The 72,089-nt window shown below is 46.4% G+C and overlaps 1 long non-coding RNA gene across 1 annotated transcript; it reads left to right on the top strand.

The window, feature by feature from the left end:
• The first annotated feature begins 24,286 nt into the window (after positions 1–24,286).
• LOC141578492 (uncharacterized) lies at positions 24,287–28,994 on the top strand. The gene is made up of 4 exons (XR_012508877.1): positions 24,287–24,423; positions 26,953–27,039; positions 27,387–27,537; positions 28,595–28,994. It is a non-coding gene; the product is annotated as an uncharacterized LOC141578492 (long non-coding RNA).
• Positions 28,995–72,089: the final 43,095 nt, after the last annotated feature.

Consider the following 72,089-nt stretch of genomic DNA (forward strand, 5'->3'; position numbering starts at 1 on the left):
CAATAGTCCACGAATAGATCTAAGGATTCAAAGAATGCCTACCCAAATCCCAGGTGGTGTTTTGCAGGAATTGACAATCAATCTAAAATTCACGTGGAAAATCCAGGGGCTCAGAATACATGAGTGAATCTTGAAAAAGAAAACAAAGTTCGAGGAATGGAAAGTCAGATGGAACCCATGGTTAATACAAAAGCACTTTAAGCTGAAGACACCTGAGATTCAATAGATGTAGAAGAAAACCTGTCATGGAAGCCAATTCTCTCCTCTCCCTTTGCCCTATTAAGTTAGGTTAATAAAAAAGCCTTTAACTTTCACCATTTAACATGGTACTTACTTTTCTGGTTGGCTCCTGCTTGTGTATAAATAAACCGTTTCTCTCGTTCATCTCCTCCTTACTTCTGTGGGCCCTTTGGGAGGGACTCTGGATGATGGGGACCTGCTCTTTTCTCACCTTCTTTAGTGACATCTTTTGTCCATGGTGAAGTGCTTAAAACAAAAAGGCTCATTGGTTTTGGGTCAGATTTGGAACATGTATACCTTTGGAGAACCCCTGGAGGTACAAGGGGGTTCAATACTGCTGGGAGAATTTACTTGTCCAAATACCTAACAAGATACTATTTTCATAGTTGTTTTTTTTTTTTTAAAGATTCTTACCCTAAAACAAATACCCTATCTAAACCTCTTGGATGATCAAATAGAAAGAAAAAAGAGAATCATGTCTGGCCTAAGAACTCTTCCTTAATAAAATGGAAGGACAGAATCAGATTCAGAGCAAAAAGTAAAATCCATTTATACCATCAACCCTCCCACTCTTTTGTACACTGTCTTCATGTAATCTGCCAGATGGCGCCCTGGAGAATGCCCTTTGCCCGGAACTCGTGCTCATTTTCAGAGCTCTGCCAAGCATGAGGTTGGTCCCCAGGGCCTGAGAGGGGCTACTTGTGAAATCTTCTCTGCTGAGACCCACCAGACTGAGGGGAACTGTGTGCTCTGAGGGAGAGAGAGCACACCAAGCCTCTGTGGAGGCATCTCTGAGATCATTCCAAAGGCACACAGCTCTAACTCTGGGCATGGGAATTTTTGAGTGGCATCTTAGTTGGAAATCTCCTCCTGGATAGAAAGAAGCAGATTCAAGATGTTGCAATTGGATGGGCAGGTCAGCCTCTCGAATTTGTCGATGAGAAGGACACGCAATTCACTGCAGATTTAGGAACACCCATCCCTGCTCTGCTGACTTCATCTACAGAGAAACAGAGACGTGGCCCTAGGGGGAATTAAACACCCACCAACCCTTCTTACCGATGTCAACGTCCCCACTTTATTCTCCTTTCAGGTCTCTGCACAAAAACTGTGGCTCAGCCCCAAATATCACATAATCATCACCCTGAACCACTCTGTGTCTGTGTCCAACTCGAGCATTAAGGCCTGTTACCATTACTGTCAAATCGTGTCCCCCTTTCAGCCCGTCTCCCGCCATCATCCCAGCCCAACCTCGGTGTCTCTCTCCAGGTCAGCAGCACTCTTCCCATTGGCTTCCCATCAGCTTACCTTGCCCTGCTTCCATTGCTTATTCCCCATATATTACCCACAACGGTCTTATTAAATTATGAATCGGATCAAGCTGTTCCGCTTTGCAAAATAATCTCGTAATTTTCCATTGTATTCAGAAGGATATCCAGAGTCCCTACCAAGGCCCTGTGTGATCCGGTCCCTCACCCATCTCTGCAGCCTTAGTTCTCACCGTTCTGCTCCAGCCCATCTTCACCGCCCAGATGGTCCCCACCAGGAGAGCTGTGTTTGTAACTCCATCTCGTACTTACACTTCTCCCAGCCTGGGAGGCTTTTCTTGCCTGTTACCTATGTGGCTTATTCTTTTGCTTCATTCAGGACTTTGTTCAAATTATTTTACCCTCAGAGAGGACTTACCTGACCACATTATTTAAAATAGCACGCACATATTTCCTATTCAATCATTTTCTCTCCTAATATGCTTTATGTTTCTTTCTGGCAATTATTAGAACCTGGCAGTACGTCATATATTTATTTGCTTACTGGTTTATTGTCTGTCATTCTTACTAGGCCTATATTCATGGAACCACAAATAACTTTTAACCAGTAACTTTCAAAACGCCTTTAAATGAATTCTTTTATAAGATGAGAATTTCAGATGCTTCCACGGGTTGCTTAGGGGAAAAAAGAGAAAGGATTCAGTTTGAACTAGGTTATTAAGGACCTGGGAGTTGGTTATTTATTTTATACATAGTAGTGTGTATCTGTTAATCCCAAACTCCAAATCTAGCAAAAGACCGAGCTGACTACTATTTTTAAAAGACATTTTTTTCTTTTTAAACTTGGGTTCTTTGAGATCTCTTTTCTTATTTGTTATATTTCTTTTATTGTAAAGACTTTTTCTTATTATATTTTTACATTGAGGTACTGTGAATTGAACCCAGCATGTACTCTACCCCTTCAACTATACCATCCCCTCCAAAGGCAATTATTTTTATACTTTGACAATACCATATTGAATTAAGATTTTTTGTTCCATTTTCCCTTCATAGAGTTTATAACTGAGGGAGAGAGTCAGAGGAAGCCCTGGGCCATCCTTTCCTTCTCAGCGGGTCACTACACAGCAGAGGAGCTTGGCTGTTTCCAGACCCAGCTCACCTTTCTGCTCTGAGGGTAGACTCAGGCCACTTCTCTAAACAGCGGCATGTTAGAAGCATCAGAAAGCCAACTAGCGAGCAACAATGACAAAACTGACCCACCTGCAGTTGGACATCATCTGATCTGAAATGGCCCTCTTAAAGCTCTTCTTCCTATTAGTGGATGGTTTTCAAAAATATTCCCAAGGAAATGAATCTCACTCTATTTTTCTGGATGTCTTGGGACTTCTATGACTTTAACTGCAGGCTTGATTTTCTGCAGAACATCTGTAGGGAAGCCAGGCAGAACATGTGAACAGACCCTGAAGGCCACGGCTGAGGCCTCCGGTCAAAACATCCTTGTTATGCAGAGTGTACGTTCATGGGACCATTTTCATGACTGCTGTAATTAGTTCTCATCCAAGTGTCCCACCTAAAATGTTTCTAGATAGAAGGTGGTCTGACGCAGGTGAGCAGTGGGGATGTGGGATGCAGATGGCAGACAGACTGGAAGGAGAGAAGTGAAATGTTTCTTCAGGCTTCAGTTTGGAAGATTTCTGATTTTTATATGGACATTAAAGTTGGTCAGGCTGAAGCACCGTTTGTTCTAAGACGGGGTGATGTACACGTATCCCAACAATTTCTAAAAAATATGTTGAAGCTGGACGTGACAGCCTAGGGGACAGACAGGTTAGAGTGACACCTCCGTTCCAGGCTGCCTATGATCTTGGGCTCACAAAGAGGAAAAGTATACACATATTTTTCCTGTGTAGTTCTATGTGAAATTATTTTGACCCTTGCCGGATGGTGTAAGATCAGACATCATGTAGTCTTTCTTACATCGCAAAGACGACAATTCTTGATGAGTCAGCAGACTATTTCCGATGGCCCGGGGTCTGTGCCAGACATTAGCTGTCTAGACAAATACCACACAGCCCCCCATCCCTCAAGGAGATCACAGTGTGTCGTGGAAGAGTCAAATTTAAATAGGTTTTCAAAACAATGTGGTAACAGTCACTTGGCATCATATATACTATATGTTCAGAGGGGCTCTTGCACTGCCTGGGGCAGGGTTCTAGAAGGTAGGGAAGGTGTCAGAGAGGAAATGCTTTCTGCACTGACATCTGAAGGATTCCAGCAAATCTGTAGACCAGGAGAGTGCGTGGTGGGGACGGGATTCTCAGCAGCTTGCGTGTCTCGTGCAGAGGTCTGGTCGTGTCTAACAGCACTTTGCAATTAGGGAAGGAAGGTCAGTGAGGCTAGAGGCTGTGAGGAACTAACGGAAGCTGAGGCTGAAAAAAAGCAGCAACTAGGTTATGAGAAGGTGTGAAGTTAAATCAGGGAGCTTGGACTTCCTCACATACGCAGCGGGGAATTCTTTGGGGTTTTAAGGAGGAGAGTGACAGAAATTTGTCATTAAAAGTGAGCAAAGTGGATTGTTCACTCTAAAGAACAGCACTGGGCAGACTAGCAAGGGGTGGGAATTAATGCAGTGGGGAGCGAGGAGCAGGGACTTAGTTGGGGGACATTAAGGAATAGAATTGTTGTACTGACAGGGGTGAGGGAGTGGAAAAGTAAAGGAAAACTCCCAGATGTATGGCACGGAAAACAGAAGGGATAGTGATGCCGTTGTTTGAAAAAGTAAACCTAGGTCTGAGCGAGTGTACATCCAAACATACAGAGCTTGAGATTTTTATGGGCTAATAAAATGGGAATGTCTAGTTGTCAATTGTAAGTATATTTCTGGGACTGAACTGAGATGCCCATGCTGGAAAAGATTTGACAGTTAATCAGTGGACAGAGAGCAGTTGAAGCCACGGGAATAAATGCCACCCACTGACAGTTTAACAAAGGAAAGGGAAGCAGGGCACTTCTGGTTCAGAAAATATGGCAGACCAGAAACTTGAAGACCCACTCACTAAAGACACATAAAAAAGTAGGACAAAATGCCGCCAATCTTTTCTTGTTTTTTTACAGGCACGTTTATTGTCGTATAATTCCTGTACAGTAAAATACACATATTTCACATGTTCTATTTGATGAATTTGATAAATGTCTACACCCAGAAAACCATCACCACGATCAAGATAGCTAAAATTTCCATCACTCCCCAAGAGGGGCACTTTTTGAATCCCCATATTTATCCCTTCCCATCCCCTTCTCTCCCTGGGTACCATAAGTTTGTTTCTCTATGTCTGTGGGTCTGTTTCTCTTTTGTAGTTAAATTCATTTGTGTCTTTTTTTAGATTCCACATATAAGTGAAATCATATGGCATTTTTCTCTTTTTCTGGCTTACTTCACTTAGAATGACTATCTCTACGTCCATCTATGTTACTGCAAATGACATTGTTTTGTTTTTTCATGGCTGAGTAGTATTCCATTGTATAAGTATACTACTACTGCTTTATCCAGTCAGCTGCTGATGGACATTTGTGTTGTTGCCATGTCCTGGCTATTATAAATAGTGCTGCTGTGAGCATTGAGGTGCATGTGACTTTTTGAATTAGAGTTTTCTTCTGACATATGTCCAGGAGTGGGAAGGCTGGATCATGAGTTAAGTCCATTTTCAGTTTTTAAAGGAACATCCACACTGTCTTCTCTAGTGACAATGCAGCCCATTTTGTGAAAGCAGAGCCATTCTCAGAAAGTAACGGGTATTTCTAGGGGCCGGACATGAAGTGCAGTGAGTGTGGCTTGTTCAAGAATCAGAGGGCAGTCTGCCAGGGCTGGAGGAGAGTGACAAGGGAAGTGTGGTACAGGTAGGATTCAGACCACATGGAGACCTGACAGGCTGGGATAAGGAGCCTGGGCCTCCAGTCATTCCTTGGTAACCATGGGGCACTGGTTCCAGGACTCCCCTCAGACGTCAACATCCATGGATGCTGACACCTCTTGTATAAAATGACAAAGGACTTGCATGGGACTCATGTACATCCTCCCATCTACTTTTTCAATATATATACAAACTTTTTTTATTGAGATATAGTCATTTTACAACATTGTATCAAATTCCAGCATACAGCAGAAGTTTTCAGTTATACATGAATATACACGTATATTTGTTGTCACTTTCTCTTTTGCTGTGTCCTCCTGTGTACTTTAAATTATCTCTAGGTTACTTCTGGTATCTAATACAACATGCATGCTATGTAAGTAGTTGCCAGTGTATGGCAAGTTCAAGTGTTGCTTTTTGAAACTTTGTGTTTTTTCCCGAGTATTTTCAATCCAAAGTTAGTTGAATCTGCTGGATAGGGAGCCCCTAGATACGGAGAACCCCCAAGCTCCTCCTTCCCACCTCCTAAATTTCCACTGCAAGCACTGAAGGGGTCCAAACATAGAAGAGCGCCATCTACCTGCTGGAAACCCTGAGGAATTCCGTCAGCATATGTAGCGCAGGAGAGAAGGCTTAGGGCCAACTAGTGGGAAAGGAGGGCCTGCCTGGAGAGGAAGGAGGAAGGACAGCAGCGGAAGCCATCTCGTACTCTTACTGGAACTAGCTGATAGCAGTGAGGGACGCCGAGGAACTGGGGACACGGTGCATGGGGGCCGATCCTGGCCGCCAGGTGCAGGGTTCACATAGCTGGGACCCAGTTTGCACGATCAAAATAACAAGGAGGGAGAGGGGCTGCCTCAGCCCCGGGATCCTGACAACGGCCACAGCGCCGTGACCCCAGCTAATGCGGCTCCCCTAGTAAGCCAGAAAAAGGAAACTCTGTGCCAAGATATTGCAGATTCCACCGCAGCCACACGGATAACTAGATCTCTAAGCTGACAAAATGTAACCACCAGAAACAGGAATCTTTCCTTTTCTCTTCCTTTGGACCTTTGGACAGGGAGTCACACATCTTTAACAGGAACCACCTTTAAACCGATAGAGAGCTCAATTTTTCAGGAATAAGCATGGAGAAAAAGAGTGGGGTGATGGTTTAAAGCGGAAGTAAAAGTGGAAGCCCATCTGATAAATGGTAAAAACATGCTTCTCAATGAATTCGAGTTATGGCAAAAAGAAGGAGGAAGTTTAAGGAAATCTCTATTAATATCCATTCAGCATACAAGACTAGCCAGCCATAAAAAGACAGCACCTTAAATTAAGAATTTTTTTTTTTTTTTTTTTTTTTTTTTGGTGATGAAAGACAATGCCTTAATTTAAAATAAGGTTTGGGCTATGAACAACACACTGAGAGTTTTTGATGAGGAGAACATAAATCTGCATATAGATATGTAAGTTTTCCAAGTCAACCGCTTGAAAAAAATTAGTCAATCATGTGTCCAGTTGATTGGGAAATCCCGATAAGTAAATAACTCAAAAGTGGGAAACACATGGAATTAAATAGTGGTAGTGAGCAATGAAATCCAAGATGTTTATACCTATATTTTCTTTGTTAATGTAACAAACTTAAAGCAACTGTCTAAAAAGTAACTGGAGCACACAAACACACACACGCACACACACACACACACACACACACACAGTTTGGAACAGCAGAGAGGTAAAATATGCTAAATTTTTCATTATTGAGGAACAGGATCTAATAGATTATTTCATTTTTGAGACTCTTATAGGAATACTGGTCCAATTGCATATAAAGTTATGAACTTAGAGATGATTTTTAAAAATTTAGAGAGAATTTTCATTAAGAGGTAATATAGCTTCCAAATCACTGAAGAGAAAATTAACAATAAAAAAATTAATTAATCCAGGTAATATGGAGTAACACTGACCATAATTACCACCCTACAATAAACCACAAAATGGATAAAATATATGAAGCAATGATTTTTAAGACACGTGAAAACGATCATCCACTAGGACCTTGTCCTGCTACCTCTATGCCAAGGCTGCTAGGCCTCCTACTGCCATCACCAAGGATGTCCATGAGGAAGCTACATTTCCTTCCTCTGCTCCTACTGCAGAGCCAGTCCTGAGCAGTCCTTTTCCAGGTTTTGGCAGGCAGCTCCCAGAAGTGCTCTCATAGGCCTTGGTCCCTTTTAGCCACCAGCAAATGGATCAAGGATTATCAGTGAGCCTCCTTCCTCATCCAAGACCTAGGAACCTATCTGACTTCTGAGCAGCCCTTCACTCTTGTCTGCTGTCTGGTACTCTCCGCCCAGCTTCCCAAATCCCCGGCTTGGGCAGACTGCACGCTGGCCACAGCCCATCAGAATCTGTTCCCCCGCCAAGAGGCCACGCGTGATCGTGAGCAGGGCTCCAGGCCTCTGGAACAGCGAGGCTTGGACTGCGTCCTGGTCCTGGGCTCGCTAGCTCCATGTCCTTGGTTGAGTCAGTTAAAATCTCTAAGCTACAGTTTCCTCATCAGTGAAATGAAGGCATAATCAATATGGAAAAAAAATCAGAATCTGAGGAGGACTAAATTTCTGGTGATTGAAGAATATTTTAATTTTGAATTATACAGCAAAGGACATCATACAATTTTTACTACTTCATAATTCTAAAGGACAGCTTCTACTATTAAAACTAATACATGCACGTACACACAAACACCCGTGCAGACACACTGGCTCTGCTCCACATACATCCCCACGGGCACACACACATGGAGTCATGTAACACACACACACTCATAATATACACACAACCACACACGTTCTCAGGCGCACACACATACATAACATACAGAACCACATACATCCCCAGGCATGCGCATGCACACACACACACACACACACAGTCATGTACCACACACGTCCCCAGGTGCGTGCATGCGTACACACACGTCTTACACACTTTGGCGATATTCTAAATCAATTTACAATTGAGGGTCACAGTGTCCATTGTTTTATCCACTCAGAAGATCCTGACTTTGGAGCGTGAAGCAGGAGCCCCTCCTCTCTGGAGATGGTCTTTACCACTTACAGTCTCAGTAGAGCCAACATAACTGCTCTGGACCTTTGGAAGTGCAGGGCCAGAGCATACCTGGGAGCTCACATCCTATACATGTAAACATGTTAAGTGCAGTAGGGTCTAAACTCCTGCCTTTACAAATATACATTCATTATAAGGGGGAAGGCCAGGTTCAAATTTAGAATTCCCAGACACAGGGGAGTCCGGCAAAGAAAGTGAGCGTGTGGGGAGAGCTGATTCCCAGTCTCTGATCACTAGCCTGACCGTTTTCTTCCCAATGCTGGGTCCATCCCTTGCCACAAGTGGCCTTGGATGTGCACAGGGGGACACACAGAACTCATGTCCGGGCTCTGCTCATACCCTCCATGCAAACAGCTATGCTTTGGCCTCTCTGTGAGTCCTAGGAATCTGAACTCCGGGGAGAGCTGATGCAGGCACTAGAAATGGGTCAGGGGCTGCTGAGACAGGGCATTTGGGGTCCTGGGTTTCTAGAGCACAGGGCGGAGCCAATAACCGTGTCCCCTTGGCCCTGCTGACTCCACCCCATGGAGGGCATGGCCAGAGGAAGTGTCAGGGCCAGAGGGACCCTCTGTAGTGCAGGACCCAGAGCAGAGGGCCCCCTTGCCGGGGTCTAAGGGCAGAAGCCCCAAGGAAAGGTCTGAGGAGGCTGTAAGGTATATTCATTCCCATTAATTAAAAAAATAAAAGCATACCACAGGCGTGGGTGGAAAGGGTTTTGTTACAAGGGAAGGCACTTGACAAGGTCTGGCCATAGAGGGCTGGTAGGTTTGCCAGGTTGAGGAACCAAGATGCCGTTAGTCTCCACTGGGTCTAAACACCTCCTGAATTCCTCCGGGTGACACTGAAATGCAGTGAGACACGGAAACCTCTTAAGTTGTTAAAATCTTCATGGTGAGCCATTCAACTCTCTCCTCATTCTTGGCTATGAAAGCACGATAAACACAGGCCAGAAACTCATCAGCCTGTTGGTTCACTATCCGCCTGGTGCTCCCTCTTGTAGGAGCTTTTATCACATCACCCAGGGCTGACCCGGCTCAGGATTATAGCTAATTTTCAGCACGTGGCATCACTTGCTGGTGACACGAATCAGGAAAGTTAGCCACCTCCAAAACTCTGAGGCTCCTCCTGGGAGGAGCCTGTAGACCCCCAGTCTAGCCTCTGCACCACAATGCTCCTTAGTGCCACTCCCATCTTGCTGCCCTGGCCTCTAGCTCTGACCAGAACCTCGTTGGATTGTCGATAAATGTCACCCATATACCACGTCTAAGCTTGGGTTCCAGATGTGACCATGGTTCTTATTTACTTCCCATCGATTGATTCATCTTTGTGTAATCGTGTTGGCAGGAAGGCCATTACCACCCTCTTGAGGCCTCCTCGAGCCGCCTCTGTGTATAACTGTCCTAGCACCCCAGGGGATCGGGTCTGAATCCTGGAACTCAGACAAGATGGCACCTGGAGAGACAGGAATCCTCTCCTGCGGTGGCTTCTGCTGAGGCTCGGTGTGGCCATAAAAACGGATCCCACAAGCCCTGACGTCACTTGACTCGCTGCAGGGATGCTCCCACACTGCCCCGTTCCCCCCAGAGACTGAGGGCTTTCTGCTTGTTCCCGAAGGCCCCAGCCCCGTGGGGGCACCGGGTCCAGTGGAGCATCCAGCCTGGTTCCCCGCCAGCCCTTAGGGCCTTGGTGGGGCCTGGAACATCAACTAACCTCCCCTTAGGGACCCGTTTGTCCTTTCCAGCCAACAGACCTAGGTCTTAAGCACTTTAACTCACCTGAGGGTGTTTTCCTCACTTCAGGGGCAGTGAGGACTGGGCTTCTTCACACGCCAAGAGCCCCCGGTCTGGATGCAGACAGTCTGGCTCTCCCCCCAGTCCTGCAGTTCCCGGCCACACCTGCTGCTGGTCACAGTCTGTGCTGTGTTCTCTTCCAGGACAAGAGGTGCACTCTGACCCCAACCCCGCACCCACCAGCGGTGGCAGAGGCGGAGGACAGGCAGGTGAGCAGGGGCCCGAGACCATCTCCGAAAATCAGTGCCTCAGAGGCCGCTGGTGACTAGAGGGGCCACGGGGCAGAAGGCAGCATGGGATGGGAGGAAGAGGAAGGCTCAGGACAAGGAGATGAAAGGGGGAACAGATAGCACTGTGAGGACCTCGGCCATGAAAGGGAAGAAAAAGATAGTGACAGCTGAAGCGGTGTTGGCGTTAAAAGCTGCGGGCTTTTTCATTTAATTTTATTAATTACCATTACATATAGTGGCATATTTTTATTTGATTAAAGATTAGGTGTCATGTCATATAACAGGATACAGTATGTTATTATTAATTAAATAATACATAATAGTAGATATACTACCATAATATGTTCTGTTTATTTATTATCAGATAGTATATAATACGTATGTAGGTATTTATATACATAATATATAATTCATGCATCTATATAATATATAATACATAACAATGTAGGATTATGATTAATATATTTTATAACAAGATTACATAACAATAATGATGTAATATTACCCATTGTATGCCTTGGTTCATGACACAATCTCACCTTAGGTGCCTTTGAGAAGTATTAATGTATTAAAATTAATATTATAAGAAACAGTTGTGAACCTATCACCCAGCATCAGAACAGGAATATTGACAGTGACATACTGTGTAATAACCTGCACTTGACCTCTTCTCACAGGAAGTAACCAGCATCCTGAATCCTGGCTTACCCTTGCCTTGTGTTACTTTCACACACACAACACTTAAGATCAGTTAAAACAAATGAACTGCAGGTACATGCAGCGAAGTGGATGAATCACACACTCTATGTTAAATTGAAACAATAAGCCCTAGAAGGTAGGCGATAGTGTGCTATGCTTTTAACTGTGTATATATATGTCAACTAAACTCACTGAATTAAGAACTACAGCTAGAGTCCAGGTGGGAGAGGGACAGATAAAAGGTGAGGTGAGCAGGTTTGCTACAGGTGAGTGAGTTCCTTTCCAGTGACATGTCATTCTCTCTGAAGCAGGAGGCAAGGCCATCTGCTGGGAGTCAGGGAAGAGACAGAGGGAAGCTTAGAGGTGTGCAGAGAGCAGAGAATGTTGACACCACTGAGTGATAAGTGGGGAAATGTGCTCACTAGAGAAACCCTGGAGGATTGCCTGGCAGTGGCAACACGGTGGGCATTGATTTGTAGTCTTAGAAACCTGTGCTGGGAGAGCCTGCTGCCTGCAGGCTCAGAACAAATAGAGCTGGGTGAACAGAGATGGAAGTCGGCCTGGTGAGGAACTGAAAAGGTCAAGGCTCAAGGGGGTTTTGTTTGTCATAAAGAGAGTGCTGACTGTGGATGCAGAGCTGGAAGGTGGGGTAGTGGAAGTAAGAGGAACGTGGACAGGCAGGAAAGCAGAGGAGTCAGTGCATGAGGCCTTAGTGAGGGTGAATGAGGGCCAAGGAGCCTGGTGGAGAAGCAGCTGGATGGCTAGAGGTGGGCACTTAAAGAGAGAGGCTGGACCTGGGGTGGAGACACACCCGGGTATGAGCCCGTGGGTAGGGTGAATGGGGCGTGGCTGGCTCAGGCTGACGGTGAAGAAGACCCTAAAATGAACATACTGGGTGGTGGAGGGAGAATGAACTTTGACGTCTTGATGGTAGGAGGCGAGGCAATACAGAGCTGGTGGTCCAGGTGCTCCTGACTGAGGCAGATGAGCAGGGAGGCCAGGGTGGCAGGCACTGCTAGGAATGGACCTGGGTTTTCCAGGAGCTCCCAGGAGAGTAGGAGCAATCATCTGAAGGGGGAAAGTGAGCACAAGGAGGCAAACCCAGGCTCCTTATCAAACGGGGGTGTGAGGGGGCAAAGTGTCAACTCCAGAGATGGTGGCCCAGGAAGCAGGGACCACGGGTGAAGTGAGGGGACACTCAGAGAAGAGAGGGAGAAGAGTCTTCTGGGTGTAGGGGAAAGAGAGGCCCCAGGACAAAGGAGCACAGGGGCACAGTGATGAGGATGGACTGGCTCTATGGTGACACTGCAGGGCTGGCTGGATCTTTGTCCTGAGGGCTTAATTTGGGGGGGGCTGCTGGCCTCACGAGGACACCCCTCTCAGCAGCCTGGACAGACGCTCCTGTTCCTGAGAGCTGTGTGGCTAACACTGTTCTCGTAGGGGCTCTGCCTCCATCTTCTATCAGACTTTCCTGCCCAGCCCCCGACTGCCAGCGAGGGAACCTGGGCCTTGCAGCTGTTTCTCGTGGAGGGAGACAGGCTCCTTGGAGAAGCAAGTTGATCTTACTTTTCTCCGTAACCCAGGTCCTAGCAAAGCGCCAAGGTGGCCCATTCAGAGGCTCAGATACTTAATAAATTAACTTAAAGCAGTAGAATAGCAGAGCTGGAGGAAGTGACCACTGAGCTCACAGAATTCACTGCCCACACCCCCATTCTACAGATGAGGAAACAGAGACCAAGCGGTGAAGCAGCCATGGCCAAGGTCACGCTGCTCCTTAATGCTGGCCTGTGTCGGGCATGCCAAGTGATGAGCTGCAATGAAAGGCCTGAGAGGGGGCTCTGGGGCCAGACAGCTTGGGTTCAAGTCCCAGGTCTGCCATTTACTAGCTATGTGATTAATGACTGTCCTTCCTGTAAAGTGCCACCTCATTGGGTTGTCGTGAACACAGAGTTCCTGGAACAGCAGGACAGAGTTCTGTAAGGGTTTGCTGTTGCTTTGTTTACTATTATTATCACCAAGTGAACCCTGAAATGAAGAACAAAGACAGCAAGAATTTTTATTTTAAAGGATTTTAAAATCCGATGATGAATATTTGATTTAGTCTATTCAAGTCTGCATTTGACCCTTATTAACAACTACACAATGGATGACATTTGAGGAAATGTTGCTTCATGTCTTTAATTCTCACTAACGACACAGGCTATTCAACAGGAAGCAGCTTTTTTCCAGGAAGAGGGACAAAAAGTTAACAATATCTCGGTACCTCTCGGTCCCCAGTGAATTGGTTGTGACCTGTCAACCCAAATCTGGGGAACTGCCCGCTCCTCCTGGGCTTGCTGCACTGCCCCGCGGCCTCCAGGGGGCGCTGTACGCCCACACGAATCCAGTCTCTTGGTTCATATCTTTGCTTCAGATCCCTCAAGGACTGCCCATGCCCCAGGGCCCCATCTGCCCCGCCAGCCTCGCCTGCTGGACTCCAGGACACCATCCTGGGTCTCAACCATCCTCTCCTCCTATGCCCGCCCCACTACTCTTCATTTTGTCCTTCAAATGTGGGCTCCTGTGGCTCGCCACACAGCAGGGGTCTCCCTGTCCTCCACCTCGGGTAACTGCATCGTCCTGCACGGTGCGGTGCGTAGCAAACCCATGTGGAGTCAGGAAGAATACAGAACAACAGGTGCTCAGAGGGGCTGCCTTTCCCACTGCAGGGGCCCTGGAGAGCTTTCTCCCGGCTGGTTATTCACAGGCGCTGAAGCTGTAGAATCTCGATCTCACCAATTTAAAGGGCATCATCACTAATTACAAAAGCAATCATTTTTTCAGTAGCAAAAGGACAAAAGACTTTGTGCCCCGCACCTCCAACTTTCTTCCTCCGCCTTCAGAGGTGATTCTCACTCTCTGGGCAAGGGTAGAAAGCAACACACAGAATATTATTTTTCAATGTTTTCTTTCCCACTCTGAAGATTGCTTTCCCAGAACCGATGAAGGCAAGGATGGTTTGGCTTCCCTGCACTGAGGATTCAGAGAAGCAGGGGGGAGGGGGGTGGGGAGATAATTCAGCATTATTGAACCAAACAGAGACATTAAAAGTTTCTATTCTAAACAGAAAGGAAGCAGGATGCTATACAAACGGGAAACCATAGTTGGAAATGCAATAACGAGTTACAAGACAATAAACATGAAGATGGAAAAAAGAAAAAGTACATCAAAATACAAAAAGGTGGTAATGGGAGACGGTAGCATGAAAAGAAAGATTTTTTTCTCTTTCTTTCTTTTTTTTTTCTCATTATTCTTAGGATGTGTTGGAGCCTACGTGATTATCAGTCTAAAGGAAATAGATATAGTAATGGGTTGATATACTTGAAAAAAAGATAACCACAAATCGAAAGCATAAAATAGAGTCGCAAAAAAAAAAAAAAAAAGAAACAAGCTCAAAATTGCTTAAAGACTTAAACATTAGACAAGACGCTATAAATCTCTCAGAAGAAAACATAGGCAAAATATTATTTGATATATATCTCAGCAATGTTTTCCTAGGGCAATACACCCAAGCAACAGAAATAAAATACAAAATAAACAAATGGGACCTAATTACACTTATCAGCTTTTTCACAGCAACAGAAACCATAAGCAAAACAAAAAGACAACTTATGGAATGGGAGAAAATTTTTGCAAAAGATGAGACTGAACATGGCTTAAATTCTAGACTATATAAATAGTTCATACAACTTAATAAGAAAAAAAAATAAACAACCCAATCCAAAAATGGGCAGAACAACTAAACAAGCAATTCTCCAATGAAGATATACAAATGGCCAATAGGAATATGAAAAAAAGTTTCAATATTGCTAATTATCAGAGAAATGCAAATCAAAACTACAATAAGTTATCATCTCACACTAGTCAGAATGGCCACCATTCAAACATCCACAAACCACAAATGCTGGAGAGGCTGTGGAGAAAAGGGAACCCTCCTACATTGTTGGTGGGAATGTAGTTTGGTGCAGCCACTGAGGAAAACAGTATGGTGAGTCCTCAAAAGACTGAAAAAAGACTTATCATTTGATCCAGCAATCCCATTCCTGGGCATATATCCAGAGGGAGCCTTAATTCCAAAAGATACCTGCACCCCAATGTTCACAGCAGCATTGCTTACAATGGCCAAGACATAGAAGCAAACTAAACACCCACAGACAGATGACTGGATAAAGATGTAGAATTTAGATATAGAAGAATATTACTCAGTCATAACAAAGAAGGAAATAATGCCATTTACATCAACATGGATGGACCTGGAGATTATCACACTAAAGTGAAATAACTCAGACAGAGAAAGACAAGTATCATATGATATCACTTGTATGTGGAATTTTTAAAAATGATACAAATGAACTTATTTACAAAACAAAAACACACTCACAGACTTAGAAAACTAACTTAGGAGTTTGGGATTAACAATTACAAACTACTATATGTAAAATAGACAAACAACAAAGATTCACTGCAGAACACAGGGGAAAATATTCAGTATCTTGCAACCTTTAATGGAAAAGAACCTGAAAAAGAATAGACTATGTATATGTACAACTGAATCACTATGCTTTATACCTGAAACTAACAAAACAGCTGTATATCTGAAACTAACAAAACATTGTAAATCAACCACATTTCAATTAAAGAAAAAGATAAGTTCTAAATACCTTTATTCAAAGAAAATCTTCAACTCTTACCTCTTACGGAAAGTAAAATGGGAAGCTTGAGCAGGACCAAATTATACTGAATGAGAGGTTACATACCTTCTCCAGCACGTGGCCCATGCTACACACACATCGTGTTTTCCTTCAGGTAAGAATGGCCCTTACTGTCCAGGGAGCGAGTCCTCCTTAGACAAGGCCTGTGTGGCAGTGGCCTTCTTGTCACCGCTCCATCTCACCAGGAGGCCAGGATTTTCAGAGCGGAGGGAACACAGATCTCATACACTTCAGATCTATTTCCTGAGAAAAACTATGGAAAGACCAAATTCACCTGCAGTGCGGGAAACATGAGCAGGACCCCTTAGCAGACCGACAAGCCCGAAGCAAGATGGCCTGATGTTCACATCGGAACCAGAACAACAACCGTCTGGCCCCAGTTAAACGATCACCATCTCACCTGCAATGAACGGTTCGTACTCAGTGTCAGGGATGATTCTGTTGAGACTTGAGAGATCAAAAAAGTCAGACCAGGGAATCCGGACCTGGTGGATGTCCAGGCTCTGCCAATGGTAGAGGAGGCCCCAAGGGGGTATCACCAGCACCGATTCCTCCATTTTCAGCAGGGTCTTCAGGAGGAAGGCGATGTGGATACAGACGCTTCTACGGAGGCTGAAGCCCTCTGGAGGGTTGACATCACACAGAAGGTACCTGGCAGGGAGCAAAAGAGAGCGGGTCTTCAGGGCCAAGCCTCTGCACAGGAATCCCGGCTTAGATAGAACAGATACAATGGGAATCCCTGCACAGCACATGGCCTAGACTCAAGACACGTTCACCAGCTTCTGGTTTGTATATTGGAGGCACTGCCCACCCGTCTCCATGTGGCCAATTACTTCGAGTCCGGGAGCACATGCAGAAGACATCTTGGAATCTGTCTAACAACGCTAAGTACCTGACTAGTACCTGAGCACACGTTCTCCAGGGTCTCTCAAGCTTCTTGGCCTACAGACCCCTGTACACTCTTAATTACTGAGGACTCCAAAAGGCTGCTGTTTATGTGGGTTAAATCTATCAATAGTTCCTGTGTTAGAACTTAAATAAGAACTTTAAAAAATGCTTATGATTTCACTTAAAAATAATAACAACCTACTACATGTTACCATTAATACTCTTAAGCAAAAAATAAGTATATTTTTCTAAACAAAAATCATTAATGAGAAGAAGAGCAGTGATTTTAATTTCTGCAAAACTCTTTTGGACTGGTGAGTTCTGAATTCTATCTGCCTCTAAATTCCCTGTTTTGTGATATCACAGACCAGGTTTTCCCTGGAAATCCCCACAGGAAACTCGGGAGTGCAAGAGTGTGCAAAAGGCAGCTGACATACCGGCGTTTCTACGAAAATAGTCTTGCATCTCAGGGGCCTCAGACACACTTTGATAACTGCTGCCCTACCCTAGGCGAGACTCTCCTACACAAGAGCCAGGCAAGGGTCCTGGCTTCTTTAATGAGTTACCGCAGCCACACTCCTCCCTTCTCTGTGTTAATGTTCCCACAACCTCCATTACCGCAGATGAGGATGTAATCCTCAACTGGGTCCTCTAATCCCAGAAGACTGCCAACTTTGAGAGGGAAGGCCCATCTACCATCCCTACACCCCGCACAGTCTATTTTGAGTCAAGCCCTATATAACTGCTAATCGGCAATGACCCTTGTCTTATTCCTGAGGTTTACCGAAGGAGCCAACATCTGGATGGAACTGAAATTTCCCTGCAGATAAACAAAGCTGATAAACCACCCCATTCCAACATCTGATTCTGGGGCTCTTCAAAACCCGGATAAGGCCCCGCTTCACAAAAGACAGGTCCTCCGCCTGCCCTTCCCGGGGGTTCTGGGAGGCCGCGGCCAAGCAGGGCTACCCGGACTCGCGGTCCCAGCCCCAGTGCCCGAGGGGGAGGAAAGCCCGAGGCTGTGCCCCAGCACTGTCCTCCCCGCCCCAACCCGCTCCCCGGCAACACAGCGCCTCCCCGGCAGCCACACCAACCCGGATCCCACCCCGGTCCATGTCCACTGGCACCGCCAACGGCGCGGCCGTACGTTTACCGTCTGTGGGACGCCGCCCCAGACAGGATGTCGGCCGCCGACTGACCAGGCCAGAACTAGTCGCCCAGGCGAGCAAGCCGCCAGCCCCAGCAGCAAGCACTGCCATGGTCCCGGGTAGCTGCACACTTCCGGAGCCCGCTGCCCGCCCCAGAAGCTCACACCGGCCCGCGCAGAGCGCGGCGCATGTAGCCATGGCAACACCGCGGGGCCCTCCTCTAGCGCTTGCGTCTGTGTCCTCCCTAGGCTAGACGTGAGAGGGCAGAAATTGCGGAGCCAATGGGAGCCAGGGCTAGGCCAGGACGGGGGCTGGGGGGAGGCTTATGGGGCAGCTGGGCGGGGCCGGGGCGGGCGGTGCCGAGCAGACGTCCTCACCTGCAGATGGCGCCGGCCGGATGCTGGGGCGGTGCTGCCACCAGTGGGCGGGGCTTCGGAGCGGCGGGGCAGCGGGGCGGGGGCACCCTCACCTGTCCGTGTGTGTGGCTCAGCCTGGGCTCCGCGGCCTCCCCTTGCACCGGACGTGGACCCAGGCTGCCGTTGAGCAAGATAGAGGACAGAGCCAAGGCACAAACGGCTGGCCAGGTAGGGCACCTGAAGTGCAGATCCGCCAGGCCCGCTGCCGGCCTTGAATTCGCGCTGCTGGGCAGTTTCCAAGGAGACGGGATCTGTCCTAAGAGGGGAGATAGGGCAGGGGTGCCAGATGCCGGGTTAGGTGCGGTCTTACAGGCGAGCCACGGTGAGAGGGTTCAGAGAAACCCCTGTGTTGGCGGGGCTAGGAATTTGGGGTATGGGTGGGGATGGTGTGTGCCATGCTCTGTGGTCTCCCCAAGAACTCTCACACCCAAGCAAGGGACCCTGCTCCCTCCACCATTCACTGCATCCCCTGCCTTCCCCAGCACCACTGCCGCTGCCCCCGGAGTGTCCCATGACCTCTCTCCACACCGGGCACCGTCCCTGTTACAGGTACTGAGGTCCTGGTGGTTCCAGCCCGAGGGTGGGGGCTGTATCTGACCAGTTAGGATGCCTGGAGCCTTGTATGAAACCTCAGAGCATAATGCAGACGTGCACAGAGGCCCCTCAAACAGGATTCCCTGCATGGCCCTCCCACCACGGACCCACAGCGCAGCTGCCACACCAGGCCAAGCCTGCTGGAAGACCGCTGGTCCGTCTCATCCTGTTCCTGATCAAGAGTGCACCAGCCACACTGCTGGGTATTTAGGGGGCCTTAGAAGAGCAGCTGGTATTTTCATGGGCAAATATTTGCTCTTTTGGGAAGATTTCAGTGCAAAGGGATGTAGGATATGCTTTTTCTGTTGCCCTGAAACTGATGACTAGGATGCAAACTTAAGTCAAAACAGGTTTTAGAGAGAGCTGCAAAATATCTAACCCAAAGATCACTGTTCCCCAGCAAAGGCAACACCACCTGGCCGGTGGGGTCCTGGTCCCTCATTCTGGAGGTTGGGGTTTGCACCCTCCAGCTGGGACAGAGCCCGAAACAGCTCTGAACACGCTCCAACAGGCTTTCCCAGCAAAAACGGCCTTTATTTTGAATCTGGGTGAAGGAACCAGCTGAGACATCTGAGTAAATCTTCCTGGGTGTAACCAGGCCTTTTATGCTGAATGAAAGAGCGGCTCTCCACATGCTAACTCCTTAGAACTGAATGTGTGTCAAAACCTTCATGCATGTAGCATGTTGGGAACAGCGTTTCATGGTGAGGGGAACTATATAACTTACATGGGTATGGGGAAGCCCTCACTCCAACCGGCTTTTCCTGCGCACACTGCCTTTATTTCGAAATTGGCTGTTGCTGAGAAATCTTGGTAAGCGTTCCTAGGTGTAACCATGCCCAATATGCTGGACGAAAGAGCGGCTCTACACTTGTTCACATCTCAGAAATGAATGTGTGTTGAAGCCGTCATTCATGTAGCGTGTTGGGAACACAGTTTCGTGGTGAGAAGAACTATGTAAATTACATGTCTATGATGAAGCAATTGCTCGAAATGGGTATTCCAGCGCATACTGCCTTTATTTCGAAACTGGCTTCTCAGAAGACCTGTGGTCTCCACGGCAGGTCTGTCTCCAAGCCCTGGGCCAGCATGGTGACTCTGCTCCCCCTGTCTATTCTGGGAGGTCTAGGGGTCCTCCATGGCCCTTCCACCATTGTTTCTTTTGGAAACACCGCACAGATCAAATGGGCCTGAGAACAGGAGAGCTGGATGCCAGCAGCCACTGCCCAGTTTGTGGCTCCTGGGAGGGGCATCTCCTCTCTGTGGGCTCTGATCTCCCCTCCCCTCTCCCCTACCCCCACCCCTCTCCTCCTGCATTTCCCGATTGATCCCTGGATAATGGTCCATACCAGGAATGACCTGGGAGAGGTTTTATGAGTCTTTAAGGGAAAAAAAAAAGAAATCTTTAAACAAATTACTGAAAGTAACTTCCAGCTTTCCCGGGAAAGCCCTCTTTCCAATGTTTAAGGCTAGTTGACAGGGTGTCAAATTGCCTAACCACTCACATCTGAGCAACTGCTAACTCTCTTTCCAGTTCCCCGCAGCATCCACCTCTGGCAGCTTGGCCACAAGAGGGCAAGAAAGCTCTTTCCCCATGCCAGCTCCAGCGTGGCTTTGGAGGCAGTGGAGGCTGAGAGTAAGGGCCCTGCCCTGAAGTTTGGGGGGCCTCCAGCCACAGCCAGAGGAGCAGGGGTTTTCAGAGTGCCCCAGGAGGGAAACCAGGCAAGGCTGCCTGGCCCAAGTCTTCCCTGCCCAGAGAGCCCCATGAACTGCTTTGGGCCCCACTCCCCATTTGGGCCCCCTGCAAAAAGGTACCACGGGATCCACACCTGAGAAGGCAGAAGGATGGCCCTTTGGCCTGGGGTCCCAGCAGGTGTGTCCTGTGATACCTGTGGCCACAAATCTTCCTTGTCTCTCCAGGTCAGTGAAGGGTCTGCGCTGGGCACCTTGGTGCTCAGGAACATGGGAACAACTCTAAACTCAGAAGGACAGAGAGACTCTGCCTGGAAGCAAGGATTCCAGGGAGACGCCTTGCCCAGAACTGGGGGACTGTGTGCTGAGTAGACCCCTGGAGGCAATGTGGGGCTGTGGGGTCCTCATCAGAGAAGGGAGCAGGTGTGCTTTCCGGGGGTGGAGCCCTGCTTTGTCCAGTCATGTCCTTGTGTAAGACTCATTTACAAACACCTTCCAGTCCACCTAGGGGTGGCCTCAGAGTTGGGGGTAGAGGAGGAGAGTGAAGGGTGCAGACTTAGGGCCCCCTGACCCACCCAGGGAGCCAAGGGTCAGTGGGAACATCGTGGGAGTCTAGTGCAGGGGTGGAGGACGAGAACTAAGAACATGCCAAGTCATGCAATAAAGTGACCTGTGATCACGAGACACAGGTGGCTGTACACCAAAGGAGGGAGATAGAAATTTAGACCCAAGCTCTGAGAACCTTGAGAGGGGCTGGAGGGTCCCAGGAGCCCTGAGGAACAGCTCTTCTAGGGGCACAAATATCCCAATAAACACATTTCTCATGGATGCTTTTTGGGGTGCAGAGTGAGTTACCAGGATCCTAAAATTAGTATGGAATCCCACCCCCTTGTTCATCACGATTCCTGGCAATAAATTGCTGTCATTTGTTCCTGGACATGCACAGGGGAGGTGACTGCTGTGGTGGTCACTGCAGGACTAGAATCTTCTGGTGTGGGCTCTGTGACCACAGAAACCCAGGGGGATTTCTTAACGGGAGCACCTGGAGACCATGCCTGCAAGGACCACCCTCATGGGATGGCCAATGAGCCCGTGTTACCCAGGTCACCAAGTGACGAATTTCTGAGGTTGCCTGGGGTAACCTGGGGACATGTAGGTTTCTGTGGTCAGCACGTGGGCCCAGCACTGCGGGATGGTCTGCACAAAGAGGGGCCTGCCCTCCTGATGATGGCTTCTAACACCTGCAGGGAAACTGCTCCCTGGGCTCCTGGAGGTCCATATTGAGAGCGTCCTGCCAGCCATGAGGGATCACCTTCCCCTGATGCAGAGGCAGACCTCTCCCCCTTGAGGCCCAGGGGACACCTGGCTCAGGTCCCAACTGTGTGCCCTGGACACACAGAGCCCCAGATCTCTGGCACAGACTGGGGTGTGGTTGTGTCGGGGCAGGAAAGGCCCAGGGAAGGGGCTCATTCAGGGACAGAGGCCACTCTGCAGGGATACTGGACCTGGCAGCGATACACTGCTTCAGAACTTACCTGGGCTGGGTTTCCAAGCTGTGGGATGGAAGGGCCTCTCCTTCCTGCGGTGCAGTGGGGGGAACTAGATCCATCGTCAATGTCAGCCCTGAAAATGGAGGCTGCACTACATCCATTCCTGGAAAGAAAAATCAGGCCCCTCCAGTCCAGGTGACTCAGAAAGTCATTCAGCAATGTTCGGGGCCCCCAGTTTAGGCTTTGAATTAGAGCTGAGCGGCTCAGGAGGCCGGATCCCTGTTCGTGGCTCCAGGAGTAGGCTTTCTGCTGGGGGCAGGATCCTCACAAACACCTGTGTCTTTGTGGGACATTCCCCTCTGACCAGCTGGGAGGCAGGGTGCAGTTGTGGGAAATGGTGTTTCCATGAGCAGAGGGCCACCAAGTGGTGGGGTCACAGGAGACTGTGAGAATGAGTCCCGCAAAATTTCTGGAATCAAAAAACTGGCAAATGTGAAAAAGTGCATAATTTGTTTTATCGAACAGGCTGCTTGTGTACGTTTGGAGGGCCAGGTTCAAAGACTCTGCATCCATCCAGGACAATAGCATCAAGAGAAGAACAGACAGAGCAGAAGGAGATCTGGGGTTTCCCCCAGGAATGAGGTGGAACAGGGATTTCTGCAGATTTGCAAGGCGTCCCCTACCACTGAACATGGGGTTACAACCCCACGTGACCACCGTCGTGTTTGGCTTGGGCTCTGGATCTGGCCTGCTCATTTATTCTTCCAGCTGAGTTCCAGAAACTCAGAGGGTGGACTTTGAGGGGCTGCGTTTGGAACCTAGTGAGGAGCTGGATGGTCCTTTATATTGAGTCCCTTCAGCCTAATCACCGTAGCTGAATCCCAACACCCCCCAGGCACCCAGGGTGGCTGTGGAGGGAGAGAAAGCCTGGCAGGCGACCTAGGGGTCCCACTGCTCTGTCCCTCCCTTGCCTTCATTCCCTTTCACCCCAGAAGGTGTGATTGTCTCGTGTCATGGTGGCCACCGTAGTGTCCCTCCCAGCAATCTCTCTTCTCCATCAGGTGGGGTTCCCAACCCCGCTCAGCCTTCTCTCTGCATGGATGCTGAAGGACCAGGACCAAATGAATTTCTGAGCTTGAGCAGTAAGGTGGAAACAAAGAAACCAATGGAAACAAAGAAGCAAGTTATTGTGGCAAAACTGCCCACCACAGAGAATCTGCCCTGAGTGGAAGGGAGGGTGTGGGCATGCCCATTTGTTTCCTGTCTCCCAGTGCTCTTAGCTTTCTTATTGCAGACCTGCATGGTTACAACAAAATGATCTGCAAAACTGAAAATATTTATTCTCTCGCTTTTACAGAAAAGGCTGGCCAGCCTCTGGTCCGGTACCAGGCAAGTGATTGGAGTCCCTTTCCAGTTTGGAAACATCTGGGCAGGCCCAGGTTTGCAAAAGTCTTTAAGAGTAGTTACGGAGTTTTGCTTCTAAAATTCTTTACGGCTGTATATACTTCTGAGATGCGGTTGTGCTGTGTAATTCTGAGCCGGGATTTTCTCAAACTGTTTCTCACTTCTTATACCAGACATTCCTAAATTCCAAGGGTAACTGTATATTAAGGAAGCCATGGAATTTAGGAAAAGGATACAGATCTCATTTCCTTTTAAGCATCAGTGTACCTCCATCATGGCAGTATTGGTTATGAGTTATTGATAGGGGAATTAGATAGTAACCAGATTAATAGAAAATAGGGGATTTTAGGTACACAGGTTCATCTTTTCAACATTTTTTGTAATATTTGCAGTTTAAGATGGCCATTCCTGAGAAACAGGTAGCCTCTTAGAATGAAATAGCATTTCCTCTGAACCATACTTAATTTTTATTTCGTAGACAGCAGGAAGGGTAATCACACATCACACATTTGGGGACGTCAAAGAGAAAATGTAACTTTCTGGGAGCGCACTCCCCCATCTCCCCCTGCTCTTTTCACTGTCCCATTCTCCCTGGAAGGCTCTTTCTTATCTTCTTCTCATGGTTCCAGTAACTCTTTCTTCCTCCTCATCCCTCAGCTGGTAAGGTTACTTTTCTACTTTGAACAAGCAAACAAGCCAACAGAAGAGAAGTTTCACAAGCAACTCCCAGCACATCCGCTCACCTAGTGTTGTCTGTGACCTCACTCTCGGTGCCCCACCTCTTATTACAGGTGACATCGAAAGCCAATTCCTCGAAAATTCCCCAGGGACCCATCCCTCCCATCTTCTCTGGGTTGTCACTCCCAAAACCATCCTCTCTTTCACTACCTCATCTATTTTGTTCTCCTGCTAGTTGGCTCCCATCAGTATATAAACGTCCATCTTCTTAAAAGAAACAAACAGCACTCCTTGACCCTAATTCACCCCCACCAATTGCCACCCTGTGTCTTTGCAGCAAATCTTTAAGGAGTTGTTTAAACTCACTGTCTGCATCTTCTCTTGAGCCATCCCCTTTTACACCCACTCTGGCTCTTCCCCTGATCCCTCGCTCTATGGAAACTGCCCTGTCAAGGCCATCAGTGACCACACGTTGCTAAATATAGCGGTCAATTTTCAGTCCTCATCATGCGTAGACCCTCGGCAGCATTTGACCCAGCTCTTCCATCCCTCCTCCCCCGTGTTCCTGCTTCACTTAAACTCCAGCCCATCGCTCTGTCTGCTTTCTGCTTTTGGTCTACTGGCTGGTCCTTTGCCAATGTCTCCTCTTTTCCCAAACATACACTGTGGGTGTGCCCCAGGGTTGGTTCCTGGGCCTCTCATCTCTCTCTCTGCTATTCCTTTGGTGGAAGCAACCCAGCCTTGGAAATTGGCATGCCATCAATTTCTCGATTTCTCCAGAACTCCCTGATTTGCCCTTTCCATCTGGACCTTTATCCCTGAGACTCACATTCTTTTTCTTTCATTAATCTTGCTTTCACATTCATACATATGTTCTACTATGTAATTACTTTTCCAAATTTTGTATCAGTAAATATATATATCATGTAAAATGCTCAAATCTGTATTATTTCCACTAAGATGCTTATTCTACCTTAGAACCTTTCTGCATTTCTGTATTTATGTGAAAAAAGCGAACAGCATTTCTACAAGCCACATAGTTAAACAGTGTGTTTGTTTGGGGCTATTATGTAACATGAAATAATGATACATTAACATAGTCCTTTTTCGTTTATTTTTATATAACACCAAGATGAGGTTTTTGCACTGAAGACTGGTTTTATTGAAATTTTACCTACGTTATGGACAGTCAGTTCATGTGAAAGCCCTCATTTCTCCCCTTTCTGATATATTTTCCATTTGGCTATATATAACATATACCTTGGCATGAAACAAACTTCCCAAATCATTCACATAATACAATTAATACATTTAAATTATATTTTTTAAATGTTAAAAAGAAAAAGAAAACAGACTCCTCTACCTATTAGGCATTTCTGTGGCAATATGTAATACACCCCTTAACCATGACATTGAAGAACTGAGCTGATACCAGCCCCTTTCCACCTGCTCAGCCCCACCTTGTCCCATCCCTTGTGGATGGAGAGGTCATCCCTCCGATTGTCCAGGTCCAGATGTTGGAACAATGTTCTTTCTGTCTTTCTCTTACACACACAGACAGCAAATCCAGCTTGTTAGAAAATTCTGGGTATTCTGTCTTCATTAACCACCTGCTCCCTGCTCCCCGCCCTCCTAAGAGCCACCTTCAGCCCTTCCTGGACACCAATAGCCTCCTGTTTCCATCTTTGCTTTCCTACAATCTCTCATCCACACAGAGTCAGAGGGAGCCTGCAAAAGCATACATTGATGGGGTGGGTTTAGTTCAGTGGTAGGGCGCATGCTTAGCATGCAAGAGATCCTGGGTTCAAAAATGATTATAAATCAATAAAAAATGTTAAAAAAAAAAGAGATCCTGGGTTCAATCCTCAGCACCTTCATTAAAATAAATAAATTACCTCCCACAAGAAAACACAAACACAAAAGCTTAAGTTGGACTATATCACCCCTCCCCTCAAAACTCACTAAACGGGTCATCATTTCATTAGGAGCCAAAGTCGTCCCAAAGTCTTCCAGGACCCGGCCTGCTCTGCCTCTCCGCCCACACTCTCCCCATCACTCTGGGGGCCTCTGGCTCCGGCTCTTCCTTCTTCCTCCGGATCTATTCTGCTTCAAGTTCATTACTCCTTGAGATCTGCCAGGATTGCCTTATTCCCTCCTGCCTGCCTCCCACCCCACCACCATCACCTGAGTTTGCTCATATCACTCTTATTTTTCCCCAAGCTCTTGCTACCCCCATCATGTTGCCTGTTTTCTCTGCTAAAACTCTGAGCCCCCAGTGATGGGGAGTCGTGTCTATTTTGTTGACTAATAAAGCCCAAGAGCCTTGGGAATGGGTATAGTTACTAGATTCCCATAAGTAGTAGGAGCTTATACAGATTTGCTGAATGAATGCAGAGGTCCTGGTCCAATTCAATGGAGCACTTCTGTGTCCTGCTCAAAGATTAACTCTCCTTTCCTCCTGAGAGAGGGTGACCACTTCCTTGGTGATCAAAGGCAAGATCTTTTTGCTTTATGCTGTTAACCTTAGGTGGGGAGACTGGGGGATCTTCATATATATTTTTAAATTTGGTTCACTCTGCAGTTTGTCTTTGGTCTCTTTATAATTTTGAGAAACTCTTTATGAGTGATCATTCTTCCATCAGATTGAACAGGGTCCAGGGGGAAGGACCAAGCCTGTCCCATCGGCCATCCTATGTGTCATGTCCTGGGACCCAGTGGATGCTCAGCACGTAAGTGAACAGACTGGAGTGAGTGAAGAGATGGGAGCATCTCCTTATTGTGGTGGCTGCTCTCTGTCAGATGCCTTGAGATTTGAGGAAGGGTTTACAAGTGCGGAGAGGGGAGATCAGGTCCTCTGTGCTCTTCCTGAGTGCCCTGGCTTTACCCATTCCCCCAGCCCACTCTGGGCAGCCAAGTTGAGGAGCTGGGCCACCGGAGGTTGTGCTGATCAATAATCCACCTTCACCCCAAGTCCGGGGGGTTGGTACCCCTGGTTGTAGTCTCTGGAGTCAGGTCCTTGGAGGAATTCCTCACTGAACTATGTTTTGGACCTTTTATTTTTCTCTATAACCTCCAGCTGAAGAAGATTGTCTTAGACACATGGAAGCTGAGGACGCCTACTGTCCCCTCGGAACCCAGGTGGGGCTGGGAGTCTGCTGTTTGTATAGCCGGTGGGCTCGTGTTGCTTTGGGCATCCCTGTGTCTGAATTCCTGCAGTACACTCGGTGGTAAGGAAAGGGTGCCTGGCAGGGAGGGAAGTGAGTCGGGAGACTGCACAGCTGGGGAGATGTTAACCTGGGGTGTGCAGGAGCCTGCTGATACATGGCATCTCGGTTCAGGGAACTCTTCACGCTCAGAGGGGTTCCCACTCCCGCAGGGGCCATTTGATCAGGATGCTGGGCTGTCAGGGGACCGCAGGGGTCCCAGTGAGGATTACAGTGCCTTCAGGCAATGGGAAATGAGGGGTCCAGCGGCACTTGAATTAAATGTGCACCCAAACCCAGCCCCCACCTCTTTCAGCCTTTATCCTTATCTGCAAAACTGGAATTTTATTAACCATCCCGCGGGGTCGTGGATGGGCTAGGACAGACTAGACAGTCAGGAGCTGGAATTCCTCTGTCCCCTGATTGTTTTCCTTCTTTCTGACTATTTGCTCTCACAAGCTCAGTCTCTCTGTCTCTCTCTCTTTCACTTCTAACTTTCTCTCATGCTCTGGTTTCATTTGACTTCCAACCACCGCCCCTCACCCTCGCCAATCCCCAGATGAGTGAACTTGATTTCTGTGTGTCAGTTCCAAATTCCCAGGAAAGATGCTCTGTCTCCCTCTGGATCTGTTGTCCAACCCATCAGTTGTGGCCAGATGAGGGAGTCCCTCTGGGACCAGTGGAGGATCTCCGCCCAGCCCCCCAGCCACCAATTTGGGAGCACATATCTCTCCAAGGAGGAGGTACTGGCTGTGACCTTGTGTCAGTCAGTATGAATTTATGTCTCCTCTTGCCCCTCCTTCATCCTCCTAAACAAAGATGAAAATTAAACACTCCCGGGATTTGTGTCATGGAACACGCAGGGTGGGGGCTAAGGGGGCTGGAATCTCTGCTGCATTTAAGGGGCTACAGTGAATCCCCAATGAGAGCCTGCAAAGGGAACACCACCGCCCCCACCTGGCACTTAGGGTGCTGAGTCTGCGTGATGTTGAGCTAGGCTTCTGACCACAGCTCAGGGGTCTGGTCTGACCAGTTAGCCTTTGAAACCAACCAGCTTTGGATTCCTCAATCCCTCCCTGAGGTTTTACCTGAACCACCAGCTTCTGCATCTCTGAAGACAGATGATGAGGACCCTTCACGTAAACCGTTCGCACAGCCCTGTGCAGGCCTTTGTGCTGCACGGTCTGCCCGGCGAGATAACTGAGGTTGGTATTTTACTGATGTTAGAAATAGTCTGGTTTCCCTACGTACTGTTTCACTGAACAAGCAACAGAAGCCACCTCTCGCTGATAAAAGCAAAAAGGGACTTAATGAGAAGATGCTGGGAGGGTGTACGGATTGGCCAGGACCGGAGCCAACCCAGGAGCTGTAGGAGGTGTTAGGGAGCCCCAGGCACCAGGCCGGGCTGGGTGCTACCGGGCCCCCTGCCACCCAAGAACGGACCCCTCTCCACCCGACCCTCAACCTCACTCACTGCAGGTTCACATCCCGGCAGGGCCAGGTCACACTGAAGCCACCAGCACACACCTCAATGGGGGAGTTGGCCCCTTCTCAGCTGAGGGCGTGCCCGGTGTGGGGAGAGGCCCAGTTAGAGGAAGGCAGTTCCCCTACTGTTCCGAGTTAAGGTGCAAGTCAGTGCCCATCACTCAGGAGAGCCAGGCTGGACGGACCTCATTGCGGTGACTAGGCCGTCTGAGTTCACTTAATACTTTCTATGTTTGAAGGCCCTGGAGGGAGAAAAAGTGAAGGATCTAGTACTTATTTTGTGTTTCCCATGTACCAGGTGCGGTAAGCAAGCCACTTCAGACAAGACCCAGGGCAACCACGTTAATAGGCCACGGAGCAAGTAGTGCAGTCAGGCCTCTGTGGTCCCGAAACCCGTGTCCCCATTGGCTCAGTAGTTACCAGTGGAAACTGGGGGGATTTATGGGACTGTGTGCTCCTGTAGGGGCTGGGATGTGTGTGTTTAAATCCACATCTTCAGAAACTCGGCTAGAACCACAGCCACTTATTGCACGGAGGCAGAGGAGGGGAGGATTCCAGCCTTTGTTCCAGCTCGTGTGGAGCTCAGAAATTTCTCCTTCTGTCCTGAAAACAACACCAGAGCTGAGGGAGCTGCAATCCCACTGTACTTCTTAGATCCCAGAAAAATGAGGGGAAAATCTGCTCCCAACACAGAGAGGCAGCCAGGCAGGCTTGGCGAGTCACAGCTCCCAGGGCAGAACCCGCTTTTGTAACAACCCCCAGGGCAGGCAGATTTAAAAGGTCCCTGAGGCCAGTGGAAGTCTCAGCGTGGGGAAGTCCGAGTGGGACAACTCCAGGGGGCCAGTCAGAGGGGCCCCCTGCTCTTTTTCATGCATTTTACCTCCAGGACCGTGTCCTGTTCTCAGAATGAAGGCCTCAGAGGATAACTCCTCATGCTTCCTGCCTGGAAAGGAGAAAATAACTCTATTGAAATATACCCAAAACATTCTGTTTCATTTGGGGAAGTTGTTTTTTGTTTGTTTGTTTTTTTAATGAGAAATTATTTTACCAGAGCCTAACCAACCTGGGAGAAGGGAAATCCCTTCTGTCTCACCCAAATTGGGGTGGGGGGAAAGAGACACACTTGTGGAGGTCACAGCTCAGGGCACAGGCTCAATGAGAACTAATCACAGGACTACAGATGCCCTGCTCTGTCCTGCTCCCCCAACACCTTACCTCCATGTCAGTAGGGCCCCTGTGTAATAACAGGAATAAAACTAAAAGAAGTAAATGTCTCAGGAGTGTCAAGGGAAAACCCAAAGACAACGGGGAGATGAAAACAAGGACACACAGGCTGTTTTAGCCTCTCACACCAATAGCTGTAGCAAACTACACACAGCCCATCCCAGTAGATAAACAGAAAACCTCACAGAAGAAATTATTTATTTTGGTTCTCTTACCCAGTGCATTCCATGGTGCATCCTCGCCTAGAATTGAGTGGAAGCAAGTCCATCTCAGAAGGGACATAACTGAAGGGGGATGGCTTCCCAGACTCTGATGGGCAGAGAGAGCAGCAGCCTGGGTGAGAGCATGGTGAGGGGTGGGGTAGGGGGTAGGCTGCCTTCTTCCCCAAATAAGGAAACTTCCTGAGGCCAGCACAGGAGGGAGGGCCATGGGGTGGAAGCAGTCAGACTTCTTCCTGAGAACTGATGGGATGCCTCAAAGGGACCATTCAGGTACCAAAACTGGGCCGTGAGGGTGGGAGCCAGTCGGTCTGACTCAGAGCCCAGGACTGAGGTGGGCGTACAGCAGGCCGGTCTTACTTGGCTGGATCCATTTCACTTCTCCGAAGCCCTGTGTAAAACATGAAGCGTGGACGGCCTGGTGAGCACAGCTCTGCCCTCAAGACCTGTTCCAACTCCTCTCTTCCCGGAAAACAGCATCTCTGAGCCCGCCCTTGGTGACCTCAGAGAGATCACCCTAGTGGCCCAGGCTAGTGACCGGGAACATGTACCTTCCTGCAGCCAACCCCAGACGTCCACTGATGCATCATATACTGGCAAAGATGTGAGTTCCTGTGCATTGGTCTAACAGCAGAGACTCTGCCACAGGCCCAAGAGGTGGTGTGTGGGACATGCAGGGGTGCAGGAGTGTAGGCAGTGCAAAAGTGTAACTGGTGACAGGGGTGCAGGGGCTGTGGAGGGCGCAGGCAGTTCAGGGGATGCGGGGGTGCAGTGGTGCAGAAGTGCAGGCAGTGAAGAAGTGCAGATAGTGGCAGGGGTGCAGAGGTGCAGGGAGTGTAGGGATGCAGGGAGGTGCTCAGGCACGTGGCCAGGATTAGAAGGCAAGTGCACATCCTCGCAGTCAGCCTGACCCCGGGAGGCTAGTGCAATTGTTTGGGGCGGCGGAGGCGGCGGCGTGTGGGAGGCTGCGCTGGGAAGCAGGTCGATTTCTTCTCTTCCCTGCAGCCTGGCCTAGGGGGGCCTTGGCCGCTGGAGTTTCGCCAGATGTTGGACTCCAGGTAAGCTTGCTCCTGGGAGGTGGGGCGGTTAGGTCAGGCGGCAGCGGCAGCGACAGGGGGGCGGAGCGCGGCTGCCACTGGCGAACTGGTGGAATAGCTGCCTTCTCCCGGCTGCCGGGCCTGGGAGCAGCCTCTGATGCCCCTGGTCACCGTACACGCCTGTCCCACTCAGCTTGCTGAGTGGGGACGGTGCCATTAATGTGCGGGGCCCACGGGGTTAGGGAGGCTGCCGCGCGGAAGCCGGTCAGTTCGCTCAGCTCTCCCCCGCGGAGGAGCCAGGGGCGGCTTCTGCTGCCCTAGTAGCGGGACGCCGGTCTCCAGGTGAGCTTGCTCCTGGGAGGCGGCGGCGGCGGCTGCAGGGGGAGGGGGTCCGTTCCAGGGAGTTGCTCCATTTCTTCTCTCCCGCGCGGCCTGGCCTGAGGGCGACCTCTGCCGCCGGAGATTTGCCTGCGGTCCGACTCCAGGTGAGGTTGCACCTGGGAGATGGGTGAGGTGCAGTCAGGGGGCTAGTAAGGTGGTGGCTGCGGGGATAGGGAGGCTGCCCCGGGGGAGCTTGTGTATTAGCTCCCATGTCTGTGCCGCGTGGCCTGCAGGCGGCATCTGCTGCGCCAGGTCCCCGGACACCCCTGTCCCACTTTGCCTGCTGGGGGCGGGAGGCAGGGTAGTCAGGGTGCACGGGTGGCGGGGGTCGGGGGCCTGCAGCGGGGGAGCGGGCCCATTTGCTCCCATCTTCCCCGCGGCTTGTCCTGGGGGCGGTCTCTGTTACCCTGGGTTACGGGACACGTGTATCCTAGTCGGCCTGACCCCGGGAGGCGGGCGTGGTACGTTGAGGGTGGTGGCAGCAGCGGCAGGTTTTCCCATGGAGCCGGTCCATTTGCTCCCATTTCCCCCCATGGTTTGCCCTGAGGGCGGTCCCTGTTGTCCCAAGTTCGCCGAACGTCCATCTCCAGGTCAGCCTGCTCCCTAGAGGAGGCCACCGTGAGGTCAGGGGGCAAGAGAGGTGGCTGCTGCGGGGGTAGGTGGCTGCCTTGGGGAGCTGGTGGATTGGCTCCCGTCTCCCCGATTGCCTGGTGTGGGAGTGGCCTCTCCTCCCCCAGATCACCAGACACACCTGTCCCATTCAACCTGCTGGGGGAGGGGTGCCCTGGGCGGTGCCTTTAAGGTTCGGGGGTGTCGACGCCGGGGGTAGAAGACCTGCAGCGCTGAGCCTGTCAAATTGCTCTCCTCTTCCCCGCTGCCAATCCTGGGGGCGTCCTCTGCTGCCCAAGAAGCCGGATGCCCGTCTCCAGGTCAGCTTGCTCCTGGGAGAAGGGCGCGATGCGGTCGAAGGGCAGAGGCAGCTGCGATGTCCGGCTGCCCCGCCTAATGGGGCCACTTCTTCTCCTCTCCCCTGACCTGGCCTGGGGATGGCCTCTCCCGCGCAAGATTCGCCTGACACCCCACACCCGGTCTGGTTGCTCCTGGGAGGTGGGCGCGGTGAGATCAGGTGGTGGAGAGGAGAGAGGGGCTGCCCCTGGCGAGGTGGAGGATAAGCTCCCATCTTTCTGGAGGCCTGACGTGGCCGACCCTCGTTCCCAGGTCACGCTTCTCCGGGTCATATTGCCCCGGGGTTGCAGTAGGGTGAGGGGGCGGCGGGGTGTTTGCGGGGGTATGGAGCCTGCCGCTTGGGAGCTGGTGGTTTAACTCCCATCTCTTCCTCATCTTGGCCTGGGGGCAGCCTCTTTTGCCCCAGGTCCCAAAGCACAGTTTCCCTGACAGCTTAGCCACTGGAGGTGGGCAGGATGTGCTGAAGGGGCGGAGGCAGCTGCCAAGGCAGCGACGAAGGGGGCTGTCCCTGACCAGCTGGTCAATTTGTTCCCATCTCAAACTTTGCTGCCCCAGTTTCGCAGAACGCCCTTCTCCAGTTAATTCTTCTCCTGGGAGGTGGGCGCAGAGCATGCAGCCCAAGGTCTGGGCTCTCACCTGGGGAGGGGCAGAACCCTCTTGTTCCCCTTTGTCTTTATTCTTCAGCGAAGGGGTTACTTGACCCAATTCTTAATTCTGAGGAAGTGTAGCCTGTGTTACGGAAGAGCTGCTGGACAGTGAGGTTTCTGGGTGGGTTTTCACATCAGCTGATGCCCCAGGCAGGCAGGAAAGCTATTACTCAGAGCTTCTTAGTCTGGAGTTGGGGGATGGCCCCGCCATCCTCACCATGCTTTTTAAAAATGTGTTACTCCTCTCTTTTTCCTAGGTGACATTTTAGGTTATTGGGTCCCAGATTGCTGGCACACTCATCCCTGTTCTCAAATATCTTTTAAACTTGGGTGAAGTGATAAGTAGGGGAAGATGATTTACTGAAAGGTAAGAATACTTAAACTTGCATTAAAGTTAAATTCTGTCAATCTTTCTCAAATGATTTTTCTCTGATTCTAAATCCACGACCTAGTGAATGTTGTACTCCTGTGTAAATCATTGATCTTCACATCACATTTGTTGAGTGGTCAGCGAGATTTGTTAATTAGATTATTCCTGAAAGAAAAGCTCAGGCTTTTGAGAATTCCTTGTCGGATGTCACCCAGGCAGTCACAGTAGAAGACAGAGCTGATATAAAAATCCCTCAGCTGCCTGAACTGCAAAGCTTCTGGAATTACTGATCCCTGAAATGCAGGTGACACTTGATGATAATCTGGGGGATGGTTTATATGATCAGATTCTTCCAGTCCTGTAAATGTGTTCCGTGGCACCAGCCCTGAAAGAACTGGTCATAGGGGCCATATCATGACGGGTGCGATGGGAAGGCAAGGTCTAAGAGCTGAAATCACTGAGATTCCACACTCGCTAAACACAGACTCCAGAGCCTAATAGTTGTCAGGTTCTGTTCTGGATTTGAGAGTGTGTTCAGACATGATTCTTGCCCTTCAGGTGTCACTGCCTGCGTGGTAGTAACCTTTACATAGATCTGGGGAGAATGGCAATTACGTAGATGGGCTGTTACGGTACTCAGTGTGCCCAGGCTCGCTCTTCCAGGCACTCGTGGGACTAACGAGTCATCTTATTCAATCATTCACTAATTTATTACCATTGAATTGATCATTTGTCCCACAGTATGTGAAAGAAGGTATCAGGAAGCTGAGTTTTGTCCCCTCTCCTATCACTGATTGTATCTGTCAGTCGGGCGCCTTGAGTATGCATTGTGAAATGGTGGTATTTCTTGCCCAATGGGGCTGCACTGTGAGTTTTGAGAATCAGGGGAGTCACGTGGGTAGGACAGCACCCTGACACACATGGCCACCCCACCACATGAGACAGCATTGTCGATGCTCAGGTGACCCGATGTAGACCGCGGTGCTAAACCTGAGCATGTTTAGTGATCTTGGTGGCTATGAAAATACAGACTACCCGTCCTTACCTCTGAGACTCTGAGGGAGTGCACAGCAGAATTCTGCATTTTAAGAAGCACTTTAACTAAATCTGATGAAGATGATCTGAGTGTCCCACTGAGAAACACTGGTGTGCGAGACACCAATATTGAGGATTCTCAGGGAGCGATGTCTTTTCAGGATTTTCCAAGGGCCCTCACTTGAGACTTTTGCCTTGGGTGTAATTGTATGTGTTCAGAAGTGATGTCTTTCACTTCCAGTGCTTGTCAGCATGCTCTCTGCAGGGGTTTGCTCTCAGTAGATGGCAAAAACTATGATTCTTCAGGTCACCGAGCTAGAGTGTGAGCGATATTTTATTTTGGTTTTCTTTATAGCAATGCAGAGTCTCCCGAGAACAGATTCAGACTGAACAGATTTGTGTCAGAATTTGGGAGACCGCTGGTGCCCAAGATGTTCTCTGGCAGGTCAATGACGAATCTAGGTCCCTCTTTCACTGCTACGTCAATGAAGTGGGCCACTTCAACAAGGCCAAACCTGGTATCCCAACCATAGCCCTTGACAGTGATGTTCGGCTCCAGGAAGCCATCAGATGCAGCAGGTGGCCAGAGGAGGAGCCGAACGTGCTCATGAAATGTGACATCCACAACTTCATCAACACGGACCAGAACTCTTCCTTTGGGGAAGATGATCTCCTGACTTTCGAACCACCGATTGTTCTAGAAAATAAGCCAGTTGCCCAGACCCCACACAAAGACTTGAATTGAGAAACGTGCTTTGTCAGGTGTCTTTTTGAAGATATGAATTCTGTCTTTGTATGGCAGGAATTCCCCTTTCACAAAATTGTATGTGTTTGTGTCTGAGAGAGAGAAATGGAGACAGACAGAAAGACGAAGAAGCAGAAGAGAGCCCCCTCAGAAGAGAGCTAGTTAAGGTGAGTTTTGTGCCATTAAAAAATATTTGGGGTTTTGGGGGGAACAAAGTATTTACACTGTCTCATTCTCCACGTTGGAAACCTTGGCACCACACTCAGTGTCAGCATCCTTGAACAGGGGTTGGCACGGTGCATTTTATCTCGCGCTGCCTCTTCCATGTTCTGCCTTTAGCACGTTGCTTTGCCTCCCAGGGCTGCCACCCTTTAAACTGTAATGTGAGGAATCTGGAGTAGATGATCCATCCCAGCTCTGCTGTTTTGCAAATTTCTGATTTCGTATTCGGATGAGGCTGGGATACACCCAGAGCAGTATAAACCAGGCCCTACCTCCTGTCTCTTGCTGGGGCATCCCTCAGGTCTGTGCCTTCTACTCAAGCCTTTACTGAGCCCAGCTTTTTTCAGGAGCCCAAGTGCCTACCGGGATAGCAGGAGACCTGTCTCTCGTGGTCACGGTGGCTGAAAATTCTATTGGTTGTGCTGAAAAAGCTCTTCTGAGATCCTCCGGCCACCCTTGCTCCAACCTGAGGACAGCCCTACCGTTCCTTTCCTAGGAGGAGGATCAATCCATGGTGCATTTTATGACAATCCTGTCCCCAGGATGCACGGAAGGTTATCAGCTGAGTGAGGGGAAGTGCCTCTGTGTCTCTGTGTCCCTGTATCTCTGTCTGCTCACAGTGCCCTGCCACCGGCTACTGAACAAGAAAAGTGCTATTCACCATGCTGTGTGTTTTGCAGATGTGTAGGTGATGGTCTTGTGGCTCATGTGTGGGCTTTGTGCTGGGATGGTGAAGGGCTTATAAATACCTCATCAACATGTATTCGAGGTGACCTGGTGCCACACAGACTTGATTCATGAAGGCATCAAGCCTGCACACTGGTTTGGAAACAACTTGGTTTTGATCAGTCACACTGCATGCATGACTCACTGCTGATCTCTGGGTGTTTTTTTCATTTTAGATTTATTCACCCAGTGTCTTGCTTAAGCTGAAAAATACATTTATTTCACTAGAATATTCTCAGATTCTTTGTTTTCACACATCCAGTTGTTTAATTCCTTTAAAAATCATTTTGTGTTTATAATGCCTCCTAATTTCTATCATCTCTAGGTTCCCAGTGGCCTGAGCCATGCACCAGATTTGATGTAGGAACTGTTCCACCAAAAGAAATCCCTTTGCCATAATATCTTTTGAGGAAAATATTATTCTTTAAGGCTCTAACAGTAAATCGTAGAACAAAGCATGGAACATTTATTGTAGTTAATACATGTTCATGCAAAAAGAAATGATATTTTCATTAAACAATGTTGATTTTAATAACTTTTACTAATGTGAATATTATTATTCATAATTTAAGTAACCAAATAAAACCACAGTTATTTATTATGAAGATTGAAAATTATTTACACTGTCTCTCAATTAGAGGTAGCTTTATTAGAAGACTGAAGGGTATTTAAAAGATGGAAAAATACCCATGATGACACCATCATTTTTATTAACTAAATATCAAGAACTGTGCAGGGTTAAGATTTAACCCTCTGCAAGCTGTCAAGTTAGCATGAGGTAGTTTGTGGATGCTGCTAGAAGACAGGAGACTCCCTCAGTATCAGAGACAAAGAACTTCCTTCCAGCACAGCAGGCAGCTTGGGGTTCAAGAACATGTTGGTTCCTGAGTTTCTTTCCTTTTGCTGTTGTAACAAAGGACCACAGACTCAGTGGCTTAAAGCAATACACATTCATCGTCTCACTGTTCTATTGTGCAGAAGTGCAAAGTCATTGTCAGTGGGCTAAAACCAACGTGTGGCCAAGGCTATGTTCCACGCCGAGGCTCTAGGGAGGGATTCGTCTTCCTACCTTTCCCAGCTTGCAGAGGTGTTCACACTCCTTGGCCCAGGGCCCTGTGTCTCTGTGACCTCTGCTGCCACTTTACATCTCTGTCTCTGACTATATAGTTATAAAGGAAGAGTCTTCTACATCTGGTATGGACCCTTTTTCCTAAATGGACATTGTATCTCTAATTATGTGCAGATTAAAACCCCTTCCCTCCAGGGTGTGGTGGCATCAGCTCACAAGGTTACCACTCTGGGCTTTAAGTGTCCTCTTTTTATTGTCAGCTGGGAACTTCTCTTTCCATTGTTAGCACTGTGTTACATTTGTTGTTGTATTTTACCCGGCATTACTGAAAGTTTTACTTAAAAGGGATCCTAATTAGCTCTGTTTACCTGTCTCCAGAGCTGAAAGCTTCAGTTCTAGAGTATCTGTTTGATTTCTCTTAAAAATACATTCCAGTATATTTCTCTGGTGAAAGTCTTTACCCTGTTATCTATTCTCACATAATTTCCTTATTTTCTTGAATATATTAAAAATATTTCATAGCCTTTATTGGTAACTCTGATGCCTACATCACCTGGGGGTTTGCATCCTTTGTCTAATGTTTCTTATTCTCATATTATCCGTTATATAGTCTTGACATGTTGCATGTCTTGAAATTCTTTATTACATGGCAGACATTGCAAATGAAAAATCCATATGTTATTTTCCGTGAGAGGTTTTCTACCTTCCTGTTAGGCAAACAGGGTGAGGGACTGATCATGTCACTCCAATCAGGCGCTGAGGTGGATCAAGACTGAAGTGCCTTTTTTCTTAAAACAGCTTTGAGGTATACTTAGCAAAGTAATTTTCACACGTATAAAGTGTACAGCTAATACGTTTTGACATAAGTATATCCCCAAGAAACCATGACCACATTCAAGAGAGTGAACATACCCATCACCCACAAAGCTTCTCTCCTGCCATTTGTTGTCCCTCCCTCCCTCCCCATCTCTTCCCCTGGAAACCATTGATCTGCTTTCCATCACAACATATTGGTCTGCATTTTCAAGATCCTTGTATGAATGGATTAATGCAGTATCTACTCTATGTTGTCTGACTTCTTTCATTCAGTGTAATTATTTTGAGAGTCATCTGTGTTGCTGTATTAATAGCTTATTTGTCTTATAGCAGAGTATTATTTTGTGCTGAGTTTTTACTGAAGAGTTTGTTGTGAGAAGTGTTTGGATAGACCATCATTTGTTTCTCCATTTAATTCTTGATGGATGCATGGGTTATTTATAACTTGAGCTATTATAAATAAAATTGCAGTGAATATTTGGTTACAAGTCTTTATATGGACATATGCTTTTCTTTTCTAAAGCACCAGATGAGGAATATCTGGGTTATATGGTAGATAGGTATTTACCTTTTTTAAAGAAACTGTTAAAGACTTTTCCAAAATGGTTGTACTATTGTAAATTCCTTGTGGTGTGTATCAGCTCTGGTTGCTCTACTTCCTTACCAGCACTTTGTAAGGTCGGTCTTTCTAATCGTATTCATTCTTGTATGTATGTGTACTAGTATCTCACTGTGGTTTTTAAAAGCATTTCTCTAATGACTAATGGCATCTTTAATCAGCATCTTTTCATATGCTTATTATCCATCTGGATATCTTTACTGAAGTGTGTTTTCTGGCCTCATTCATTCATTCAGGTGTTTGCATTATTATTGAGTTTTGAGACCTCTTTATTCTGGATCAGATACAAAGAGAGACCTTTATCAGATATATGATCTGCAAATAGCTTCTGTCTATGGCTTGTCTTTTCATTTGCTTCGCAGTGTTTAGAACAGCTTTGAAGAGTCTTCATTTTGATAAAGTTCACTCTATCAGTTTCTTTTTAAAATAGATTATACTTTTGGTGTCATAGCAAAGAAATATTTGCCAAACCCAAGGTCATAAAGCTTAAGCCTATGCTTTTTCTCCTAGCTGTTTTATAGTTTTAGATTTCCTATTAAGATCTATGATCCATTGTGACTTAATTTTTGTATATTTTGTGAGTTGTGGATCAAAGTTCTTTTTTTTTTTTTTTTGCATATCACTATCTAATTCTTCCAGCACTACTTGTTGAAAAGATCCTTTCTCCACTGCATCCTTTTTGAGAATCAATTGTCTATATAAGTGTTGGTTTAGTTCTGAACATTCTATTCTGCTCCATTATTCTATTTTCCTGTTTTACACCAACACCATACTTTCTGATTACTGTAGTTTAAAAAAAAAAAAAAGGCTGAAAATCAGATAGTGCAAGTCTTCCAACTTTGTTTTTCTTGTTCAAAATTGTTTTGGATATTTGGGATCCTTTGAATTTTTATACGAATTTTAGAATCAGTTTTAAAATTCCTTACATCCTGTTCTGCCAAAATTCCACCCATGTCTTTGGCCATCTCCAAAGCCACATTTTCTGAAGAAGTCTCTCTAGATCCCGGGTGAAAGGAATTTCTGTTTCATCTGTGCTCCAATCACATTTGATAATATTTGATTACATTTATTCATATTTGGCTGGATGTACTTGTGTGATCTTTGCTGCCAGATAGTAAATCTCTCAAGATTTGGAATCTTGACTTGGTTCCATCTGTCTGCTGAGAAAACTAGTTCTATGCTTTGCAGGATTGAGCCCTGCAGTAAGAGGTATCTGCAGCACACATCTAGCTCACTGCTTGCATATCGTCAAGGAATCCTGCAGATTTAGAATTGTTTATTGATTGTTGTCTCCAAGACGGCTCAGCCTTTTTTATTTCTATTGCTACTGCTGCAGTTTCAAAGGAAAATGGGCTAATTATTTTCCAAATATCAAAACATACTGTAATTGAGCTGTGACGCAAATTATGTGCTGCTGTTTCTTAACAAACTGCTTAGTGTTCACAGGTACCTTCACTCATGGAACTTTTGGGAGAATGTCATATCCTCAGAGATAGCAATGCTGTCTTTGGCGACCTGAGCGGTAGTATCTGAACTCACTCCTGCTGTTTTTCCAGTGCCCCCTCTAGCCCTCCTCCAGCCCTCCATGGGGGGCCTGCAGTTCTTCCCTCGAAAATCCTGTTGCTTCTCAGGAAGAATTCCCTATGAAACATATTCATGTCCTTCTTGTGGGGACATTCAGTCCAGAGACCTGACAGCAGTGGAAAATGTTTAGACTGCTTTTGGTAGAACGTAAATTCTTCCATACTTGTTAGAAGCAAATCCAATGAGGAAACTGTGTTGGCATCTAACAAATCAGGATAAATGTCTGATGAGGAAGATCAGCTTCCCCATCCCACTCAGGCGTCATGTTGATGTGACGCTCACCTTGGCTAACATTTTCTCCTGTGAGCAACGTGAAGTTCAAGACGTTATGAATGGCTTTTTGTTTTTCTTCCTTAGTCTTTCCACATTCACTGTGTCTGGTGAGATTATATGAATCCTGCTTATTTTCAGCCCAGCACTAAGCTTTTTAAAAGGATCACGTGTTTAAAAGGCTAGTGGACAATTTGTTAGAAGATTGAAATCCTTAGACTTTGGTCCTAGAGTTGAATCTTGGTTACTGGTGAATGAGAATTCCCGTTAAAATTTTAAATTCAGTGATATAAAGTTTTAAAAATAGTTAAATATTAGTCAATTTCATTAAACACTATAGCAGTTATTTACATTTAAGCCTGTCTCTGGGGCAATTTTGCAATGATTCCCTCCCTTTATTGATTCTCTCTTTATCAGAATCCTTGAGAGGTCCCTGTCATCATTGTCAGTATCATCATCATCATCACCATCATCATGGAACTGATTCCTCTGGGAGATTCTAGGAAAATAAAGAGCTGGACGGGGTTATGTGCAGGTCAGTGTGTGCATATAGAGTAAGAACAGTTGTCAGACATTAGATTCAAGATACCCATTCCATTTAGAGAAGAATGTGGTCATGAAATCCTGATGTGCTGAATGAAGGAAGCGATGGGAACAGGGTAGTCAAAGGAAAGGAGGAGGAAGTGAGCGAAGCGGGGAGCATAGGTCCTTGGTTAGGTGATCAGCACATTGGTGAGAATGAGGGGAGTGTGATGGCAGAATCATGTCCCTCCCCGGCCACAGGGTAGCCACCTGTGACGTGTTACTGTACATGGCAAAATGCATGACAGATATTTTAGGACAAAAATCTTAGAGGATTTCTGTCTTCCAAATTGTCTATCAGTTAGCATTTTAAACCCATGATACATTATTAAAGATTAGTGCAGGGGGACAAATAAAAAGGATTCATATAATCCACCAGACATACTGAATGCAGAAAGGCTAAGGAAGAAAAAGAAAAAGTCATTCATAAGTGCCTTGAACCATAAAATGCTCATGAGAGGAAATGTTACAAAGGTGAGTGTCACAGCCACATCCGTAATGACTGAATGGGATGGGACAAGGGGATCCTGAGATGAGACAATAGGGTGAGTAGCCTGGATTGTCCAGGTGGGCCGAATGTATTCACGGGGGTCCTTAAAATGGAGGACATTTCCCAGCTGAGTTTAAATTCAGAGGGAGGTGTAGCCATAGAGCAATGTTCAGAAAGGCTGCTGACCATGAAACTGGAGGAAGTCGTGGGGCACAAGCTAAGGAAGGTGGGTGACCTCTGGAAACTGGAAAAAAAAAAACAACAACAAGGAAACATTCTCTTCTAGACCCTCTAGAAGGAAGGAACCCTGCTGCTACCTTGAATTTAGCCTAGTGAGAACTGTGTTGGATCTCTGACCTCCACAGCCATAAGCTGATAAATCTGTGCTGATTTAAGCTCTTAAGCTTATGGAAATTTCTTACATTGGTAAAAGGAAAATAACAGTGAGCCGTAGTGTAACGGATTAAAGGTATAGGATGGGGTGTGGAGAGGATTCTGACATTTACACCTAAAAAACAACCAGGTGAAATGGGAAGGTGTTTTAAGGAAGACCTACCTGGCAGGGCTGTTAAGCAGACTGGAGCGAGGGGAGCATTGGAGTTAGAGGAATCAATTATATCTCTACCAGAAAAATAAGGAATAAAATGTAACAGGGCTTCAGTGATAGTGGATGTAGGAATGGAAATGGGCAGAGAGATATAAATATTACTTTGAAATTAGCTACAGGTTTGATGACTGCATGTTGGGGAGACTTAGCCGATGTGTGGACTGAATGTTTGCATCCCCTCAAAATCCATATGTCGAAACCCCATCTCCCAGGGTGATGGTATTGGGAGGCGGGGCCTTTGGGAGGTGATTTGTAGGACAAAATGAGGTCATGAGAGTAGAACCCTCATGAATGGGATTAGTGATCTTATACAAGCCCCCAGAGTGCTTGCTTCTCTCTGCTCTCTGGGGTATGAAGATATTGGGAAGACAGCCATCTTCGAGCTGGCAATCTTCTCAAGGATACATTGACCATGAAAGTCTCAGCCTCCAAACCATAAGGAATATGCTGGTTGTTTAAGCCACCCGACACACGGTAATTTGTTACAGCATCCCAGACTGACGAAGACAGTGGAGAATGCCTCTGAGTTTGGCACTGATTGCCTGGAGAATGCTGAAACCCAGGGAAGTGGGCAGCACAGACGTTTACTCATTTAATCCTGCCAACACAGTAGGAGATAGAGTCTACATATTCCTCGCTACTTAAAAGGTAAGGAAAAAGAGGCACAAATAATAACAATGACAACAAAAACAACAATAATTTGTCCAAGATTCACACAGAACCCCCTGGAGGCAGAGTGAGAATTTATACTCAGGCAGGCTGGCCCAAGAGCCCCTGCTCATAACTAATAAGTCAGATTACCTTGCTTATGTGGATCAGTTTTTTTCAACTGTGATATGAGGATACTGTGTCCAGTAACTTATAATTACAAAATACTTCACTGTAACGGAATCATTAGTCACAGGCCTTACAAACCACAGAAACCTACACATACAAAAATTACTCGTTCGGTCAAGATAACCAATAACGTTTTTAAATATTATACCTGCTGGGCCTTTGCAATAAAATGTCTTTTTATAATTCTGTCTGGCTACAGAATAACTTCATAATCCTGCATGTTGCTGGTGGCTCCCATTTTGGACAGCACGGGCCTAGAGATTTTAAATTACTTGCCCAGACTCGCCCAGGAAGCTCGTGGTGGGATCCGAGCTATAGTCTGGGACTTTTCTTCTTATCCAACAAGTCCCTCATGGAAGTTTAGAAGCTTCTTCTTTGGTGCCCAGCTGTCTAGCCGTACTTATAACAACTTGTCAGGTGTTCCAGCCTGCTCCTGAACATCAGCCAGAACCCACTTCTGCCCTATTTTGTCCAGGTAATACCTTCTAGCAACTTCCATTGCCTTCTTGGCATCAGTTCTTAACTGGAAGTGTAGTGGCTAGAAGTGGAAATGTGTCCACATGACAAGTTTTTCATAAACATAGTAGGAGTGGTCAAGAGAATAAAACGTCAGGAAGATGAGTAGAAGCAGGTCATTTAATATACCAAATGGATACTTTCAATGTCTGTGTTTCCGAGTCCAGGCATGTTCTGCTCCTGCATTACAGGCCAATAAATCAGGAGACCAGGTTTTGGGGCAAGAAATAGCGACTTTAATTTGGAAAGCCAGCTGAGAAATGGTAGAATATTTTCCTGGGGAACCATCACCCCAAGTCAGATTTCAGTCTCTTCTTATATTAAAAATGGGAAGTGGGAATGCTTGGTTGTTGCAAACTTGGTGTATGAATTCTTTGTTGTTAGAATCCTTTGTTCTTGCAGCTCTTCACCTGGGTCACATCCGTGTAAACCTCCAACAAACAAATGTCATTTTTTATTCTGTAACTTGTTATCTTTATGTGAATAGAAAAGTGTTAATATCCTTCAAAGTCAGAGCCTTGAGAATAGGTTCTCCGGTATATTTCAGGCTCTAGGCAACATTGTTTTACAAAAGGTGCAAAACCATCAAGACTATGCCTAGGAAACAGGGCACAGGGTTAAAGTCAAAGGAACAGATCTAAAATGGAGTCAGATTTTTTCTTTCCTATTTCAGTAGTGCCATGGAGAAGGCAGTTTGGGCAGCTTTTCGTAGGGTCCTGGAGGCTTTCTCTCTCAGGCTCTGTGTGCCTCTGTTGAAAACCCTTCATAGCTATCTGGCCTGCTGGAAAACCACTCCGCCTGTTTTGCCCTGAAGATGTGTTCTGTTTATAACTGATCTCTACTTCTTGGAAAACAACTCAATAAAAACTCAGTTGGTTTTCCACCAGCCATGGGCAGGGGTGAGGAATAGCACTTTATTATTTTATTAAAAAAAAAAAAAAAGTCTTAAAACAGCACTGGGCACATAGGAGAGAGTCAATAAATGCTTCCTGGCTGAAATCAAAAGTGATGACTCAGTGATTCCATGGTTGCTGTATTTGCTGAGCTTGCTACTATTTGCTCCATTACACATTTTTTAACTGAAAAAAAAATACATGCATGTGGTTAAAAAAATTCAAACAGAGCACAAAAATACACAAGTGAAAGAAGTTTTCCCTCATCCTCTCTTCTTTCAGCCCTCCCTGGAGATGCCACTGTTTACAATCCTTTGTGTGTTTTCCAGATATGCTATGCACATTCCGACCTATGTATGTAAATTCCTTTAAAGTATTACTTATTTTTAACTTAAAGGGATTTAAATCCTCAAGTGTCTTCTGCCCTGGTAATAGAAAAGAACAAATCTGACTCCATATTAGATCTTTTCCTTTGACTGTAACCCTGTGCTCTGTCTCCTAGGCTTCATCTTGCTTGTAAAACAATGTTGCCTAGAGCCTAAAATATACAGGAGATCCTATTTTGAATGCTCTGACCTTTAAGGATATTTAACACTTTTCCATTCATATAAAGATAACAAGTTACATAATAGAAAATAACGTTTGTTTTGTTGGAGGTTTACAGGTATCTGACCCAAGCAGATAGCTGCATGAACAAAGGATTCTAACAACAAAGAATTCCTACATCAAGAAGATTGCAAAAACCAAGCTCGTAGGAAAGAAGCCTGAATTCTGACTTGGGGAGATGGTTTTCCAGGACATTAGTTTGCTATCTAGGTCTACAGAATGTTGCTACTCCATGCCCCAACACCTGGTCTCCCAACTTACTGGCCTGTCCTGCAATAAGGAGAATGAATTTGGACTCAGTAACACTCCTATCTTCCTAGCAAGCTGGGCACTGGAAATGAGGGCAGCTATCCCACACCCAGGGACATACTGTGTGCCCTTGATGGTTCCCCGAGGGTGGGGTGTGGTTTACCCAGGAAGGATTGGGACTATGCACCAACACTCAGGCAGTATGCTCCTTCTGGGATCTGACCTCGTACCTCCCGCTCCCTGCCAGCACAACACCTGGGACAGTGGAGGTAAGGCAGAGATCTTGACTGCCTGTGTCCCAGAGTGTAAAAGGGGAAAATGTACTCTTTCCAAGGTAGTTCTGAGCGACAACACCTGCGGGTGCTTGGTTCCCAGAGGAAAAGGAAACCCAGCTCCACTTGGGGGCAACGGGTGTGATCCCCATAGGGGTTCTGCAGAGGCCGTGGGTGGAGGGCTGGACCAGGGAGGTAAAATATGAGCTGCGGGCCTTAAAGGGTTAGAGAAGTGTGCAGAGGCAGGACTGTTGCCTCCTTCAGGATACCCCCAGAGTTAAAACTATTTCTCTCCATCTCTGCTACTCTCCTCCACCCTCCATTTCCCTGCCTTCTCTCTGCTCCTCCTGGTCATGTCTCTCCCTCCACTTTTCCCCTTCTCCCGTCCTCTTCCCATCTTCTCCGTCCCTCGCTTCCCCACCTTCTCTCGCAGAACTCGGAGAGGATCGCTGGCCCTCCTGCGCATGCGCAGTCATTGCCAGCTGGATCGAGGGTTGGAAGCTCCAGCTCCGAGCCGGGGATCGGCCCCAAAGCTGCTCAGCTCTTTCGCCTGGTAGGACTTATGCTCCTGCCCCGGCGCCCCGGCCACAGCTGTACAGGGCCAGGTGTGCACCTGCTGCCTCTCGCCCCAGCCGGGCTCCCCTCAGTCCGCGGCTGGCGTCCCTTTCCCCTCTCCCACCCGCGAGTACTCTCCTCCCGGGCTGCCTCTCCTCGGCCGCCGGCCCGTCCCCGCCCCTAGGCGGGCTGTGTCCCGGGCAGGCGAGGTCTGCGGACCCGGATGGGGGTGGGCGGCTGGGGCTGGGGCTGGCCTCCGAGCGGGGCTACAGCCCGCCTCCCCCCACGGATTTCCCTGCCCCACGACCCCGGGGCTGCCCTCCTCTCACTTTCCCTCTCCCTGGGGACCAGATCAGTGGCGTCTGCGCTGCTCCCCCGGCTGAGTGCCTCCGGCTGTAAACCCCAGATTCTCCTGGTGGAGTCGGGAAAGGGGAGCGTCAGTGCTGAGGGAGCTTCCGTCTCCTCCCTCAGTGTTTCTGCCCCAGGTAAGTACCTTGAACACTTTCACGTGTTATGATGGCGGTGCTTGATGTTGTCACTGTTTTTATAGTGAGAGGGATTACAGTGTTGAAAGCAAGGCTTGGTTCAGTTAAAAATGAGCTGAAGGCATGAGGCTGTGACATCCTCCATCCTTCCCTCTCCCAGGGTGAAACGTGTGACCGTCGATGTTAAAAAAATAGTTACAGTCCCAAAATAGCCAAATCCAGCTAGGGTGTGTTAACAGGAACAGCACCACCAGAGGCTTTGGAGACTCAGGGACATTGCAGTCCTAAAGAGCTCCTGGCAAAATTTGGTTTGTTTTGGTTTATTTGTTCTTCTTAAATTGTGGGGCAGACTAGTTGTATAGAGGGAAAAATAATTGTCAAGAAATATTTTTTCATTTAACATCTTTATTGTGATATTGTTCACACACCATGAAGTCCACCCACATAAATGCTACAATTCAGCAGCTTTAGCATATTCACAGTGGTGCAACCATTAATATTCCAGAACGTTTTCATCACTTCAGAAAGACCAGTGGAAATGAATGACCTATCCACCGCTTCCCAGTGCTGGTTCTAAAGAAGTTTCTTGGCTGTTCCTGACCATAAATTATCTTGTTACCCATAAAAAATCTGGTAGGAAATCTAAACAGAATTGTATTGAAACTGTCTATCAAAGCAAGAAGAATTAATGTCTTTATGGCATAAATTTCTTCTACCCATGAATATATCTCGGATCTTATATTTTCATATTTACAGAGCCTGGCCCATGGGAAGTCCTTATTAATTGTTGGGTTTGTGAATGATGAGATTCTATACATCGTTATTTGCAACTGAAGCCTTTCACAGAAGAGAAAATAAACTCACTGAAGCCAAGTGACTCTCTGATGGTCAGAAAGAGTGACAGCAAGTGCTGGAGTGATCCAGTGGACTTGGTGTTTGTAACCAGAATTCTCCAGCACCTACAGCTAAGGGGATCAGAGTATTCTTTTATTTTTTCTAAATGGCGTTGCTTTTATTTTTACTTATTTTTTAAAATTATTTTTTATTGAAGTGTAGTCAATTTAGAATGTTAGTTTCAGATGTACAGCAGAGATTCAGTTATAAACATATGCATATGTATCTACATATGTTTTAGATTGTTTTTAGTACAACTCATTACAAGAAATTGAATATAGTTCCCTGTGCTATATAGTAGGTCCTTGTCATTTATTTTATATTTATTAATGTGTATCTGTTAATCCCCCGTTTCCTGCCTGCTAACCACAGTTTGCTTTCTATGTCCATGAGTCTATTTCTAGCAGCACCGTTTTTCCTAGTAATATATGCTGGTTGGCTGCTTTCAGTTTCAGTAATTCCACCTTATCTGTGGGCATTTTCCTTCTGGTGGGCCTGTGTGTGGTTTGCACACGTGATATAAGAGTTGTGTATTTGGGAGAACTCCAGGCCTCGTTTAGTGCCTGGTACAGAGCACCCACTGAGCTGATGCTTGAACTGGGAAAAAAAACATAGTAAATGTTGGAATTTCCACTAAGGTTGAGACTTCCAGGATTCTATAACCGGTTTAGCCCACCTTAATTTTGGCTGCACCCATACTGGGTATTTTGGTGGAACTTCATGGTATGGTGGTGTAGAGACGGGGCCTTGTATGCTTCTTCTCTTTCCTTTTTCTAAGACTCATTCTCCTGGGCCTTCCAGATCCTCCCCCAGAAGTGCCCAAGGCTGGCTTGGTGCTGCGCTGAGGCAATATTTGTTAATAAGGCCCTTTCCTCATCTCTTCTGAGCCTCCGTTTCCTTCTCTGCACAATGAAGACTTAGACTAGAAAAGTGCTTTTCACTTTCTTTTGAGCCATGTTTCCTTTGAGAAACAGAAAATACAAATCTCTCCTCCCATTCAACATATATATTTTGACACATCCTCCAAGGAGTGACATAGCTCTTTGTGGAAAATTGAAGTGATTGTGATTCCAGGTGGCACAGAAAAGACTCTTCAGACATTTACTGCAGGGAGAGGGCAGGAAAGGGGCAGTTCATCCCACTTTCTAGTGTGAACACTGGAACAGGGGCTTGGGTTTAAATACAGTGTCCGACGTGGCCTCTCTCTAATCTTTTTTTTTTTTGCCTGTCTTTAATCTTGCACAATTTGATAAACCTCTCTCCCTCAGTTTCTTAATGCGTCAAGTTGGGGTGATAATAATTTAAGTCTTTTGTGAAACATTATACACATAAGACATTTGTTTCTCGGTAGAAACAAAACCTGCGAGAGAATCAGGGATTTCTTTAAAAAAAAAAAAATCTTGTCCACAGCACTCTGTCTGTGTCTATTTTGAAGTTCCTTGAGGGTGAGTGTTGGGTCTAAAGTCCATCGTGGGACAGGTGGCCCATGGGTCTGTGTGCCGCAGATGGCCCCCTCCTCCCCAGGCCTCTTCCTCTCAGTCCAGGATGAAGTTCCCTAGTAGATATACACAGAGATCTTGTGGAAATGGCTTTTCATTTTATTGTTTCATGAAGAAGGGCTGACATCATGATCTCTGTAGTCAGGTTTTGGTGACCTGAAGGCTATGCAATTACGTTTTTCTATTTAATAAAAAGAAAAAAATACAAGTACAAAATTAGACCTACGGTGTTGGCAGGGGCTCTTAAAAGTGGGGACCATTAGCTTTGTTAGTTTCAGGTGCAGGGGCCTCTGGCCATGAGGACACATCATCGTGCTCTGAAGTTGGAGGGACCAGTGGGCTCAGTGGGAATGTTTACTGAGTGTATCTCATGGGCTGGGCATTGACCTATTTGTACTGTGTGTTCCTTATTTGAGACAGTGAGCTCATTTATCCTCAATAGCCTCTTTAATAAATTAGACATTTTATTTTGAGATATATTGCATATTCCCATGTAGTTGTAAGAGATAATATGGAGAGGGCCTACGGACTTTTTGCCCAAGTTTCTTTAAAGGTTCCATCTTGCAAAGTTGGGATACAATTCAGTAATGACTCACTAACCCTTTGAGGTTTGTGTTATTGCCCTCATTTCTATTCATGATTAAACTGGGGTTAAGAGGAGCACACAGGCCTGCCCAGGTCACCCATGGTTAGTGTAGAGTCGGGTGAAACGTGGGCTTGGGATTTCCAGGCAGTACCATCATGATGCTCTGTGGCAGGGAGCAGCATTCACTTTGCTTGTTTATTCATTCATTCAACAAGCATTTATTGAGTAAACTCTGTGGGTCAGATGCTATCATAGGTTTATCTGATTCTTCAGCAGTATGGAGAATCCGGTAATGTTTCCTTCTTTTTTTTTAAATCTGAGAAAATTAGCTCTGAGATGTTATAAACCGCCCAAAGGAAATATAGCTCATAAATGAGGGATAGTAAATTTGTACAGTTCCTTCTTCTTATGCAGGTGGTACCCTAGGCATTTTACATTTGTAAAATTCCATAATCCAGATATATTCTTGTAAGGCAAGGATTTGTTTTCAATTGCAGTATACTCATGTTTACAATGTTGTGTCAATTGCAAGGTGTTTTTTTTTTTCTTGAATTTGGAATTCAAAAAATATTTTTTGAGGGGGGTAAATAGGTTTATTTATTTTTTTCATTTTTTTTAAATGAGGTACTGAGGATTCAACCCAGGACCTCATACATGCTAAGCATGTGTTCTACCACTGAACTGAACCCTCCTCCCCAAAGCAAGTTTTCTTATCAAGTATTCTGCAGCTTAGGAGTTCAAATAAATTGGAGTTGAAATCCAGGTCTTTTGATCCTTCTGTGTTTCTTTGCATTATATCTTGCTGAGGGGTGTGGAAGCAGTTCCTTTATTCACTCCTTTATTCAGCAGTTTTGAGCACTGACTTTGCATCAGGGCCTGGCTAGGTGCTTGGAAACAGAAAACAAGAAATGACCCTTTCTACAGAGGTCGGAAGCCTAGACCAAAAGCTGCGTAATGTGATCCGACCTGCGGTAGCCAAGTGCAGATGCTGAGGACAAACTCTACCCCCGGCTTTGCTTGGGCTTCCCCTGCCTTCTGACTGGTACACACCAAGTCACCGCAACCCAGTGAGGCCCACAGCCCGCAGCACAGTATGTACCTCTGTCTCCTCTTCCCTGTAGTCAGGGCCTGCAACATGAGCATCCCTGACTACGTGCAGTGTGCTGAGGACCACCAGACTCTCCCCGTGGTGGTCCAACCCGTGGGGATCATCTCAGAGGAGAATTTCTTTTGCATCTATAAGCGAATCTCCTTGGTGAGGCAGATCATCCCTTGCGGCTCGCAGTGGGCACTCTGTATCCACTACAGTCACCACTATGCGCCCGAGAATGGGTGGAGCGACTTCCAGACACACCGCAAGGTCGTGGGCCTTGTCACCATTACCGACTGCCTCTTGGCCAAGACCTTCGAGAAGCTCCACGTGCAGAGGAGCTGTATGGCACCACGCTCTATGACTCTCGGCTCTTTGTCTTTGTGCTGCATGGGGAGGTGGCCGAGCAGCCGCGCACCGACGTGGCCTTCAATTTACGAGGACTGCAGGGTGGTGGAGAAGAGGATCGAGGACTTCACTGAGTCTCTCTTCATCATGCTCAAGTCCAAGTGGCTGGACTGTGCATCCGACAAGACTGGGGACAAGATACTCCTGCTCTACATCCTGTTTGAGAAGGAGGACTTCGTGGGACTGGACACAGAGAGCAGGAAATTCTACCTGGATGCCCGGCCACCCTGGCTATGTGAAGGGTTGCTTCCCTACATCCAGAAAGGGATCAGCAAGGAGGGCTGTCTTGTAGCCAAGGCGTGAGGGAGGTGAAACCCGCCGGTTTTCAGACGTTTAAAAGTGAATCCGCCTTTGTTTCAGAGAGATTCTTTTAGGGTTATTATGGACACTTACTCCCGCTTTTCAGCCAATTCCCCTGGTGTGACCCCTGGAGTTGCTGTCCAATAGAGTAGCCAAAGCCACTGATGCTAGGAGAGCTGGGGAGGAGGCTGGTCTGAGCTGAGATGTGCTGTAGGTCAAATGCACATCAGACGCTGAGACTTGTCTAGTAAAAAGAATGTAAACTATCTTGTTTCTTTCTTTATTGATTACATGTCAAAATGATAGTATTTTACATACTGTAGAATAAGTAAGGTATGTTCTTAAAATCAGTTTCTAGGGTTTTTTTTGGGGGGGGTTATATTTTTAAATGTGGCAACTGGGAAACTTTCTTTACATGGCAGTCATTTCATTCCTGTTGGACAGCCTGTCCTGGGACAGTCTCATCCCTTTGCTTATAGATGTCATGCTGAATCCTGAGACGCAGAATGAGGTGCTGGTTGAGCTGGGGGTGGAGCCAGTGTCTCCTGCCTCCCAGGTCCAGCACCTGCACGGCTCAGGCACTCTCTCCCGGCCTGACACCACCATGCCAATTTAGGACAACAGAAACACTGCCAGGGGCTTCCAAATGAGCTCCTTAGGCAGAGAAAGGCGTGTCACAGAGAATGGGGCACAGCAGGGAAAGATTCGTCCTCACTTTGTCCCTGTGATTAGGTCAACGGACCCACTTTGCTTTGGAAGTGCAGACGAGCTCTTCTGGGCTGCCTACCCCCCCACCTTCTGCTCTGTTTCCCTGTGTATCTATCGAGATGTCCCTCGGGCAGAAGAAGGTGAGATGCCTTTGACGAGAGGTGGTCCCCCTTTGCTGGGGAGAGTGTGGGAATCTGTGTCCCCCCGACCTACGGCCTCGGGCCTTGAGTCTGGAGAGGGCTCATGGCGGTCCCACAGGTGACGGTCGGAGGGCCTGGCACGTGCTGCCGGGCCTGATGTGGAGGAGGTTTTCTGCGATTCTCTGTGAGTCTAAAATCAGATTCTACTTTCTGGTTGTTGGTAAGTTGGAGGAGAAGATGCCAGAGAATTGATAAAAAGATAGTCCAGACAAGTCCTGTGAGTGACAGGCACAGGGGACCCGAGTCCCACCTGCTTGTGGTGCCCGGCGGGTTCTGGATGAATTTTCACTTCCTCCCCGGACATACTTCTATGTCTTAAGGAAGGGGTGAGGCATGTCGTGGCCATGACCTGTACTTGTCCTCGCAGGGCCCCGTGATCTACACGGCTTTCTCCCCTTCTGCTTCTTGTAGATGAGCTGGCAGATGTAGTGGCCTGGGCAAAGCTGAGGGCACAGATGCCAGCACCGTGCCACTCCCAGGCTGGCTCCATTCCCGACACGTGTCACCTCCTGCTGAGTCCCCAGGCATCAGTCAATGTCGTTGCATTGGTGCAACGTAAGCAGGGACCACCTTCTCCCCCTGGACAAAATGGTGGGTGAGCAGTGGAAGCCTGAAGCCCTGCCCCAGCCCCCTTACCAGTGCCTCCTATTTTGTCACAGGAGGCACTGGTGACATGTTTACTCAACAACTGCTTGGCTCTGAGTCTGCAGACCCACCAGAGAATGCCAGCTTGTTTTTGCCTTTTGAAGTCTGTCCTTGGGATTTGGCGGAGTAGCTGGTTGTGTGCTTAGCCCATAGTGGTTGACACTGTCACCATTGTTTACCCAGAACCTTGTGTACCAGGCATGGCTCCCAGCATCAAAATACAGCAGCGCATTAAACCTCCCTCCTGGTGGGTCTGTCTGTTTTGGTACCGTAAGGGCTCAACCAGCATCTGAACGTCAGTGAGATAACGCGGCCAGTGAGTTCGGGTCAAGTAAGTTCTCCTCCAGTCACTTTTACTCCATTGTTGCTTTTACTATTCCACAGTCATTAATTTTTTAAACAATGCTTTGGTGCAGGAACAGAGCCTAATTCTGTCCTGTTACTCTTGGTGGGAATGAGTAAAATTGTCCAGCTTGAAATGCGACCACATTTTGTAGCTCCAAAGCAGTCTACACGCATCTAGGTGAAGTTTAGGTTTGGGGAGCTGACCACGTTGGGGTCCCCCGGCAACGCCGCTCGCCTCAGGCCCCTGCCTTCCCTGGAACAATAGGTGAGGGTGGGTCTCACCGTCCCCTCATCCCTTTCCTCACCAAACTCACGTAAATTCTTGTAATTGCTCTCAGTTATTTTTGTTCTCATGTGTTTCTAATTTTCGCTGTTCCTCTTTTCCTTTTTCTATTTCCCTTTCTATCTTGTACTGCCCTGTGAGCATGTTGTTGCGTCTGAAAAGTGGGCTGTGCACACCCTGCATTGGAAATAGCCAGATTGTCCTCCATGCTGTCCCCATCGCTTTAAAAAGCAAAAACTTAATAGTTGCCTTGATCCATATATTATCATAGTCATCTTTTTCTTTTCTAGTTTTTTGGAATTTTTGCTTTGTTAGCACATCCCCACTGGTGTTTGATACCTGTTAAAATCCTTGCTTTGAGGAACCAGTTTGGTCCTCCTTATGTTTGGTGACAAATGCGCCCTTATTAAATTTGTTTGATTGTTTTGAAGAAGTGAGATGTGAATTGATTTAGGCGGCTGCTGAGGGATTTTTTTCAAGGAGTATTTAAACTTGGAAAGTCAAAATCTGCAGCATCTTCCTTGATTCTGGCTTTTACACAAACGTGCTTGGCACGCGATTCCGGGCTGTCGCTGTGTGACGTGCGTGACGGAGCTTCCTGGCCAGTGGTCACTGGTGAGAAAGTGGCAGGCTCGAGGGTGAGCAGCTGCAGGGGATGCTGTTGGAGGAAGCAGTCACCGGTTTTTTGTTTTTTGTTTTTGCATTCACCTTCCCCGTGCCATTTACTTTATTTTGCCTTCATAGAGAGGCAGGAGCGGGTCTAAACTCCATGCCACTCTTATTTTCCCTTTACGAGGCTGGTTTTTCTTAGTATCAGAACAACATGGCCTTCTCCTAAGTAGCTGGCTCACTTGGATCTTGTGGACACAGGGACCACTAAAGGGGAACGTAGCTTCCTCTCTGCTCCAGCCAGTGGGCATTCAGAGCCGGGTCTGTGGTTTGCCTCAGCAGCCGTGCAGGCCTCCCTGCACCAGCCTTTACTATTAACCCATGTTGGCAGTAAATAGCTGACTCGGTGTCTGTTGCAGCTGACGTCCACCACTGACGGCCGTGTCGTTACTTTGCGGTAGTGAGTCTCCAACACCCTAGTCAGCTGTGAAGTGACCTTGCATTCTCACCCACACCCTGGTTCATCTCACCCGGGAGAAGGGTTTCGCCACCACCGTCATGCCGGCCATGAGACATTGTTTCTCCATTCATGCCCTGGTCCAATTGTGGACACTTCATCCTTCACTGACATGGTCTCGCTTGAGAAAGGCCAGACGTTCTGAAAGAGCCCATCACATTCTGGGGGGGAACAGAACAGAAGAATCGCAAGTAGGAGTCTAGGCTATCTGGGTTGGCAAATGCAGGCTGGGATCTGTGAAGGCTGGGCTGTGCCCTGAACACAGGCCTTTCCCGTGGCTCCCGAGAGCCCAGGGGTCGGAGTGAGAACAGCCTTGCCTGGGTTCCCCCATCCTCATCTGCTCACTGGCAGGTGTGACTGCTAACAAGGAACTCCCCCAAACCTTGGACCCTTCAAAGTTCAGACCACAGGAGAACATTGAGTCCCTTCTCCTGGGCCTCCTTTGTGAGAATCCAGTGCCTTCTGAGGTGACCAGAGGCAGGAGATGCCTCCCCCTCCAGGGAGCTCTCTTCGGAGGACTGTGACGCACTGCACCTTGCTGTGAGCTTGTGGGGTTCCATCCGTGGTCCTTGCAGAACCAGACTTGAGACTGGCTTAGCAATAGAAATGACAAGACTGAATCCAGGGCAGGGCCGGGGGGAGGAACAGGGGAAATTGAATGTGACCTCAAACACCTAGGTGGGTTCTGGGTCTGTTACTAAAATCGGGAGCCTGGGAGGTACCTGCCAGGAATCGAACTCTAGAGTAAATGGTGGACATGAGGCATTTTTAAGATTCCATTTGTCATCCAAGTTAGGACTTCAAAGAGGCACTCGGGTCTATGGCCCTGGGGCTCATGAGAAGGAGCCGGAATAGAGATACACGTTGGGGGTTGTCATTCTTAGCTGGTGTTCACAGCCGTGCAGGTGGATGAGCTCATCTCGAGAGGTGCAGACTGAGGCTGAGGCGGGGCAGGGCTGTGCCTGGGTTGGAGGAAAGCCCAGACCATGCAGCTTTGGTGTGTCACTCAGTGGCATTTGGGATTTTCAGAGCAATGGCATTTATCCTTAAGGGTCTTGGGGGTGGGCAGGGCCACCCAGGAAGAAATCTGAAGGGAGGGTTGTGGCCACGCGTGCGCGTCTGGGGATGATGCAGAGGCTGCATGGTCCAGGAGGGGAACCTCCTCGGAAGCTGGAGTCGGAGTGGGGAGTGGGGAGAAGGTAGTCACACTCACCTGTGAGGGAGGGACAGAGGCCTAGGGAGTCTCCACCCTAGAGGACTCTCTTTCCCACGAACAAAAGGCCAACAGACAGAAGATTTGAGGTGAGAAGGGGCGGGCGCTGGGAGAGGAGCCAAAGTGGAGAATGGTGGTTGGACAGTTTTGGAATAGTCTTCCTCCAAAATAGAGTTAAAAAAACCCAGACTCTTAAGAACATTGATAGTGAAGTTGGAGGAGATAGTTCTTTTTCTGGCCTCCTAAAGGTAAGTCATGTATCCGGGGATAAACAGAAGAATCGGGCAGTCTGGTCCGGGGGCTTGACCCTTACCAGGGGGAACAGTGCAAGTTTAAAGGGAGAGAAGGGCAGTGGAGGGAAGCTAGTCAGGCCCCGTGTCAGGTACCAGTCGGCAGCACTACTTGCGTGTTGCATTCTCATCCATGCCTCCCAGGTGGGCGGTGGCAGCCCCCTTTTGCAGATTGGGATCCTTCTCAGAGGGGTTAAGGAATTGGTCCGTTTAGCGGCTAGTCAATGCTGTAGCAGGATTCAAGCAGGGCCTTGTCAGACTTCAAGGGCATGTTCTATCTACTAATTCCGGTACCTCCCTGTTGTACCTGGATTGGTGTATTGGGTCAGTTTTGGAGCCTTTCACAAAAAGTACTATTTAAGTGCTTCAGGACTGTTTCACAAAGCTCAGTGTTTAATGGTTCAGAAGCACCGCAGTGATTTTCGCCCCACAGAGGTAAGGTCTTACTCCTTTGACGCTGACGTGGCTGCAAATGACGTACAGGTGCAAAACCAGACTTAGCAGCTTCTGAAGGGAAACTCTCCAGTTCTCCCTTGATAGGCTTTCTTCCACGGGATGTAACCTGCAGCAACGTAGATCTGAGCTTTCCGTATGGAGTGAGGGTTTGATATCCAAAGTTAGCAAAGAAGGGTCAGATGGAGAAAATCGACGTTAACAATTTATTTTGGGGTTTCATTAGACAAGATGCACTATCGCTTAATGGCCCATATAACGTTTGTAATTGAGTACAGAACATTGCATTCCTTACTTTCTAATGAGAGCTGTCTTGCAACGTAAGGTTGTCTGCTTTGGAACTTCAGCTCAGCCACTAGGGCGCCTGTCAGTGTGTTGGTGTGATTGTATTTACACAGTGCATGTAATCTGGGCTTCCTCAGCCCCAAACACTCCAGTGCAGAATCATAGGCTGTAGCCATCACTTAGTTACACAAATACTTCTACAACTATATGATACAAAAAAAAAAAAAAAGAGAGAGAGAGAGAGAGATTGCCTTTATCAAAGTTCCTTTGATTTTAACTGCAAACTGTTGTTGAGCAGCTCTGGTTTCCTTTGGATATGAATATGTACATTTCTTTGCATGTAACTTGGATTTTAGACTAGAACACCAACCTCTTGCTTTCCATGAGCCACAAAACTCATAGCCAAATGACATACGTATGAAACATTTTATTCTTTTCTTCTGAGACAGAATCCTTGAATCTGGGACTTGGGCTGTGATTTAGCTTTTTGCTCTTCCCACCCATCTTGTCGTCTCAGTCCTTTTCCCACGTGGCCTCCAAGAGGTCATGGTCTCCGAGGAGCAGGTGGACAAACACCAGTTGGTCGCCAAGCAGTCCTGCTGTAGAGGGAGCCCAGCCAAGAGCTAAAGGACATCATCAGAGAGGGCTTCCTTGAAGAAATGGGCTCTACATTCAGTTATGAGGGCAGAGTAAGAGTCAGCCAGGAGAAGGAATCAAGAGGGTAACTCAGGTGGCAGGAGCAGCCCGGGTAGAGGCCTGGAGGCTTGTGGGGTGGGGACTCGGGGAGAGTGCACTGTGCGGTCCAGGGTGGAGGGTGCCCCTGCTTGGGAGGACACTGGAGTGGGCCTAGGGATGGAGGGCTTTGGAGGAGCTTGGTTTTTTACTAGAACTGACACAGAAGAGGCAGTGAAGGGTGTCAGCAGAAAGTGACCTTCAGGAGAGGTACTCCTGGTTTTGCTTCTGATGTTCTACAGAAAGAAGGGGTCGGGGTGGGCGAGAGCAGCTCTGCCCGTCCCTTTGAGACCCACCCCTTCATTCATTTATTCATAACACATGCAATTCTGAGTGTCCAGGGGAGAGAGGGTGGACTCACAGTATTAAGCAAAATGTATTGCTTCTTGAGAGCTTAGCAGTGTCAGAAGTTGTCTTAGAGTAGAATGTTCTAGGAACACAGCAGGGGCACCTAACCCAAAGTGCAGAGGTTCGAGGGAAGGAAGGCTTCCTTGACAAACAGTCAAAATGAGCCTGGAGGCAAGTGGGAAGTAGCAGCAGGTCAGGGGGCACCTGAGGTCATTGGGGACCTGGGTACTGAGGTGAGGCTGGGCGAGCAGCGTCGGGGGTGGGGCTAGAACTCTACCAGGGAGCCTCTGAAGGGTTTGAAGTGGGGGTGATGTAATCAAATTTGTGCTTTGGGAAGGCTGTCCTGGCTCTGTGTGTGTGTGTGTGTGTGTGTGTGTGTGTGTGTGAAGCGGGGAAGAGGGGGAGAGTGCCACCAACTGGGAGGGTCATTAGAATACCATTGACAGGCTGGGGGACCACCAGTGGGAGAGGGGCGTCGGGGTTGCTTGGGGACGTCAGAGTCATTGTGGATGCCGGATTTCCTCATGGGGAGGGCTTATTAACGGGGACCCCCTAGCGGCACCTTGTGGCTGGAAGAAAACGGATGCAGCCAGGTGGACTTTTCTCTTCTTCCCTGCCTTGTGTGATGATCTTAGCTCAGCCAACATTTGGAACAGAAGAGCTAAGTTTCAGGGTAGTCCAGGAGTTTGTTGAGCTCGTTCGAGTGAGATCTGATAGGATTTAGGCTTGTGTTGAGATCTGCATGTTCACTTAGCTATAAACGTCCCGTCTTTTGGATTTCCATAGGGGTATTTATTCTTGATAAAGATTGCTTTCTTGGTGAGAGGAAATTTAATACAGCTGCTGTCTTTCTCAAAAAAAAATCTTATCTTTTAAGAAATTTAATATTCAAAAGAATAGCAACATTTAAAAATGATAAAGTAAGGCTTTGGTGTACTTTCTTTGGTTTCTGAGTTAATGTAGAGGTAGAGCCTTTGCATTACTTAAATAGCACATCCTTGTCAGTATTTAAAAAGCTGTTAGTGAGCGCCCCAGGCCCCACTTCTCAAAGCATCATTAAATCTTGCTCTGAAATAGTGAAGTCATAAAGTTCTTGTTGGCAGAAGCCAAACAGTTGGTTTATAATGTGCAGCATAGCACCCTTTATAAAATAATAATAGGTTCAAAATTAAGACAGTGGAAGATAATTGATATTTTTAAAGCTGAAACATAAACTCTCTTGTGTTAATGTTGCAACTGGAAATTTCGAAAAGAAAAATCCTACTGTAATATCATCTACGTGGAATACATATATGTCTATCACGTTTGCAATGTAACTGCGCAGTGGTTTTTGAAGTCAGGACCATTCCAGCTGAGATACTGGCAGTGATGCTTGCTGGTTTTCAATGGAAGACCCTAAATTTGCCTTCTTAGCTTTATTCTTTTCTTTTCTGTTCTCTCTCTCTCTATCTATTTTTTTTTTTTTTTTGTAGTGAGAGGGCTCAGTAGTGCTTTGCCAGCATGATTTTGGGGCAATTTGGGGGCAGATATCGTGCACAAGCAGTGACATATTTCCATGCATTTTACTTTCCAGACATCACCATGGAACATGTGGGGGTTTGTGCCTGCAGGCCGGGATGCTGCAGGACTCCCTGGTCCATCACCGTTATGTCTTGGAGCTGCTCCAGTCAGTGAATGACTTTCTGTGGCTTGGAGGTAAGGTGATCTGATGCAGATGATCAGATGTGTAACTAAGTACTGTTACTTGAAATAGAACACCTATCAAAAATGGCTCTAAAATACAGGATGAGGGAGGAGAATTGGCTGAGCTGCTTGCATGGGGAATATTCTCAGGTGACTCCCTCATTGTGTCTCCTGTCACTCCACACCCCCCCAGCCCTGCACGGCAGTCATGCTGAAGCAAGCATGCACTTTCTCAGAAACGCGCTGAATTTCCTTGTGCCTCTGTTTGTTGGCTTTTATTTTTTGAAAGCACATCTTGCTCTTTGCTTAAATGCCATCCCTGCCTAGTCACCTCTTACACTCATTCTTCTGGACCTTGTCCATACATAGCTGCTGAATGGATGAACAGAATGTAGTATCTCCATGTAGTGGAATATTATTCAGACGTAAGAGTGAATAAAAAAGAAAAAAATAATAAAGGGGAATATGAAAATGGCCACCACTTCTGGGAAGTCCACCCTGACTGCTCAACCCGCTCTTTTCCCTTTGAAACCCAATCACTTATGCTCCTCTCTACTCTATTTGATAGTACTTACCACCTTCTAATAAACTTTAACACTTTCAAACAAAAAAAAAAGAGAGATGCTGATACCACTTCAACATGGACGAACCTTGATAACAGCACGTTAAGTGAAAGGAAGCAGACACAAACGGCCACATATTGTTGACTTCAGTGATCTGAAATGCTCAGAATAGGCAGAGGCAGAGAGCAGGTGATGGTTGCAAGGGGCTGGGTGGAGGGGTGTTGGGGAGTGACTGCTAGTGACAGGGATGTTCTTCTGGGGTGATGAAGTGTTCTGGAAATAGATGGTGGTGAGTGCTGCACAACCGTGAGTGTGCAGAATACTGCTGAGCGCTGTCTCTGGGAGTGCCTGTGGTTGGGGGCGGCTTTATTTTGTTCTCATACGTGAAGAGTCTTCTTGTGCTGAGGCCATTCTACTCCTGTGAGTGGTGAGGCTCAGAGACTTTGCAGAGTCATGTGTTATTTTCCCCCTTGCTGAGTGTAAGCAAAAAATTTTTAAGCTTGAGAAAATGCTCCATCTGCAGAAATGTCTTTCAGTTTTGCATGGTGTAAAAATCTTGAGAGATTTTTAATCGTTGAGGACAGCCTGTGGGGGGAAACAGCCCGTGAAGCCTGGGTGACACTGGGAAGAGCCTCGCTTCCATCCCTGACAGGGGTGGGGATTTCACCCCCGTTCAGGCAGTGAAGTGCCCAGACCCGTGAGCGGGGTTGACAATCGTGAATATTTACATGTATCCGCTGCTTCATCTTGGATATTAATTTCAAGCTGAGTCAGTTTGTGGCGGCAGCCTCATCCTACATCAGGAATCTATAGTATCTGCTCTTTGAGGTGAAGACCTGACAGACTTGATTATTTAACAGTCTCCCTTGAATTGATATCTCAGATTCCTTTGTCAATAGTAAAACAGCAGAAATATAGAGGTCCTTTAATGCCGATGTGACCTGGAGCAGGTTTAGTCTCTGTGCCTCAGTGGCCTTATCTGTGGGTGTGGAAGATGATAACAGTGTTTCCCTCAGAGGGGCTGGTGAGGGGAGAGTGAGGAGCACAAAGGGAGGACTTACACGAGATGCTCATGAATGACAAAATTTAGTGCTCTCAGCCTGGTGAGGCCTCAGGGGCAGAGATGGCCGAACAGAGCAGTCCTAGCCGGAGCTCAATCCGTTGTTGGCAGCTGTTATGATCAGTATCACCACTGTGGGTTATCAGGCAGTTTTAAGACTTTGTAATAGGAATTCATGAATAATGTTAAAAGATTAGACAACTCAGATCCGGTTTACATAGTTCTCAAGATTTCCTATGAGAAATGGATATTTTTTCCCCATCTTAAATCTGAGTTGAGTCTCTAAAAAAATTCTGTATTCCTCCATCTTTTTGATTTAATTCTCCATTTCTTGAAAAAAAAAGTCTTTAAATGGCGTTACTGGTGTCTGAACTGAGGGTCTCATGCATGCTGAGCACATACTCTCTCAAGTGAGGTATAATCTCCCCCGTGATTTTTTTTTAAACTTTTCTTTCTTAGTATTCAGAGGTTAGAGGCCTCTAATTCTTTTTCTGGAGACATGTCCATGAACTTGTAAATCTATAATTAGTGGACAAAAATTGGTTTATGAAAAAATTCTATAAAACATTCTGCAATCCATTCAAAAGGAAATGCTCATTGACATAAAATGTTTCTCCTTTATGGTGATTTCTAATTTTTTGTCTGCCTTAACTTATTAAAAGTAATCCTCATCATCATAATGACCAAGCTTGCTCTGAGTGGACACCTCCCTAAGGCTAAAATGCTTTCCTCATATTTTACCTCATAGCAGGTGTTTAAGGGTAGGCATCAGTGTCTCCTTTTTTGCAGCTGAGGGATTGAGAAATGGGGCAGCTTGTCCAAAATCTCACACAGCTGGCGCTGGCAGACTCAGGGCTGGAACCCAGGCTGCACAGGATGCTTTCTCAATGTCTCCTCTGATCAGCCCCGTGTTGAGTGGTTTCCCGAACTCCTGTGAGTCCATAAGTGAACGATTTTAGCGGTCTCAGTTTGATGAAGCCTTCAAAGGAGAGACACCAGTGAGAATGTGAGACAGAGTGGCATAAATTGAAATTGTACATTTTCACAAATGTTGCATTCTCAGGCAATGGCTTAAAAAGTTTATATTTTTTTATTTTAGTGCTCTGTAAACACTAAAAACAAAATATTAAAAATGATTATAGTGCAAAATAGGAGTGGGCTTTGAAAGTCCAACCATTGCTAATGATGTTGCTTGTTTTTCTCTAGTGGTGCTTATTGACAGAAAAATTTACAAAGACTGAATTGGTTCTATGTAGTCTTAGTATGGAGGAAAGTTTTGTCAGTGAATATTGTAAGTAAAATCTTTACTCTTTTCTTTCCTGATGATGAATATGTAAGTTGTTTTCATGGCTTAAGTACATTTCCTCATTTGTGAAATTTGAGTGATGCCGTTTACCTTGTTTGACTGTGAGATGTAGACGCCTTGTATACGAAGCACCCAAGAGCTTCTTAGTAAAAATATGCTGTCACAAGGACAGATAGTTTAGAAGGATCAACTTTGAATACTAAAGAGGGTGGCTTGTTTCTGATGCATATTCAATATGCATATATATGAATATATGAATATGGCTTAAAGTAACAAGGATACAGGGTTTTGGGTGTGTGTGCAGTATGAAGGTTTAATGAAATCTGTATCATTCTAGTGAGACAGGGACTAGTTAAGTCACCTTAAGCAGACGGCCTTGAAGATTATTTACACAGAATGTGTGTTGTTACAACTCAGAATTCATGTTGCCGTGTAACCATCCACTCAGACATTTAAATTCGTAGAAATCTGACCAGAACTATTAAGTTTAGAAAAATCCACATTGATCATTTTAAGGGAATAAGCTTCTTTCTTTTGTGATTAAAGAAATTTTGATTTATTTTTCTGAATGCTTAATAGGTTTTAAAATATCAAAACATTGATTTGACATGTCACTTTTTTTAATAGAATAAATCTCATGCTGTTTTAATGTGCAAATAAATGTTTTTGTATTTCAATACACTTGTATGATTTCCTGGCTGTTTGAGAAGTATTTTGCAAGATACTTAGATTACCTACTTTTGGAAAAATACAGACGTGACTTTTATGAATAGAGGTCTAGTACAGATCAGTTGGTTTTTGCTACAGTGCATGACATGAGGCCTAGGAGAGAGAGCTTTGCTGCTGATTGCCGGAAGGACAGATCCCAGATCTCAGTCTCCCCTCCTGTAAAATGAAGTAGCTGGACTGGATTCTTTCCTCTTCTAAAATGAGTTTCCATGAGCCTGTGTCTTTTGTTTATATTCAAGAGTATTAGCAATGTCAGATTAAATACTGAATACCCCTCCCTTCCCCGAAGCAAACTGCAGTATGTGCTACATATGCTTTTAGTTATCTGATTCTTGTTTCTGATTCAACAGGCAATTTTTGTGTTGCATCTTTCCCGGCAACCTGGAAGGTCTTTTTAGCCATAGGAGGCGCTGTTGCACCTTCATACAGTCTTAATTTTCCTGTTTGTAAAAGAAGGCTTAACAAATATTTTTTTGCTTTGATTCCGTTGCTTAGTGCTTCAGAATAGCACAATGTCCATTATGTCTGTCTACCTGGAAAAATTATTCTGCTTATATCTTTGTTTTATTCTGTCATCTCGCTGTGAACATTTCAGACTTGCTGTGCAAACAATGGCAAAATCAGTCTTTTATTCCAGTGTTAGCAACCAGTGAGCCGGGATTTTATAAAGCAGCTAGAAGCGGCCTCTTGAGCACCTTAAAGCTGAAAAGTGTACTGAGTTCCCTGAGTATTGACCCAGCCGCTGTGTGTCATTTGGTGGGAGGTGATTTTGTACATAGAAGAAGGGGTGTAGTGATTTGACTTGGGTTTGCGTGCACGCGCTGCCACTGAGCCACGTGAGCCTGAGTCAGTTTGTTCTGAGTTTCTCCCTCGTCTGTGAGATGGGGATGCTCGTATATGCTTTGCAGAATTGTGAGAATCAGAAATTATGTAAATTGTTTAGCACAGAGGGAATGTCAAAGGGCTCATAAAGTTTAGCTCCTGTTTTGTATGAAGCCATCATTTTACAGTCTTTGGCAATTACTACGAAACAGGAAAATAAGAAAAGCTGGTTTTATGATGAAAGTATTTGAGGAGGTTCCATAGTTCCTATACCCATAATTTAGCATCAGCAAAGTCAGGAAAGTTACACAGTCGCCCTGAACCAATGTTAAGCCACAGAATTTTTTGGTACTTCATATATATTGGGGCTTAAGTGGACCCAATACTTATACACATGTTTTCTCCAGCAGCCAACTGAGAGATGACACAGAAGAACAGACAGGCGATAAATGTCTCCTTTATTACTGATGAAGCCACGTTCTCCATGAAATTCAGGGCTGTGGGAAAATGCGTGTCATGATACTGTGTCCCAGAATTAGAGACTCACGCAGTCCCAGGTAACTCTGGGCCACAGCGAGCCTTCCCTTAAGATGATCTGCCCCATCCTGCACAGGGCTGCCCTGCCATGGAGCTGAGCATCCCGGGTGCTTCCCAAGGGTGGCCAACACTGGAGGGAAAGGAAAGGTTTCATATGCCCTGCTTGTCTCTCCGGACTCACACCTCAATCTGTTATTGTGAAGAGTGCTAGCCGTTGGCCAGGGGTCAGGGGTGTGAAGGGGGAAGCACTCTCCATGGACCAGAGGAGTGTGGAGGAGGCATCCCTTCTCTCAGTTTAAACAGGTGGTGAGATGCAAGAGAAGGGTGCTCTCCAAGAGTTTATAAGAGGGGAAGTAAGGATTTCATTTGGGACTCAGACTAGCCATGAAACACAGAAGATGATTAGTAGGGAGACTTGTAAATCACTTTCTTATTAAATTCACATTTGTTGAGCACCAAAAATGTGCTACATTCTTTTCTGAGCGTTTTACAGAAATGAATCCTTCAATCTTCACAACAAGTGAGTAAGGGAGATTTGATTGTTATCCCAGGTTTACAATGTGGAAATTGAGGCACGGAGAGAGTAATTAAGTTGGCCAAGGTCACAGAGCTAGTAAGTGGCAGAGCTGGTATTTAAACCCTGGCTGTCTGGTTTCCAGGCTCCCAGGGATGGGCTTTGGGTGTTTAGAGGTATCTGCATCCCTGGATCTCTGTACCTCTGTGCATCACTTAGCCCAGAAAGGACAGGGAAAGGAGAGTTACACAGGTGCTCACAGTCGTGTCTCAGCCACTGTCAAAGGACAGTGCACCATGATTGGCGTTAAATGTCTTCTGGGCAGCAGATCTGTTCGTATAACAGAAATTTAGTCCATTGAGTTAATCTAGAAACCCTTCCTGCTCTGCTTCTGTCCATGGTTGCCATGTGACTGCCTGCCCGTGATTGGGCCGCTGAGGAGAATCTGTACTCATAGTTGAACTCTGATATTTCAGTCTGGTTCGTAGTTTCACATCTCCTGTTACATTAATAAATTCAATTTCTGGTTTCTTTGCATCAGTCTCTCATGAGTTTGGTTAATGTGACATCAGTCCATGGGAGCCCAGGGTTGCTGACGGTATATTTTCTGAGCATGTTGTGGCACTTCTACCCGTGTGGACCTGGGTGGAAGATTTCCGCCTTCCACACTGATTTCCCCGAACAGCAGGGTCCTCTCCCACCCCCGGATGTGAGGCTGGGAGCTCTCAGAGTAGGCCAGTCAGAGGCCAAGTCCACCAATCAGAAAATGATGAAGTCCTTGGAAGTGGGTTTAATAGAAAAAAAGGGCTTCCAGGTAGTCCGATGGGCTGTTCGAGTCCATTTGGTGAAAAGCTATCCACTGTTTCTGGTTGAGCTGCTTCTTTGCTGTTGAAAAGTCTGGATTACATGGAGGGATTTTAAAAAGCAGAAAGGTGTGATTTCATGTGGTACATCCACACCGGTGAGAAGTGATGGATGACCGCCTGTGTGAGGCATAGACAGAGTCTTACAAACTTCATAAAACAGCTTTAAAAGCTCTGCCATCTGAGTGCACTTCATATGGGGTCCAATTCATGACTGGGCATGCTGAGAGGGCAAATAATTGATAATGGCAGAAAGGACACGGAGGCATCAAAGAGGTCTCAGACATGTTCCCTGTTTAAAGGATGTGGCACAATGTAATATATTTGAGCTGGTTCTTCACTGAACAGTTTCGAGTGTTTTCTGGGACTCCCCAGTGCACCAAGGTTCCGTACAGCTGGGTGTCCCCACAGTGCAGCTCTGTCAGCGCTCATCCTGGGCTGACGTGGTGTCACGGGGAGCAGGACGGTCAGCGTCCCCGGCTCCTCCGAGCTCCATTTCTTCATCCGCAATGCTGGGTTTCTCTTCGCTGTCTACTTAGTAGGGTTGCTGAGAATCACACGTGATGGTTGTCAGGGGCGATTTGTGGTTGTCCCTGTGATAGTCATATAGTGAATATTTGATAGAAACTCTTGTTTTTTATTAAAATTATGGCTCCTAGATTGCAGTGGTTTTTAGTCTGCATTTACTCTTTTTATAAATTTATTCTTATTTTTAAATAAGCACTTATTTTTATTTATTTTTATGAAGGTACTGGGGACTGAAGCCAGCACATTGTGCATGCTAAGCAGGTGTTCTACAACTGAGTAATACAGACCCTCCTTGTCTGAACTTAAAAATAAATATTTCAATACACAAAATAGCTCTTAAACACCATCATGGGACCTATTTTCTGTATAGACAATTGAATACATATGCTATTTCAATAAGAATAAATGTTGTTGGGACATACTTTCTGAATCTGTTTATGTGTTTAAAAACGATCATAGGTAGTGATAAACATGAGTCTTGGATCCACTACTTAGGGTCTGTTTTGCCATCATGGGAAATTATATTCTACAGAGAAGGCTAATTGGGTCTCGTTGATATTTGGATGATTTAGCAGATGATGAAGGCTTTCAAAAGCTGACAGTTTTGTATTTTAAACTAACTACAAAGTTATCTTCTATAAATTGGAAGTCCTCAGCTTGTGAATTGCCCAGTAATTCAGTGTGTACATGTCTGTGTCTCTGTGAACGTGTGTGTGTGTGTGTGTGTGTGTGTGTGTGTGATTTCAGGAAGGTAGAAATAAGTTCCATATAGCCTTCTGATACCTCTCTCTTCCAGTTCAAGGTGTAGGCATATATTTATACAAATAAATTGATACTCTTTTGTCATTTGGCATATTGGTGGGTATAAAAGGTTCTCATACTTGTTTCAGAAGGGTTGGGGAGAATGAGCTTAGAAAATAGGAGGAGATAGAGGCAGGAAGGTTCTTTACACTTTGTGCAGGATGAGAAACAGTAGCTTTTCTTTTTTCTACTAAAGCAAACTGGCACTGAATTGTAACATACTATTACTCAGAATTGCTTTTCTGATCAGATACGAGTGCCTCAGATTTTTCAAGGCAACATGAATGATGAAATGTGTTTTAGCAGTTATCTTTAAATGTAGTTTTATTTTTTAAGTAAAAGGCTATAGCCTGTTCTTTCTTCCAGCGTTACAAGAAGTTCCCATTGATCCAGGTACATGATAATTGTGCTTAGTTTCTTCGGGTTATTGTTTTGTTTTTTTTTTAAGTGCTTGTTTCATTGTGGTGTGAATGAATGTTTAAAATTTCTGGATTTTGATGTTTAGAACATGCTGATTTATCAGAACTGTTAAAAACCTGATTGCTGTTTGGTCCTCGTTTGGTGGGGCAACCTATTGATTTCTGTTGTCTGTTAAAGAGGGAAATTCTTCCTCTAGCCTGTAGATCATTAAGTGAATGGTTTGCAGTGTGCCTTTAAAATTCTTTGAATGCATTGAGCATGTTTGTCCAGTGAATTTTGAATTGACTCATAGTAATGACTTTGATTCTGTGGCTTTTGCTCCTCTCCACATGAATTTGAATTCTCTGTTGCATTTTGTATACGTGTTCTTAACAGGGGAAGAAATTTTGCATTTTTTACATTGGTGGGTTTTCCTATCCCCTCTGAATGCCTTCTGTAATTGATACAGCGAAAATCTGTTATTGCAGTGCTTAATTATTTCATAAACTATTTTTTGGCTTAATCAGATACAATGACAAAGAATGATAATAAAAAACATGAAAAACTTCCTTCCTTTGAAGAATAGAAGTGAGGTGGTCAGGCTCACGCGTGCTTTGTACCTGACACCCTTACTTTCATGTCATTGTGTATCATGATTCGGAGATGGAGTTGCTTCAGGTTTGTAGATTTTTGTTTTAACATTTGTGTTGAATTCATTCTCTAGGCTGATGTTTCCTGTTGCGTTTGTGGAAAGTGTAGGTGAAGGGAAACAGATGCTATGTTTTGTATTCAGGAGGCCTGAGTTGCTGAAGAGAATAGAGTAGAGGGTGGGCTGAGGAACAGAGTGACACTCCCTCACCTCCAGGCTGAAATTGATGAACAATGAAATCAATTAGGTGTATCGGTATTTATTTGACCAATAGAAGTCAGAGGGCCCAGACTGTCTAGTTATGCGCAATGGAAAGTACTGAATTCACCTGCAGAATTAGGTGATTTACCAAGTAGAAGCAGCTTAGAGCAATCAGAAAAATCAGTTCTATGATGAGATATAAAAAGAATATAATATCTATTATTTCTGAAACTTTTCTATGTTAAGTTGTGTAAAGCTAAAATTAAGTTCCAAGCACCAGGAGTTAAGAGTCTGGGTGGTTCTGTGGGATCGTTATTCAGGGATGTGTCTAGACCCTGCTGGAATGGCCGAAGCTGGCAGGAAAAGACCCAGAGCCAGGATTTGTCATCCTAGGGTGTCCTCCATAATGGTTCCATGTGATAGCCCATGATTGGGTTAACAAATTTAACAGACTCCAGACGCATGTGAACCTTAAGAAGAAAAAGTGTGCTTAGTAACTGCTTTCAAGCAAGCACCTGTGCATCCTCACTCCTGTCTCCTTGCCATAAAAAGCAGAGACAATGCCTTGCTTGCATATTTGATGTTTTAGATAGCACTCTGTTCATTGCACAGCAATGAGCCAGGCCATCAGCTATAAATGCTGGGCGTGCGTGCTGTTAGTCTATTATCCCCAAAACACGGACCTGGCTGGACTGTTGGTCTGCTTTTAATGAATATCTAAAGAATTTATCTTGTTCCCCTCTCCCCATGACTACCCTAAAGGTAAACTAAGCCTTTTTACTCATTGTGGATTCTACAAGCTCTGTCTCATCCTGTCTTTCCCCAAGTTCCTGTTTACTATCACACAACTGTTAAAGACTATTTTCTTTGATTATACACAATAAATATGGGAGCATTTGAGAGGCTCTTGGAGTTGGCTCCCTACTCCTTCTCGCTTTCTTTCCTTTTTCCACAGTCTTGAGTCATTCATTCCATGTCGGTAAGACTTCTGCCAGCCAGAACCCACAGTTCCAGGTGAGAAGGATGCAGACTTTATCTCTCCTACCCTAGGGAGAGAGAGAAGAGAATTGAGATCTGCTCCCCCGTGGTCCCTTCCTGCCCCAGGGCCACTCCACTGCAGCCTTCTGGCCTCTGCTCTCAGGGCCTCTGTCCCAAGACTGACATCAGCCTTTTTTTCCCTTGTCAATATTTCCTGTGCCTTTCAGAAGTTGGTCTCTTCTCTGCAATTACACCCTGGCAGATGTGATGGTGGTCAGCGTGCTGGTGGGCAGTTATTTGGGGACTCCCAGGAGCCATTCTGATTCTCCTGAGTCTCTCATTCGGGGTTACAAAACTGTCGAGCACCGGAGGAAGCCCATTCACGTGAGGTCAACACAATATCACATCACTTTCATTTTGTTTTTGAATTTTCAGTGGAGAAAGTATTTGTAGCAAACTGTTCCAGATTTTCGGCCGCCTGCTTTCCTCACCATTATTTCCTTGTTGGCTCTGGCGCTTGTTTAAAGAACCAGGTTTCTTCTCTGGTCATTTCTAGCAGCTGGGCTTGCCGAATCCTTGATCTGCATTTGAAGCAGAATGCTTCTTCGTGATGTCAAACTGATTTTCCTTGTCATGTCTTAATAATTTGTGTACACTCAGCAACTCTTTCAAGTGAAATGCTCTTTTCCAATTTCGGTTAACTCACATTTGCTGAACTCCTGCTTTCATGCTGAGGGCAGTTTCTTCTTCCTGTAATAAAATTTAGCAATTTGCATTTACTATAGGAAGGTAACTGGCTGGAGGTGCTTTTTTTCTTACCAGTTTTAATAACAATTCACCCATTAAAATGTACGGCGGTTTTTACTCTATGCCCAGAATTGTTCATCCCAGTCAATCTTAGAACATTTTCATCCCCCCAACAGGAAGCCCCTTACGCATATGCAGACATTCCCATCTTCCCCATCCTCCCACAGCCCCAGAAAGCCACTTTTCTCTCTCTGCGGATTTGCCTGTGCTGGAAATTTCATGTAAATCTAGTTACTTCATGTAAGTGGAACCATCTATTGTGACTGACTTCTTTCACACTGAGTAACGTTTTCAATATTTGTCCAAGTTGTGGCCTGGGTCAGTACTCTATGCTTTGCTATTCCTGAATAGTATTCCACTGTATGGCTGGGCCCCTCTGTTTACCCATTCATCACGTGATAGACATTTGTGTTGTTTCTGCTTTTTGGCTGTGATGAGTAATGGCGCCGTGAATATTCCTGTAGGAGTTTTTATGTGAACATTTGTTTTCAGTTCTCTTACGTGTGTGCTCAGGAAGCAAAATTGCCTGGTCATTCAGAAACCAAATGTTCAACTCTCTAAGGACCTGACAGGCATTTTTCCACGTTGGCTACGCTGTGTTATATCCTCACCAGCAACGGCTGCGACCTCCGTTTCTTCTGTGTCCTCATTAGTGCTTGTTACACTTTTTTTGATTATAACCTATTGTAGTGAGTGTGAAGCGGTTTCTCCTAGTGGTTTTGACTTGATTTCCCTTACAGCTAATGATATTGAACATCGTTTCTTTGTGCTTTTTGGCCATTTGTATATTTTCCTTGAAAAATGTTTTTCAGATCCTCAATTCATTTTTTAATTGAGTTGCCTTTTTATTGTTGAGTTGTAGGAGTTCCTTTTTGTTTTTTTTTTTTTATAGATACAAATTCCTTATCAGATAAATGATTTGAAAAAATTTTCTCCTGTGTGTTGTTTTTTCACTTTCTGGATGGTGACATTTGAAGCAAAGTTTTAAATTTTGATGAACTCCAATTTATCTCTGTTTTCTTTTTTCCTTGTGCTTTTGGGGTAATATTTAATATCTGAGGTATTTTATTTAACCTTTTATATATAAAATAACTTAATTATTAGGACCGTTCTAGGAGACAGGTGCTGTTGTTGTCCCCAGTCTATGGATAGGAGACTGAGATTCAGAAAATTTCACTGACTTATCAGTGTCATAGCTACACAGTTGCTGTTGGAATTCAGACCC

The sequence above is a fragment of the Camelus bactrianus genome, chromosome 8 (assembly GCF_048773025.1).
Source record: "Camelus bactrianus isolate YW-2024 breed Bactrian camel chromosome 8, ASM4877302v1, whole genome shotgun sequence".
In the NCBI taxonomy this organism is placed as follows: Eukaryota; Metazoa; Chordata; class Mammalia; order Artiodactyla; family Camelidae; genus Camelus; species Camelus bactrianus.